At 41.9% G+C, this 72,089-nt stretch overlaps 1 protein-coding gene across 2 annotated transcripts; it reads right to left on the bottom strand.

Annotated features, from left to right (window-relative positions):
• Positions 1 to 14,988: 14,988 nt before the first annotated feature.
• On the bottom strand, positions 14,989 to 70,609 carry Tmem260 (transmembrane protein 260). 2 transcript variants are annotated; one of them, XM_023566080.2, is made up of 16 exons: positions 70,349 to 70,609; positions 65,609 to 65,640; positions 64,746 to 64,897; positions 49,091 to 49,268; positions 47,085 to 47,198; positions 43,421 to 43,600; positions 41,882 to 41,922; positions 39,120 to 39,203; positions 37,874 to 37,988; positions 36,492 to 36,661; positions 34,593 to 34,764; positions 31,558 to 31,706; positions 26,680 to 26,856; positions 25,062 to 25,115; positions 23,543 to 23,633; positions 14,989 to 15,333 (listed from the first exon to the last, which is right to left on the bottom strand). In XM_023566080.2, the coding sequence occupies exons 1-16, from the start codon at positions 70,506 to 70,508 to the stop codon at positions 15,109 to 15,111; spliced, it is 2,094 nt and encodes a 697-aa protein (XP_023421848.1). In that variant the 5' UTR covers positions 70,509 to 70,609; the 3' UTR covers positions 14,989 to 15,108. The 2 variants fall into 2 exon arrangements, with proteins under 2 accessions (XP_023421848.1, XP_003472541.1); XM_003472493.5 differs by lacking the exon at positions 14,989 to 15,333 and adding an exon at positions 17,607 to 19,893 and having other exon boundaries at positions 70,349 to 70,606.
• Between the last annotated feature and the right edge of the window lie 1,480 nt (positions 70,610 to 72,089).

Below are 72,089 nucleotides of genomic sequence, written 5' to 3'. Positions count from 1 at the left end.
CAAACCGCAGATGTGGCAGGGAGGCTGGGCTCAGCATGCTCAGCAGCCCTCAGAAACACCTTAGTGTACATGGGAAGGACACCTTCATTCCAGATGTGCAGGCACAGAACTGTGTGGGAAGCTTTCCATCATTCTCCAAGGCAAGGAAAGAGTGCAGAGCAGCAGCTCTACTCCACAGTGTGACACCCCTGAGAGGAACTCAGGGACCTCAGGAAGCTGGGATATCTTGCCCTGGCAGTAGACGAGAGTAAGAGAGGGGTTGTCAGATTTGGTATGGTAGGGTACATGTGGGGACAGGAGAACAACATTCTGAGCTGCAGACACCATGCTGGTTCTGAGGTGGGGCTTCCAGGTACACATGTAAGGAAACGGCATCGTGACACTGACATCTTCCCTTCCAGCTTCTTATCTAGTACCATCCAGAACACACCCAGTGACACTGAAAGGGGACAGTGTGAGCAGCCTCCAAGAGCACTGAGTGTTCCCGAGGAATCATTCATGTTGCTGCCAAGCAAATACAGACCTCTTTGGCTGGTACCTGCAAACACCACAGAGAGATGGAAGGTGAGCCCGTACCTCACCCCAGCTCAGGATTACACCACAGACCATGTGGAAGATCAAGCTTCACTTAGTAGGGCTTAAAAGGTTGCTCTGCCCCTTGGCTGCCACAGGCAGGAATGAAGAGAGCCTTGCAGATGTTAATGCTGCCTTAGCCCCACCAGGGAGTTCAGCACCCTAGGAGGGCTTAGGAGAGAAAGTCAGGAGCTGCGGGGAAGGGACACTGCTGAACTATCTCAAAGATCACTGTTTTGGGATGGGACTGGGACTTTCTCAGAGAAGTGAGCTGTAGGATATTTAGGGTTTGGAGGCCAAATGCCACCTTGTGTGTTCTTTCCTTCCTTGTGTGTTCCTCTGGCAAGGTTCATCTCATCCCCATTACAAAGTTCAAACTCCTAAGTGTGGCCCAGGGTCCTTTGGTGGATGCCCAGTTAAGCATTCCTGCTTTTCTCTGTGACTGTAAACTTCACCACATCAGTGGGGCACTCAGCAGTGTATTTTCAGCCCCCAAACCCATGGCCTCCCTGCAGGTCTTCATGCCTTTGTCCAGGTGCTCTCTCTGCCTGAAACACCTTCCCCCTGTTTTGGCTTAGTAAGCCCTGGGCACCCTGCATATTTTGCCTTATTTGGTGTTATAGATTTATTTAGATGTCCCCTGAAAACTCATGTATTCATAGGTTTGGCTTTTGGGAGGTGGTTGGATCTAGAGTGTGTCAAGATGGATTAAGGGTGTGTGATAACTAAATTAGTCCTCTGATTGGTTTAGCATAGTTTTGAGTGTGGATGATGGAAGGTCCACCCTGGGCATGGGAGGCACCATCCAAAAAGCATGTATCCTGAATGGAATAAAAGGGAAAGGAAGGCGGCTGCTTGCTGCTTCCTGCCTGCCCTGCCGTGGACTGTTTCTCCTTTGCCAGGCCACCCTTCCTTGGAGGCAGCCACCTATGGATTGAAACCTGTACAAATTGTGAGCTGAAATAACCCTTTCTTCCTTTAACTTTTGGTGTCAGGTATTTTATCTCAGTAATGAGCAAGTACCAAGACAGATTTTGGTACCAGAGAAGTAGGGTTGTTGCTGTGATCCTACCCCAGCAATATGATTCAGAACCCTTTGGAACCAGCTTGTAGGGAGAGTTTGGAAAGGTTTGGAGGTACCAGTTGAAGCAGCCCTGGAATTCTGTGAGCCAAGCTTAATAGGAGATTCTGATTGGAGGTTAAAAGAGCAGAATGATGACTGCAGTGCAGCTAGTAAAGACCAGGTTTCAGAGGTGGGAAGAATGACTCCACTGACACTTGGACTCCAGATCATGTATGTTATGCTCAGGTAAAAAATTTATCAGCATTTTGCTCATGTCCAGAGACTTTGACAGACTAAGAATGGAAGACTAATTAATTTTGCAGAAGAAATTTCAAGGCAATCTAATGTTGAGGCAGTGGCATGGCTACTATTGGGGGCTTTTAGCTAGCTGTACTTTGAAAATCAAGAGCAATCAGTCCAGCAGAATGATTTGAACAGTTTGAGTTTGGCCAGAAAGAAAGCTCCAGTAAAGTTGCCATCTGCAAAGATGGGACAGAGGATGGTTGCTGAAAATATTAGCAATAAAAAGCCAACTATTTCAGAAGATAGTAAAAAAGATGGCCTGAGGGCATCACAAGGACCTGCAAAACTATTCCTTGAAGCCTCTAAACTGCAAAGGTAAAAGACTTTGATTTGAGAAGACAGCCCCAGGGCATCATATTCAAGAATGACAGCAGCCTAGAGATTTAGTTTCTCTGAGGTTCATAACACCCAGCAATCCTGACACTTGACCTTCACAACCTGGAGAGAAGGAAGACTGGCTACTGCTCCAGCTAGTACCATCCACATTGTGCTGATTTTATGCACATGCAAAATGCAAGAATTGCTGGGTCAGGAAGGCTTCTACCCAGATTTCAGAAGAAGGCCTGGGAGGCCAGGCAGTGTGCCCCTCAGAAGGCAGTGTGTGAAGGTGTGAGTGTGAAGCAAAAGGTGTGTAAGATCCCAGAAGATTGGAGAAGCCAGGAATGTGGCTTGTCTTCCAAAAGCCACAAGGATTGAGCAGAGCTGGACCTAGAGAGAAGCCATGAGAGCTGCAACTACTGGCAGTGACATAGAAGTAGGGCTACCCAAATCCTTTGGAGTTCATATCTTGTCACAGATTATCTTGAATTCTGGACATGGAGTTATGGGATGTAGTGTTTTCTCTGCTAGATTTTGGACTTGATTTGGTCCCATTCCTTTCTATGTTTTGAGATGGGAATATCTGGCTTGTGCCATGAATGTTGGAAGTGCTTACTGGAAGTACAGGGGCTTACAGCTAAGAGCTTGCTTTAAATCTCAGAGGAGAATTTGGACATGGACTTATGCTGAAACTTCTAGAATTTTAGCAACTTTTGGAGATGAACTGAATGCATTTTGCATAAAGGGATGTGCATGAGTCTTTGGCAGGCCAGGAGTGGAATGTTATGGTTTACATCTAGATGTCTCCCCAAGGCCTCATGTACTCATAGGTAGGGCTTTTGGAAAGTAGTTGGAGCTAGGGTGTGTAAAGGTGGGTTAATGGTGTGTAAGAACTAAAATTAGTGCTCTGATTGTAGACAGTATAGGATAAAAGGGAAAGGAAGTAGGTGCTTGCTGTTTTCTGCCTGACCTGACATGGACTGTTTCTCCACTGTGATGCTTTTCTCTAGCACTACCTTACCTTGGAGCCAGCTGACTATGAATTGAAACTTCTACAAACTATGAGCTGAAATAAACCTTTCTTCCTTTAACAATGGGTGTCAAGTATTTTTTTCCCAGCAACAAGCTGGTATCTAAGATGCCCAGAAAGCTTTCCATTTCCTCTCAGTCTGGGATAGGCCCTCCTACTCTCCTAGCATCGCATCCTGGGCCCTGTCCATACTGTGACTTCCCATGGACCAAACTATTTCTAGGACTCAGGTTGGAACTTCTGCAGGGCCAGACAGTGTTGGATTGCCACTTAGTGCCAGCTCCCGATGCAGGGCCTCGTAACTCAAGTCACTGTACTGAAATTACTGTAAATTAAGCTCTAAAAGGTAGAACAAACTGTTGATATTTCATAATAGGAGTTTAGAAGAGGAGCTGGAGGATTGAGGATGAGTTCATGGAGCCATAAAGAAACTTTAATGAGGTGATGGGGGGGTGAGGAGGGAATAGAGGAGGGGCCACTCGAGGGTTTTTTTTTTTTTATTGCTGTGGGTAGGGAGTATACTAACCTGAGTGGAGAGTACATCTGGAAAGCAATGGGGGCACACTCAACAGGTGGGATTTGGAGGCCTGGGACCCTTAGACAAAGACCCTGAGCTTTACCTTATACAGGTGGGGTTTGAAAAAGCAGTGACAACATGATGTTGGAGATGGAGAACATGCTGGGTGCTACAGAAATTGTACAATGTGCAGCCTGGATGAGGTGACAATAATAATAGGAGTAGCCTTCTATGGTGGGCTTCTGTGGTAGGTATAATGATAGGAATAGCCTTCTATACCTAACCCTGTTCTGTATGAGAATCATATATTCTCAGCCAGTCCTGGTCTCACCTGAGCGGCATGTACCGTGTCCCCTGTTGACTTGGATCTGGGCCAAGAGCTGGGATTGCTAGTGGAGTGTGAGCATATGGACTATCAGCAGTGGTCAGAGAGGTGCTGGCATGATGGAGCCTTCTCTGCCATGCACACTAGAAGGATATGCTTTGCTGGTCCCAGAAAAATAGACACTGAACATCCTGAAGCCACACCCAGCTGTTCCCATGCTCTAGCATCTGGACTCCAAGCAAGAAGGATGTCCAGTTGTGAGAAGGTGCTCCATCTCATCTGATCTCTCGTAGCAAGGCCCAGCCTTATGAGCCTTTCTTTATGTGTCTGTGGCTCATGCTCTCCACAGTGCCAGGCGTGTCTGTCTCTCACTCACTCCTGAAGACTCTTTTCTTTGCTTTCTCATTCTCATTAGCTTGCTCTCCTTTCTCTAGTCATTAAATAAAACTTCTGCAGTAATCCCCCAAAGAGGTCACCCTCTCCTCAGTCTGGTTCCCAGAGAGCTGTGAACAACACAAACAAGAACCTTTGTCTTCTCTCATGGAGTCAATGGATACAGTCAAAAAATACAGTGAATGGCTAACTTTTTAAAAATGTATTACAGTAAGACACATTTCTATTAATACTCTCTTGCTTCAAACACATTTATTCCATCATTCTTGTCACTTTCTGCAGCAGTTCTGAAAGTTCTCTTTTGTGACTGTCTTTAATTATAGTGTCAGCTACCTCATGCCTTGAATGGTGTCAAAATGTTTGCCTTTGTCATGGTCATATCTAGCTGTCCCTCTAACAGGTGTCCACAGGTGGGACACTGGGGGAGTGGCCGGGGAGACTCTATCTTCTTCTTTCCTCTCTTGATCTTTCTTTGCTGCTTCCTGTCTGCCTGCCATGGACTGTTGCTCCTTGGCCATGCAGGTCCACTTTGGAGCCAGCCTACTATGGACTGAAACCTCTTATAAGCTGAGTCAAAATAAGTCTTTCCTCCTTAAATGCTACAGTGTCAAGTACTGTGTCTCAGCTACAGGGAAGTAACACAGATTTTGCTACCAGAAGTGGACACTACCTGACCATGTGGTTCAGATGCTTTGCAGGAGGAGTTTGGAAAGGTTTGGAGAAGCAGCCCTAGAATGCTGTAAGCTAAGCATATTGGGAGATTCTAGCAGAGCTCAGAAGACCAGACTGTTGATAGAAATGCAGCCTATCACTTTGACTTTGGGGAAGACCCAGAAGTCATGGTACCCAGTCCTCTGAAGAAGGTGGGTAAAGATATTAGTACTGTTTTTACAAAGTCCAACTTTTTACTGGATGGTACTTGGCAGCAACATTCACTGTATATTTTAATCTTAATCATACCTCATAAAGACACTCACAAAACAGCATTTCCAGAACTGCTACAGACAGAGGCAATTGCAATGGGTTACATATTCAGAGTGAGGGAGAGTATTATATGAATGGCAATGTGTCTTATTTTTTAAAACATTATCTATATGTCTAACTAGATTACAGTTAGCCATACAATAGATAATTAAGATAACAAACTGACATATAACATGGAAGAACCACTACATCTCTCATGGCAAGCAGAGAATATTTTAATTTAATTTTTTTTTGAGACAAGGTCTGGCTATGCAGTAGAAGCTGGCTTTAAAATCACTATGTAACTCAGGCTGGTCTCTAATTTATGGCAACTCTCTTGTGTTAGCCTCTTAAGTACTGGGATTATGAGTGCATACCACGTTGCTGGGCATCTGTTCAGATTTTCAACAGCTCACTCTGGCTCTTGCAAAGTTCACTGGGAGTAGTGGCTGTGTTATGGTTTGTGTCTGGATGTTCCCCCAAAGTCTCATGTATTTTTAGATATGGCCTTTTTAGAGGTAACTGAATCTAGAGTTTGTGGTTGATTCATGCTTCAGTGTTGGGATTGAGGGTAAGTCAGTCCACTGGTGGGACTGGCAGCACCCTAATCCTAGTAAACTGGATACAACATGAGGGCCAGAAAGAGGCTTGTCCTCTGTCTCAGTTGTTGCTTTTGCTGTCTTCTGCTGCCACGAACTGTTGCCCTCTGACAGGTATCATCTTGCTCTGAAGCCAGCTAATTATGGACTGAAATGTCCACAAACTGTAAGCTAGAGAAACTTTTCCTCCCTTAACTTGTATATGTTGAGCATTTTATCACAGCAAGGAGAATAGTAACTAAGACCTGGTGGCAGTGGGGTAGGAGAAGCAGAACCAGTTATACCTATGAGCTGACGTCTACTTTGTGTGTGTGTGTGTGTGTGTGTGGTACTGGGAATGGAACCCAGGTCCTCATTCACACTAGGAAAGCAACCCACCACTGAGCTACACCCGAGTCTCACTGACTGCCCAGGCTGACCTCCAACTTGTGTTCTTCCTTCTTCAGTTTGCTGAGTAGAGATTATCGATGTGCCACCACACCTAGCTGACATCTACTGTGGAGTGCTCTCCACAGGAATTTGAAGCTCAGACTCTCAGCTGTGCTCCTGTTCTTTTCTTCCAAGGACAGCCCTGCCCACTGTGCCCTGTACTCAGTCTGGCACACCCACATTCAGATGCAGAATGTCACTTACCACCCCGCCAACTTGTCACAACTTGTGTTCACACTGGCTTCTAAGTACCTCATTCATTTATTTATTCACTCACTCACTTATCCATCAAATACTTACTGAATATACTTACATCTCAGGCCAATCCTTCATAGAAAAGTAACACAACTAACAAGGTAGTCCCTGCCCCCTTGGAGCTTTAAATGTAGTGAATGTAAACAAAAATAGAACAATAAATGCATGAGCAGTACCAAAATCTGTCTTAGTTATTTTCCTGCAGCTGAGACATAATACCCAACACACACAACGTTAAGGAGGGATGGTTTCTTTTGGCTCACAGTTTATAGAGGTTTCAGACCATAATCAGCTGGCTCTAAGGCAGGCCTGAGTGGCAGAGGGGATACAGTTCATGGCAGGGCTGTCATGAGAAGAGCTGTGAAGAGGATGAGCTGTTTTAAAGAGAGCAGAAGGGTATGAGAAACTCGTAACCTAAGTGGCCCAGGAAACACCTCCTAAAGAAGAGACAGGGCTGAGCAGGGACAGGTCACAGGAGGAATTAATTTCCGTATGTCATCACAGCAAATCACCCCAAACTGGGTAGCTTAAAACAGATATTTATTCTCTCACAGTTCTGGAGGTTGTTAGTCAGAAGTCAATTTCTTAGCCAGGTGTAATGCAGCGTACCTGAAATCCCAGCACCTCTGGGAGGCTGAGGCAGAAGGATTGCAAGTTTCAGCCTCTGCCTGGGCAACTTACCAACTTAATGAGACCAAATACAAAAAGGCGAGGGAAGGACCCTTCCTTAGGTTCAAAGACCTTAGGTTCAATCGCCAGTGCCACAAAAAGAAAAATGGAGAGAGAGAGAGGAAGGAGAGGGAGAGGGAGAGGGGGATTTGGGGAAGAGGAATGGGGACAGAAAGGAGGCGATACAGAAAGGCAGATCAAGTTCTAAGTGCTCTATGAGAAAATCCCTGCCCCGCTCTGCCTAGCTCTTCCACTGGTGGCTGCCTGGCTTGGCCGATAGACGCCACTCACTCCCGTGGCCTCCTCCTGTATGTCAACAGCGTCTCTTGGTATTCATGGGTGCCTGTTATGGGATCCCTGAGGATTCCAAACTCTCTGGACGCTTGAGCCTTTTATGTAAAATACACAATATAATCCACAAATATCCTCCTGCACATTTTAGTATACCTTCCCACATACTTTCAATAATCTCTAGATTCCTCATTATCCTTAATTCAGTGAAATTCGTGGTCGGTACAGGTGCTTTTCTCCTAGTATTCTCCAACTGCAATGATTTAGATTCTGATGCAGAGCCCCACAGATGTTGGGGCTGACCGCACCGTCCCCTCCTCCTCTCACAGGAGTTTCCGCCACTAGACAGAAGACTCACCCTAAACCGTACACTACCTCGTTTTAACTAATTACATCTACGAAGGCTGCATTTCCAAACAAGGCTGATGTTTTGGAGAGATACTGTTCAACCCGATACACACAGCAAGCTCTTGTCAGGTAAATAATGCAGAGGCAGCCAGGCAGGCCAGGCTTGGGGTGTTGGGTCCAGCATGGCTGAGGGTTACTAGCAAGAAGCAGGACAACCCAGGAGCGCTGGCGAGAGGGGCAGGGGCTGCAGGGCCAAGCGTCCTCTGAAAGACTCTAGAACATGCAGTATGCTGAGGGGGAGGGGAAAGGAAGGGAGCGGGTGCGAATGGACTCTCTTCCTCTTACCAGGCTACAGCTGACCCCTCTGCCATGGGTGTGGTTACTTGCACTAGTAAGTCTCACTCCTGATCGAGATGGTTTTAAGACAGGAGAGGCTGTTCTTTAAGAGAAGAGCACTATTTAGATTTCTCTTTGGCTGGTGTAGCTTTGGGCTCAAATCATGGCTGTTGTCATTTTCAAAGTACATACAACTTTCTGTGACAATAACAGCTACAAGGTTTTGAGAAATGAGTGGCATTTCGGAGGCCTTAATTTTCACATTAAATTCGAATCCATCCTAAATCCTAAAACTGCTAATCCTGCAGGGTGAATTCTACTGACAAGCGGCCTCTCCGCATTCTGTTCTTTCCTTCTCCTTCATGGCCACCGCCGTCCCAACACACCCAAGAGCCTGCAGAAATCCATGTGTAAAGAAATGGTGTAACATAAGCAACGAACCCAAGTTTCAAAGGAGAAATGATAGCAAATCCCGGAGTTGCAAATATCCCTGAGAGAGAGGGGAAAGTAATCCAAATAGCAAAGAAAGGCTGGCCAGGAGAGGGGGTCCGGGAAGCCAGGCCACCCCTCACTGTCCTTACTCCACTATTCTGCAGTTTGCTTTCTTTAGTAAAAGCCATGCTCTAGCTGTCTACTACTGTAAGTCTGATCATATTTGCTCATGATGTGATGCTGAGAGCCAGAAAGTGCCCAGCGTGGACAGCAGGCCGTGCCACCCTTGGGTGGACACTCGCGGCTCCTCGCTTTGGAGCAGATCTTTGGTCTGTTTCCTTCTGGCCTGGCCCCATCAGGACTCCTCTGACCCGGAGGAGAAGAGCTCTGAGAGAAGGAGGAGTCAGTGGCAGGAATGGGACTGGTAACACCCAGGATCCAGGCCCAGGCCGGCGCCTGCTGGGGGTTTGATGGACCCTTGTGCACAGGACAGTCACCCACTCCGAGCCACCTGAGCCTCAGGAAGCCACCAGCTCCCTGCCAGGAGCGAGGCCTGTACCCTTTCCTTCGGGATGATTGTCTGTTGGGTTTTTTAGTTGTGTTTTCCCCGAGCTTTGCCTTCAGCAGCCAATTAGAGTGCTTAGGGATGAATGTTTGTTTATATATGTCATGTTGCTGTCCCTGCAGGGACAGATGTGTGCATCTGAGACAGGAGGCTGTTTGTTTTTTAAACTAAGTGGAACTGCCAAAACCCTCTTCCAGGTCACAGAAAGTTGCCATATTGAGTTTACCTAAAAGGGCCAGGGATTTAGCTCAGTGGCATAAGCGCCCACCTGGCAAGTGTGAGGTCATGAGTTCAATCCCTGGTACCAAAAAAAAAAAAAAAAAAAGAGTTTACCTAAGAAAAATTGGTGTGAATCATAACAGGTAGAGAAAGAGAGGAGAGACAGAGACAGACAGAGAGAGAGAGAAGGAGAGAGGCACTGCCGAATAATCCTTTGGCAATTCTGTGTGTGACATAAGATTCTTCCTGCTTAGCAATTCTGTGCTTCGTTTCTGATAATTTTAGGGTCTGCTATGTCTTTTGCCTTGAGAATTAGCATCAGCAGCTTTCAAAATGACTTACCCGTTAGCCCCTCCAGAAATCTTAAGACATTATTCTTTTCTTCTCCAAATTTCCCATCTCTAAGCCTTCTAATTCCCCTTCAAATTTCCATCTATAAAGTTAATACAATCCAATAAGAAAATAATGTGCTCTTGAGACGTTGACATGCTCAGAGCCATTTTATCCTGCCCTAAAGCCTGAAAAGTTTGAATTTTCTTTGGGATAAAAAAGTAAGAAATAATAGAATAATTCACTGTACTGTAACAATTAAATCCAGCAATTTAACAATTTCGCATTGGTAAATAGAATGCTTGCAACAACCAAGTCTCCTATGTATTGACGCAGAAAAACAAAGTTATAAATCTAAATCTTCTATTCTGAGCCACATTCCTAAATGTAAATAAGCATCAAGCATGCGGCTCCATATCTCCACAGAAGCAATTACAAACAGCCTTATCAGTGCTGCTGCCGGCCGGCCGCGCACACAGCGCTTATCCGCTGCGCCCTCTACTGGGCGGAACACGCAGGGCAAGCCGCCGTACTTCAATTAATTTTTGGCATCACCACTTAGCATCTGCCTTAGGAATGCGAGGCGTGAAATTTATAGTAGCAGGTTTAATATTCCATGCAGCCAACAGCATTTTGCTACAAGGACTTACCTTTGGTGGGATATTTTGGGTTGCCTTTTTTTTTAAGTGCTTGATTTGCTTTCCTTCTTTAGAGCCACTGTCCAAACTCTGGAGCTATGACCCAATTCAAACGCGGCAGAAATCATTTCACAGTAAGTAAAGTGTGTTTAATTTCACATCTTGTAAGAGTAATTACTTAGCATAATGCCACGTAAAATGTATTTTTATCTGCAAATGCTAATGAATCATCTTTTGGGAAATTAGGACACCTCCGTTCCCTCTACTCCTGCAGCAGCCGAATGAGAAACCAGGCCAGCAGAGTGACCAGGCACACGTCCTGCGCTCTTTAGACGGATGAGTCCAGTGTTTAGAGGCAGTGCGATGGTGGAGGCCTCTCCCAAGCCTCCTGAGTACTGAAGCAAGTCCAGGCTTTCAGGAGAAGCTCTTCTGTCTGCCAGGCTCTGGGCAGCCCGGGAGAGAGGCACAGGCCTGGCTGGACAGGCCGTGTCCTACAGGCCATCTGGCTTCTCCTGGCCTTTGCCTCAAAGGCTCCTGTCTCCTTTGGTGCACTCAAGTAATGGCCACTGTCCTCCCTGCTGTCCATCGTGAGGCTCATTGACATCAGCAAGAATGAGAAGTAGAGGAGAAAGGGATTTGTTTAAAATATTTTTTAAAGAATTCTTTCATTGTGGAATAATTTAGAGTTACAGAAATGTTGCAAAAATAATGATGAAAATTCCTGTTTACTCTTCACCCAACTTCATCTAATCTAAGATTTTCAATAGCTATGTACAATGATCAAGACCAAGAAACTAACCTGAGATACTGCTGATGACCACGCTGCAGGCTGGACCTCAGAGATCACCAGTGACCTGTGAATCCGTGCTGGGATCCAAGCATTCTGTTGTCATCTCTCTATTGTGTCCTGAGGCCTATGACATTTTCTTGGCTTTTCCTTGAAGAACACTGGTTAAGAAATTTAGGGACTATCTCACTTTGGTATGAGATATCTCCTCAGGATTAAATAGCGACTATGTTTTTGACAAGAATGGGACAGAGGCAGAGCTTCCCTGACACTCTGTTGACACAGGGTTTGTTTTCCAGGCACTGACGCTAAGCAGCAGCCTGTGCCAAGGGCCTGTGGGGAATCAGTGTGGTCAGGGGCAGCCCGAGAGCGGGGCAGCATGCTTCTCGCCTGGTGCCTCCCTTCTCTGGCACTGGAGGTGGTGACTGGAGAAGTGGACATCATTTTCCCCTTACAGGGAGACAGCACTGCTGAGGTCAGCAGGAGCAGGAAGCACAGGGACGAAGGCAGAGTCCTGAGGACGCTGGTGTGGACAGGTCGCGTGACCTGATGGTGTGGTCTGGGGTGCTGGGGACTGAGCTGGGCCCCAGATAGCCCCAGGAGGAGCCGCAGATGGCTGGGTGGGTGACAAGCTCTCCCTGACAACGCCTGATTGCAGTTTGGGGAAAAATCATACTTGTATTCTGGCCTCTCCTTCCCTAGCAGGAAACTGCAGTCAGGGCCCTTCTCTAACAGGCAGCACCCAGGCCTGCACAGCGGTGCTTGACTAAGTGAATGGACCAAGTGCTCATTTGCCAGCAGCCTCGTGGGCCTGCCATGTCCAGCTCCCCACATTCCAGGCTTCCCAGTGCCCGGGAGGGGACTGCTCTCTGGGGGGGGGGGGTCACGGGGAGGCCCCCGGAGGGCCTCAGAGTGCCTCTATCCTCAGGCTGAGACTGAGACCCAGTAGGCTTGGGATGAGACGGCAGAGCAGGAGAGTCCACGCCTCCACGGTCCAGCAGGGGAACGTGCTGGAGGGAATGGAGTGCTCAGACTGCACACGTGTGGATGTGATCGCGTGTGGGTGGAACTCACACATTCACACAGGCAGGCTGTGGGATGGCTCCCTTATTGATGAGGCTGATCCATTTTTCTGTCTGTTCAGGGCTTTTTTAGTTATTCTCTTTGGTAATTCATCTAATTTACTACATTATTTATAATTACTGTAATTTAAATGGAATCATTTAAAATTTCCAGATGTGTACTGCGTGAGGATATTTTTAACCATGTAAGAGACAAGCGAGGTACTGGGAGGCTTTGAAGCTTTATTCTACAGGAACGCAACGGAAGAGGACCCGCCTTTGCCAACACATCTGCAGAAAATGAGCCTGAGCCGCTCAGCTCACCTCTGAGCCAGGCGGCGTCTCTGCTCCACAAGAGGGAATCCAGGTACAAGCTCTGTGAGCCAGCTCTACAGCTCCACGCACCTGTGCTCCTGCTGTGATTCCAGAGAAGGCCTGTGCTTTCTTTTATACCTTTACCAAGGGCATGACACATAGAAGCCTCTGACTGTGAGGTTATGAGCTATTGGTGACCCAGAGAAACACCAAATTTACCTGCTTCTCAAAGAAAGGCCAAATTACTTCTACTTCTGAAAGGAAATGAAGGAAATGCGTGATTTTAAATCACTGAAACAATTAATGATGATAAATGTCATTAGTTGCTACAACAATCGTGGTTTATTATTATAATTTTTATGGCTGCTTTTTCTTTTCTTTTTTTTGTTTTGGTACTGGGAATTGAACTCAGGACCTCGAGCCTGCCAGGTAGGCCCTGTGCTGCTGAATTATATCCCCTATTGTCATCTTTATATGTAGGACTCAGGAGGCAAACTTGGAAAGAATCATTTTACCTATACCCAGAATTGTTCCTAATGAGGAGCTAGACACTTGGGTCTTCAAAGGGGCCTCTATATTTGTGACCCTTTGTTGTTTAAATCAAGGGGCTGAATGGGACAACCCTGTGAGCAACACCTTGGCGGTAGCTTGGTTCCTGGAAGACAGAGACTAATGCCACACCCAGGATGCCCAGTGGACTTGGTCTTTTCCTGACTATGCCTGGACCTTGTCTCAGAGGGGAGCTTTCAAATGGAGCTGCCAGCAGCTGATTCAGCTGGAGTATAATTTATGCTAATACATTTCTGGATTTCAAAGTGACTTTTTCTTATCACACTAAAACTCTTTAATTCGGGTGTATATTTCTAAGTCCAGAATGGGTGGGGAAATTCTCAGCAAAGCTAGGGATACAATTTGGTCCTTTCTAAAAAGAAAGGGGAAACATTACATTCTGAAGGGTTGGAGGAAGCAATTGTGCATGGCTTTTAAACAATCTCCTGCAACATAGTGTTTGATTTCACACACCATTTCCCTCTAGAAAAGTTTGTCATAATTTAAGCATGGCAGCATCATTTGAGAACATAGCTGTGCTGGATGGTGGATTCGACTGGTTTCTTTTGAAAAGTTTTTGTCCCAGATGGGACACTGTAGCCGGTGAAGCCTTGGAGGCGGGACCAAGGGGCTCTATCTTGAGGTCATCTTCCCGCCCCTAGGAATTTACCTGTGGTGCGAAATAAATACCAATGGGCTACCTGTGCACCAGTAATGCCCCTTAGGCACCACCCCAAACCTAAGCTTACCTGTATGCCCCCACACCAAGGCGGAGAGAATGCCAGACCCCGGAGGGTCAGGGGGTCTCTCCCCACGTTCTTAAAATAAAGGTCTCATTTATATTTCATACTTCTTATCTTTTCAGCTGTGCCAAAATCCTATCAGATGGTTCCCTTCCATGCCAAAAATTCTATCATCCTTTAACTGTGAAGGGCACAGGGTGGACCAGCCTGGGTCAGAAACTCCTGTCATGGCTCTGTGCCGCTGCCTGGGTGTGTGTGTGACGTTATTCAGGTTACTTACTATAGGACTTGTTTTCCTCATGTATTAAATCGCACTAATTGTGATAGTTACTACTGGATGATCCCTTAGAAACCCTTTTGTGTTAGGTTTTCCTAAGCCTGTGCCTTCCAAATTTATTTTTTAATGTGATCCATAATAAATACATTTTATATTGTGACCTAGTAATACAATTGCAGGCTTATATGTGTTATTTATATATATGCACACATGCATAGTAAAAGATGTCATAAATATACATGTGTATACACATTTCATGAAACATCTGTGCTTGTTAGCTCAGATGCATTGCATTTTTTTGTTTTGCCATTTAGAGGAATTGGTCACGTGTTACTAAACTGACCTTATGACCGGCATTTTGACAATCACCCTGGGACGAGTGGACCTGCCTGGAGAGGAAGGGGCTCACATGGGTGCGGGCAAGCGCGAGGTCAGGGTTAGCAGGGCAAGGACAGAAGTGTGGCAGGTACCAGCACACACGGAGGCTGTGCTGTGTCTGGTAGGATCGTGGCAGACTGAATAACCAGCAGCCCGTGTGTGCTCCTCCTCGGAACTTACTTGCTTTCAACTCTGGAGTTTAACTTTGGTTTTTCATCTGCCCATATGCACACTTCTTATCGAGACTTCCTTTTACTGTTTCATTGGCCTTTAACTCATCAGTGAAAGCTCATTTTTTATTAGTAGATCATGTCTTCTTTCAAATAACTTTTTCTGTAGCTTTTCCTAGAATAATTCATCTTTTTTACATTATGTTTAAATCTACTTCTATTAATACAACAATTATCTCATATTTTTCCTTCTGCTTTCAACGCCCATTGCGAGGGAGGGCACTGGAAGGAGGCTCCGGGCCTTGGGTCCTCTTTCTGTCCACAGCCGCTGCTTCTGGGTGCGGTTTTCACACTGAAGGCCTCCCCGGGAATCCTGTTCCCTGTGGTGCCCATCATCCCGGTTCCAGATGTTTGCTTGGGAGAAGCACCCAGGCCTGGCTTCCCACGCAGGGCTGCCCTTTTGGTTTTAAAACAAATGACAGGTATGAGGCTATTTCCAAGGGTTGGAACATGTAAGGGAACATCTCATTCAGCAAAGAGAAATCGCAAATATCCCTTTGCAAAGGTTATCTTACAAAGTAACTCCTTTCAGATAACACTTTTAAATAGAAGTTGATTGTGGCATTTTCCCCCCAAACAGTACATAACTCATAATCTCTATTAGTATGTGGTGAGTAGCTCATGACACACTGAACGATGCAAAGATTGTATTTCATACCCATCTGCTAGACCTCTCGTCCCCTTCCACTGCTTGCAGAGAACTTGCAAGAACATCATCCTCACCAAAGAAAGCCTTAAGCTATCTGGCTGCTCTGTGAATCTGAGTCACTGGGGAGGAACATGGCCGCATTTTGCCCTCCTGATCTTGACCTTTACCTTGCGACCGACCATCTCAACCGTAGCAGCCCAACAACCTACCACAGTGTGCTATTGAAAACTCACCCTCACCAGTAAAACCTTACATCTGCAGAAGAAAGAACTCTGCCAGGGGCCTGTGATGGCCCTCTAGGAAGGAGCTATCGGATTTCCCCTTTTCTGGGTGGAGAGACCCTTTACAGGATTTACTCCTGCTAGCTTACTTTCCTAGTCAGGTAAGCACACTGCACTGTCCCTGGAGCTGCTTCAGTCATCCCACGTGGGGATCCCAGACCTCCCGAGGGTGGGGACGTGACGTCTTCATTGAGCCTGACAGTGCTGAGCGGCAGCTCTCCGTCTGCCCTGGCTATGGCCTTTGGATGTTCCCAACATCCTGCAGCCTGCGCTGGTTTGTCAGTATGAGCTTTATGATGGTTTTGCATCTGGTATAAAACCTGGGGATGAACAAAGTAGTGCGATTTTCTTCTTGGGTTGGAATCATTTTATTTACTGAGCATCGGACTTGAGCCAGTTAGAAGAGCAGAACTTTAAGTCAGTATCCTGCATTGGTGCATTTATAAAATATACCAAAAGTAAAATGGAGCAAAAGAATTTGGGGGAACAGCACTTTTCAACCTTTGGAGTTAAAACATTTCTCAAATATTAAAAGCATTAACATTTTAACTTCTGAAGAATACTAATAACAGTCACTATCAAGGACTCAGACTATTTAACTTTTTAAATATTTTAAAAATCTATGCTTCATATCCTAGCCTGATGACTTCAAGTTATCTGTAAAGCAACACAACAGTAATCTAATACTCCAAATAGGCTTTAGTTAAATATCATAAAAATTAAATATCATGGTCCCACATTAGAAAACACTAAGAATGTGGGCAGACATAACATTTCATAATTTCTATTGTAAATTTTTCAAAATAGTACACTAGTAATTGATACCTTTCCATTTTGCTGCATGAAATGGGTCCTTTTAAAAAACAAAGAAAAAGAAAAGCAGTTGACCCCAAGAACAATGCATGTGGGCAGGGGCAGGCAGACACAGCCAGGCTCGCTGGGCGGCTGCAGCCGTAGGCCCCCCACCTCCACCCCCACCCCGCCCAGCATCCGGGTGCTAGGGCAGCAGGGCACTGTGGCATGTGGGGAGGCAGACCGCCTTGCTGGCTCCCACTTGCTCCCCCGGCCAAGGCCCAGGCAGAAGTTGGCCTTGTGGGGCTCCTGTCCCTCTGCCAACCCACAGCCCTCCTGGGACACTGCTGGGGAGGCCAGCCAAACCTGGCGTGAGAAGTCATCTTCTTCACATCCTCTTCAACACTGGGAGTTAAACTAAAGACGCCCTTTCTAGTTTACAGTGTGTGTATTAGCTGAGAGAAAGGGGGATAAAACAACTTACTTAGCATCACACAAAGGAAAGGAAAGGATTCTTCAAAGTAGTTAATATGGGACTGAACCCCATATTCCTACCTCTCAGTTCAGCTCGCTACTTTTCATTTGACCATGGCTTTTAGGAATTTAAATATAAGTACGATCCTATCTACTTTGGACTTAATCATTGCCTTCTCAAAGACAGAGTGGTCCAAAGCCATCACTGTACAAATGCATAATAATCCATGTACCATTCAACAGCAGTCAATCCACAGCGCCTGCTTAGACGCCCTGGAAGGAAGATACCCTCAAAGAGAGGCCTCCATTGCCATTCTTTAGGCTATGACTGGGAATAATACCTTTAATAAGGTGCCTCAGATACCACATATGTGTACGCAGATGAATATTCACACACGCATGTAGATGTTCAAAACAAGCACAGTCAACTGACACAGACAAGCAACCTCTTTTCTGAACCAACAGACAACATGCTACTAAGAACCATTTGCATTTTATTGCCCTTCTTTCCCCCAGAAAAGTGAAAATCATAGTCTTTCATAATTTCTTTCAAGTGGATAAACTTAAACAATTTATCAACGCTTCCTTAAATTTTTACACCACACTGAACTCCAACAGGTTTTTGTTTTAAGGTAACCCAGGTCTTGGGTTCTTCCCTGTGGAGAAGTTACTTTCAAGTCAGTGAAAGTTCTTGGCCCATGATTAAAAGTCTTTGCCAATTAGTACTCAACAACTTCAATTCATTTTTTTCTGGTTCAAGATGAGTAGGAGCCTAATAAGGCTGTGATAAAAGGGCAAAAGGCACTGAGAGCCAAAAGCGGATTAATGAGCTCCTCCATTTATTTGTCTTCCTAACAGCTGAACTGTTACAACTATTGACACTCTTCAAAAGGTTCCGCTCTGAACCCTGTCCAGGCGCTGCAGGCTCCAATGGACATCTTCAAATGCAGAGAATGGAGGGGCAAGAGCTTCCCCTGTGTGATGCCAAAACCAACAAAGCCCCATGGATCAGGTAATGAAACTTCAGCTTTTCCCCCTTTGAGATTTATTTACTGGCAGCTGACAAGGGGCAAATTCAGCTCGAATTGTGCAGTCAAGGCCTGTCAAGCTTTTAGAGGCACCCTTGTCTTGAAGCACCTTCATGACTGGCATTTCGCTCAAAAGCCCTCGGCACTGGTCCTTAACAGCTTATGACATCACAAAGGACACTCCAGACAGATGCCTACATGGCATCCTGCAGCATTTTAAAAGAGAATTAGTGGTTTTAATTATGGTCGTAGTATGAAAGGGAACCATGCAAGCTCCGCAGGAGACCTTTGATCAGACCCTTTTGCTAGTACAATGCCACGGAACTGTGAGTATTCCTGGTAAGGGGCCTTTTCTTGCTGAATGACTCACCAGTGATCTTTGAATGCAGACAAGCTTCGAGCCCTCCCTCTTCATTAGTGAGCATTTCTATACAGGGGCCTATATAGTGCCTGGAGTCCAGGAGCCACACAATTGGGGGGAAAGAATCCCTATAGATTTGGGCCTCTACTTAGGAAGTACTGAAGGACTCTGAGTGACTTTATTCATTAAAACAGGTTGCTATTAATTAACTGTCATAATAAATAAAGAACTATTATTTGCATTTCTTACTATGTTCTCTTTAGTAATAGGTATAAAAGATGCTTGTAACAGAAATGAATTTATCGAACAATCCCACCCCAATCCCTACAGACACTTTTTTTTTCTTTTTTTTTAATTTGCATTTGGGCAGCAGGAACCTGCTAGTCATTGGGTCTAGATTTGTGAGTCCATAGAGAAGTAAAATATAAATACAAAATTAAGTAAATATGAAATGCTTTTTACTTGCCAATTTGTGCACCAAATTAGCTTTCCTCTTTAGTCAATGTGGCAAACTCCCTAAAACATCATGTGAGAGAAAGGTTTGCCTCTAAGACAAACCTTTTCATGGTAATACCCAGTTGGTGTGTACCTTGCAGTGTGATGCGTGGAACAATGACAGTTCCTTTTTTCGAAAAAAAATTCTAAACTTCAATCAAAACATGATTCATTCTTTTTTTTTTTTTTTTAAAAAAAAAAACTATTTCACTTTCAAAAACAAAATCTCTTTGGCATGAAAACTTTATGAATTTCACCCATAGAACATCTCAAAAGCATGGTCCTTAAGGATTCATGGTCAATATTTTAAGTAGATGAAAATAACTCATTCTCTTCTAAAGTGTAATCAAACACAGTCATTTGGTGAAAGGCTGTGTGGTGGGAGGTACGAAGAAGAGTTTTCTGAAGCTTCTCCTGGAAACGCTAATTTGGTAACAGGGTAAACAGACTTTGCATAAATACTACATCGTGGGTACTCAACATTGATTAGGCAGCACTGCTGCACCAGGTTATTTGTATCTGGGCAATAACTTAGTTTGCAGTTTCTTTTCTTGGAGGAAAAACTTTTGGACTTCAGAACGTTGGGAGCTGAGTGAGAGCGGGCTTTTCACATTTTGCTGCCTCTGACATTTTTCATATTTCTCAGACTGTGCAGTTTTTTCCTTAGGTCCTTGAGAGCAGCTAAAATATCAGTGAGCTGTGGATCATTCTGTGCTTTTTGAGCGTAGAGATGAAAGTGTCTGATGGTCTCAGACAACAGGACCTCGGCATCCGCGGCTCCCTTCTGGAAGCGCAGCATCCGCTCGCAGGCGATGGCGTAGTTTTTGTGCCAGTTCACGGGATGTTCTTTTCGTAAATACACGATCTCCTTATAAAGCTGGAAGACGGCAAAAATTTGGGCATTCCACTGTTATCCTTTGATTTGATCCCCCCAAAACAAAACAAAACAAAACAGAAACCACAGAGGAATTGATAGCATAAGAAAAAAATTCCAAGCAGCCTACAGTAAAAATCTAATCATTGTTAGGCCATGCAGAAAATGCAGGATGTTACTGTAATTATTACAGTAGCAGGAGGCAAATACGCTTCATCTGAAACTGCTTCTGGGGCTTTCGGGGGCTGCAGGAAGAACCTGACACACACTGTCAGGACAAAATCCCCTTCCTTCAGAAAGATGTTCTGGGAAAGCGATTTAGTTCTAACTCGTGGAAAGCTATTTACTCAACAGGCAGAGAGGCTGAAACTCTAAATTTAGCTGCTGGAGAAAAAAAAAAAAAAAAAAAAGCTTCCTTTAGAAGACCGTGTGGCAAAAGAACTGGAAGGAATTGAAATTTTGTCCCGTGTTATTTAAAAGAGTTTCTCTCAGCATTAAAGACAACAGTAGTGACAACAACAGAAGAATCCCAAAACCCCATCCTGAAGGGGGCTGGAAAAAACAACATAAGGAGCACCAAACACTCTCCACCCACACCACAGCCTGTAATGGACAATTTTAAGAGTCTTTGCCACAGAAACTCAGAATTTTGATTTTCCCATATCTGACAGTATTAATTTGGTACATTTACATTTTCAATATTGAAGAAAGGAAGCCCATGGAAATTTAATGCACAAACAAAAAGCAAAGTGAAGTATTATGCTTGCTTCTTTGGGATTTCACTGTCTTCCTGGGGTCTGTTAAGTCAGCTGGATTCCCAGGAATATGCTAGCAGCTCTGAACACAGCATGGGATAGCATCGATGGGACACAGGCTTCTGAGGCAGAACCGTATTCCCAGCCTCACGAAGTTGAACTACACTGTCCACTTCCCCGACTCTCCCTGTTCCACAACAGATGGATGCACGCTGATGTCAAGAGTGTCTCCATCCCAAAGTCTACAACCCACAACGAGGTGTCATTTCCATACTTAATAGGCCTTTGCCTTCAAGTTGCCTTTCACAGCACCTTCTCCTGAAGTTACCTAAGTTTCATAAAATGTGAAAACATCGCCATATCCTCTGTCAGGGAAAGTGTGTCTCCCAGCCCTGCTAGGCTGTCTTCTCTCCGCATCCCCAGCCTCCTCATGAGGGGTCCTGTGCAGTGCACGGCAGGCAGATGCCAACACAAGGCAGGCACACAGGAACTGTTAGGTTTTCAAAAGCCTAGCAGAGGCAGCACTTCCTGGAGAATTTGTTTCCCCAAGTGCTCAAGAGAAGCAAAAGCTCACTATAACCCACTATAGTCTTCAGGCATCAGCAACTGCTCTGCCCTTTCTGGAACATTCTGTGGCTCAGGCAGCACTGGCTAATTCCAATTCTGGAGACCTGGTAAGCCACCTGCACTGCATTGTGGGTAGCAGCATTTCTTGTTGTGTGGAGCTGCATCTCCTCTGTGTGTTACAGTGATACTGTAGTGTTAGTGGGCTGTACACTATCCTTTGGGAATAGCCTCACCTGGCCCAATGTTTCCCGAGTTTCTGGCTGTTCCTTGCTTTTTAACTGCCTCCAAATCATCTAACTTAATGTCTTGTATAACCTATGAAGTGGGACAATAGGACAAACACCTTAACACCTAGTGTGAATGTTCTTGAAGAACCAGCACTGGGATGCGTCTGTGTCACTGGCCTCGCTCATCTTGTGAATACTATCACACATCTGGAGACATACGCAGGCAAGGAGGGGCTGAAAGCCTGTGTTCACTGAAAAGGACAAAGCTCATGGCCCACAGGGGCCACAGAGCTGCAGGCAGCGTGAGCGTGGCCTAATGACCCACATGGAAGACTTCTCTGATAAGAACATGAAACACTAGTGAGTCCCAAATAAAATCTGCAAGGCACTAGAGATGAAGAGGCAGTGTGATATGACCAGTATGTGAGAGCTTATGCTTTAAAGTTTAACATTCATTTTTCTTAAAAAAAAAAAAAAAAATCAAGGCCTTGTAGGTTGAATGATTCATAGTTGACAACACATGGTGGAGTGGCCAGGCCCCAGACAGGCAGGTGCTGAGGACCCCTCTGCCCTTGGGGGACGCGCCTGTGGCTTCCTCCGGATGGACGCCCACCCGCCCTCTCTGGCTTCCTGGCTCTGCCATCTGTCTGGTGAGCTCGTCCTGGTCTTTCAGCCAACAACCCAGGGACACTCAGCCCAGCTGGCTCAGCCCACCTCTGCCCTCACTGCCCCTCTGCACTCTGAGGCCTACACTGTCCCCAAGGGCCTGGCCTCTGTCTCCCTTCCTAGCACTCTACCTTTCTTGGTTGTAGGAACAAAGCCTCTTACCTCCCATGCAGTATGTGTTACAGAACAGGGACTCAGTAAGTGCTCTGCCAGTGGGAAACAAATGAGTAAGAGCAAGGATCTGAGTTCAGGAGAATTAGTCATACTAATTAGACATCATGCTGTTCTGACCTAGCTCCAAGTGAAGGCCCAGAGAAGATGCACAGCAGTCCAGGGAGTGCAGAGGTACCTGCTGTTCATACACTCTGCCCTGGCCTCTGTGTCTGTGGCCTTTCCAGGGTATCTGCTTCCTGTACAGCAGACTCCAGGGCTGTCTGCAGAAGCTGAAGAGCCCAGTGCTCCAGGGCATGGAAGAGCAGATGTGGCTCAGCAGTACTGCAGTGAGCCTCTCCACACACCCACCTTCCGGTAAGGAGGGCAAATGTGCGGAAGGGCCTCCGTGTGGCTGTGCGTTTGGAGGACTTGTTCACTTCATGGGGCCTGGAGTTAGAAGACAGCATCTCTCTACAACCTCTTTACCCATGAAATCTCAACTGGCCATGGCCCTCTCATTTCAAGCACAGCCAGGGTCTGGGCTTCTGCACAAAGGGTAACCTGCCAGAACTTTTTATTTTTTTATATAGCCACTATATTAGTTTATGCTGCTATAATGAATGACCACAAAAACAGTGGCCTCAAGCAACACACATTTATTATCCTGCACTTCTGATGGTTAAGTACACAGCTGGGCTCTCTGACCACATGAGCTCACCCATGTTGTATTCAGCACACCAATGAAATGAGCAGAGCTATGTCCTTTGGGATCCTTGAAGGAGGCTACTTCCTTCCCTGGTGCAGCTTCCAGACACACCCACACGCCTCAGCCCCCAGCCCCTGCCACTGCCTCCAGCCCACGTGTGATGTCCCCGACTGCTGCCTCTCTGACTGCTGCTTCTGCACCCCAACTCCGCCACTCTCACCCCTTTCCTCTCTTGTCAAGGCCCCTGGGTTATATGAGACCCATCTGGGTAATCCAGGACACCTTCCCACCTCAAGAACCTCATCTGAATCACATCCACAAAGTCCTCTTTGTCTATAGGATAAAAGCTACGGGCTCTGGAGTTGAGGACACAGACATCCTGCAGGGGATGTCATTCTGTTTACTGCAGCCATTTACTTCAGGCATTGTGACAATATGGAGTACTTCCCATTCTACAATGCTTTACAACGTCCGAACTAAGCTGGAAACAAAGAATAAAAACTGCTACACACCCTCTCCACCCCAAACAGTTGCCACAGCTCCCACCAAACAGCCCTCTTTATCAAAGACGGACATACATTGTACGCATGCGCATAGAGCTGAGCTTTCACATCCGAAGGCACAGGCACCGTTTCTGCCAGGTTGAAGATGAAGAATGGTGTCTTCATCCTGGGAAGAGAGTGGGGCCTCTCGTTAAAGCTGCATCATCCATTTCGCACTGAGGGCTAACTGCGCCAGGCTCTCCACTGACACGGCATGGACGAAACCCTTGATTGTATTACTTTTCATTCTCTCATATTCTTAGACATTTATTCTGAGTCACCAGCAACCGCTGTTCACCAAAGACACTGCATACTTACTACCAAATCTGCAGGGAGAAAGTCTACATACACCCCAGCACGGCCACGCTGGCCCCTCCGGAGCAGGCGACGGGGTGAGCTGTGGCCGCGCACAGCAGCCCTCATGCCTGTGACCGGTCCTGTAACAAGGCTGGTCATGCAAGCTCATCCGGGTTGTATTCAGTCCCCAGTTAAATCAATGCCTGCCCCAATAATGACGTGCACGCTTCTTTTATGTGATGTCTGCTCAGCTCTTCTATAGTGAGTCGTGGTGAAGTGCAGTATAAACACACAGCCTATCTTTGATCAATCTTCAGTGTCTCTCCCTATAGCTAGCCTGGTAAGTGGAAATCTGCCACTGATGACCTTTTAATAACTACTATGGCACAAATATTCTGTACTTATTTTTGTAACATTATAGTGGAGCTATATTTCTTGACAGTTGATGATGAACCTTTTGAAGCTTACAGAAGTCTTTTTTACTGCAACTTAGCTCCCAGTGCAGTCAGTGGCACAGACTGGGCATCAGCGTGTTTTTGTAGATAGGGGCACTCTGTCTGTAAAAGGCACCCTGCCTGTACTATTTAGGACCTGTACGTTTACGTTCAGGCCAAGGTCTACTAGTGAAAGTCACTTGATTACTTAAAAACTGTAACAACGGCCCTAGGAAGCCATGGCATCATGACAGAGCAGTTCATGCAGGACAGTGCCAGCTTTCTCTGTCAGGAAAGCCCAGCATCTATGCATTAACAGTGAGGCCTCCCCTTTCCATGCTAGGATGCTCCACGAGGGTGGGAACCGCATTCTCCTGACACCCACAGCTCTGATGCATAGTGCGCTGCCCAGTCTCCAGGATGTATTAAAGAGGGGCCAGGTGAACAACTGCTGGCACATTATAAGCGAGGCAGTGCTGGTGTGACTGGCTTCCCTTCAGTCTCACTCGGTCACTCAGGTGTGCTTGAAACAGGAAGCACAGGGGTTCAGTGTTCCACGTCAAAAGGACATGGGCTTGGACTTGGGATCCCAGAGCAGGCAGACTTGGCCGGACTCTCTCCACTCCAGTTTGCCCTTTTTAAACAATGAGGAGGTCAGTAACCTCACAGGGGGTCATGAGGACAAAATGAGACTGTTCACATGCAATGCCTCAAAGAAAATAGTTGCTAGTGTTGTTTTTAGTGCTCTTGAAATGAAACGTGCCATAGGCTACTTCTCTGCTGTGTTTGAAAGAGACTGAAAGACATGAATGCAAAATAGTCACCTGGCTTGCCACATCTCTTCATTAGCAACTGACTCCCAAGAAGATGGATCAAACCTGCAGTTACAAGAAAGACAGTATCTCCCATCAGCCATTTATCACTATGACGTGAGGAGCTCGTTTTATACATTTTACAGGATCACTAAAGCAGGCTGGGCCTTGAAGAACCATGGACAGCAACTAAACTGAAAACCAGTTCAACTGTGAGAAATTTGGGCTTCTGGAAAATGTGCTCCTGATCTGTGCTTAGGGCCTCAGGACTGGGGGGAGAGGCTGGGCGCTCAGGGTGTTGCTGTCACATCAGTTGTTGGACAGTGACAGGGGGTGGAAGTGAGGTGCAGGCCATCCTTGGGACCCGGTGAAAAGCCAGAGAATGAGCTGGTGAGGGGATGCTCAGCTCTGATGTACCTGTACAGAAGTCACAAAGCTGCTGGAAGAACGGTCTGCTGATTTTTCTTAGTTAACATTTCCTTCAGTGTTTATTTTGACAGAGGGCGATGGTGAATGATGCTATACCTGTGTCCTATGCATCTGCCCATCAAAGAAGATGTCATTTCCTGTCCTTTCCTTCTGCAGGCCACAGAGCGCTTCGATGCAGGCCTTTTTACCTGGATCTCGCTGCTACACACAAAGAGGTCTGTCTGCTCATGTTGACTCAAAAACACCTACGTAGCAACTGTTCAGATGGTCTCCCCTCTTGTGCGGTGCCCTCTCTGTGGGTGTATGAGCCAAGTGGGTGAATTGTTTTTTCTAAACTAAAACTTCAGTATGCAAGTTTAATTGCAGTGCTGGCACTCTGGGATAAATAAGTGGGTTTTGGGCTGCAGTTTGGGTGTTTGGTCTCTAAAAGTTTCACCATTTAATTGCGTACTGATTTAATTGGGTACTGAATAGGTTACATACTCTTTAAACACAGTAATTCATAACTTAACAAACAGACAATGGGGAATTTCTTTAGATGGTGATTTATTTTCCATGTGGAAGAGAGTAGAAATGCTTAAAGGCAGGCCAATAATGTCCTCCGAAACATTATCAGATTGAAACCCAACAACTGTGAAAAATGTACCCAAATTCAATCTTTCCTCCAGAAAAATAATCTGCAGTCTTTTTTCTTTTGGCAGCGGTGGGGATTGAACCTAGAGTCTCATGCATATGAGGCAAGTAGGCTAGTACACTACAGCTGAGCTACCTGCTCTGCTCATGTCTGCTGTTCTTGAAGAAGAAAGCATGCAACAAGTTCATGCGTGTGGACACTGTCATGAGCCTTCCGGTGCCTCTTAAACTCAACCACAGGTATTAAGTCCCTTCTAGTTTTAGGGGAATAAGGTGAGGAGGAGCAGGGGACAATACCACTTTCAAAGGCCTGGACACAGCTGTTGTGCTAGTGACTACTGCGGCATGCACTCAACTCTGCCTCTCTGTCCCTCTGTCCTCTGACATTCTGTCAACAGAGAAGAGAGACGTATTTGTCTCTCTGTATTTGTTTTGTGATACTTTATAGGAAGCAAATCATTTTAATAATAAACAAGCATGCAAAAAGCATTAAAAGGCATCTCAAGATGTAGTACTGTTTTAAGCAAAACTGCTATTTTATGCTTAAAAATGCAAGCTATGTTCCTACCTTCCATATTCTTCAGTCCAGTTATACATATTCCTTGTGAGTTTGACCCATTCCTCAGGGTTGAATACAATCTCTGAAGGAACTAGTTTGTCACAAGACCCCCATGGCCACAGTGAATACTTCTTTTTCCAGGTTGGGTCACCTTCATGAATTCCTATGCAAACAAATGTGTCTTTCCTGAAGATACAAGAAAATATTTATACTTTAACTTAAAATTTTACACATTTAATATAATTCATGAAAAATCACTTTTGACTCCTTAAACTTTGGTTACCAATAAGTCATTTGGTGTTCATGTTGACTTATTTGAATTTTGACCAAATATATTATTTAAAGTTTATCCTGCTGGATAAAATTAGCTAGATTAGAATAACTGCAAAAATTAGTAACAGATATGGTTAAAATAAGCCTGATTGGGGCTGGGGGTTTAGCTCAGCGGCATAAGCGCCTGCCTTGCAAGCAGGCAGTCGTGAGTTTGATCCCTGGTACTGATAAAAAGGAAAAAGACAAAAAAAGAAAAAAGAAAAAAAAATAAGCCTGATTTGCGAAAAAGAATAACTCAATATCTGTCTTCCAAATAGTAATTAATATCTTACTTTTCACTATGGGAAAGAAAAGGGGCTATAACAGGAAACTGGTTAAAAGTAAAACACACTGTGAAGCTTGAAAGAAGGTAGCTTAGATTTTAGATGTTTTCTTCACCATTCACGGCCTCTAGGGTTCCAAGAGAATCATCTAACGACCTGGTCTCCTCATCTGTGAAGTAAGTCAGATCAAGCGAGATGCTGGTGTAAAGTATGGTACAGAAGAAACACGTAAAGTTCTGGTTCTGGGAGACAGGATAGGAGCCTTTTGTTTTTCCCTCTGTATTCAGCTATTGTTCTGAGATGTGATCTTAGAAGAATCTCCAGGAAGGAAAGGAACTGGTAGAAAGGAGGCTGGGAGTAGGACTGACATTAAAAGTTCTATCCAATTAGCAGGGAGTTATCATTTATCTCCCTCTATTATTGCCTGTCCTGTACTCAAAAGGACCAGAAACCTAGAAGTACGTATCATATCGAATGGGGATGAAAGGAATCTCCCAGAAAAAAAGTTCGTCTGTTTTCTAGCCTATAGAACAAGAAGTAAACTCATAAGGTTTGGAGAGGGGGAGGAAAGATCCTGGATCTTTTCTCCTTTTCTCCTCCAGGCTCCAGGCAATACCTTGGTGACAGTGGACTTAACCATGGAACTCTGGGGAAGGGGATGCCTTCTCTCTAATCAGCGGGGCTGGGGCTCCAAGATAGAAGGCAAATCCCCATTGCTTTCTGTCTCTGTCATTCCACAGCCTGATCCCAGATGAAGACAAAGCCACAGGAAACTTAGAGCAGAAGATGGAAATTAAAACCCCAGAGAACTAGGAAGGGGTTGGGAAGCTGCAAAGTGCTGCGGGACACAAAGGCGCACACTCACGAGCAATCTCATGCGTGTGGACTCCTGGGTTAGTTATCTCTGAGCCAGGAGTTCTCCTGGCTCGCACGGATCTGACCCTCAACAGAGTTGGCAAAATCAACCACAGGGAAAACTACCAGCCAAATCTCAGACTGGACACTGGGTAGCACACAGAAGGCCCTGATCCAAATGTCACTACTGTTTTAAAAACAAAACTGGCAGTGGAGCCAGAATTCACAGAAGGTAGACCAGAACTTGCAACCTGAGATGAACCTGGCCAAGCTCTGCTAAACAAAAGGAAACAAACAAATGACATCTTCTTGGAATTTAACTGAGGCATACATATGCAAAAGCCCAGGCTAAAATCTAAAATTACTCAGCATGTGAAGAACCAAGAAAACATTTTAATTCACAATGAAAAGTCAATAACATCAATTCCAAGATGACAGAATTGCCAAAGACTAGAAGTAAATACTCCTGAGATTAGTGAGAGGATAGAGAACCTTAACAAAGAAACAGAGGGTATACCAAGGCACCAGATGAAAATTGTAAACCTAAAAAATACAATGACTGAAATTAAAAGTTCCCTGGCTGCACTTCATATAAATTGAGACAGGGTATGTCAAGGATGACACTTTATACTATTTCTTTTTTCTCAAACAAAAGGAGAAAAGGATTGACCAAAAATTCCTGTCTTGGGTACCTGTAGAACAATACATTGCAGTCTAAATTTCTGTTCTCAGTCTGAGAGGAAAAGAGAAAACATGAAACAGAAAAAAAAAATCTAAAGTAATGCCTGAAAAGCTTATATTTGTGACAGATCTAATTAACAGTGTCAAGAAACTCTGCAAACTTCAAACACTTAAACTCATGTCAATGTATCATATAGTCAAACCACTGAAAACTAAAACAAAAAGTCTTTTAAAAAGTAAAGAAAACACAGTTTAATCAGGAGAACAATAATTTAAATGTAGATTTTTCCTCATAAACACACAAATCAGAAGCTATAAAATAATATTATCAACTCAGAATTCTATGCCCATTAAACATCCAAAAAAAAAAAAAAAGGAAGTTGAAATAAAAACATTTTTGGATGACAGATAATTAAAAGGATCTGCTCTAAGAAGGAAAGGAACTGAGTGACACAGGAGAGGAGCCCTGGAATACCAGGACTGAAGGAAGGACAATAAACCTGGCGAATATCCGCATAAATATTATAGAATATTTTTTCTCTTAAATTTTTTAATATGTACATATATGACAATTGCAAGAGACAATTAACATACATGTGACGTAATATACACAATAACACAATAGTGTGGAGAATTAAGTATCTGGACTACTGTAGCAGTAAGGTTTCTCAACTCCACCAGAAGCAGTAAAATATCACCCCTAAATAACGGTGGCAAGTTAGTGTGTCTGTCATAATCTCAAGAGCGTTGAGTAAAAGAAAGAAAAAACTCAACGATAGAAGCAAAAAGCCCCAAGAAAACAACAACAATGACAACAACAACAACAAAAAAACCCATATTTACCAAGATATATAAGTAAAAATCTCAAGAAATAATTTTAAGAAATCAAATAATCTAAAAATAGACAGAAAAGGGAAAATGGTACAATAAACAACAGGGGACAAACTGAAAACAAACAATAAAATTATATGTATCTAGGGGCTGGGGATTTAGCTCAGCAGCATAAGCACCTGCCTTGCTAGGAGGCGGTCGTGAGTTCGATCCCCGGTACCGATAAAAATGAAAAAGACAAAAAAAAAAAAAAAAAAAAAAAAAATTATATGTATCTAAACATATTGATATTCACATTAAATGCAAATGAACTAAAAACATCAGTTAAAAAACAGCTATTATCTGTGTTTATTCTTTGCAAGAGAGAATCTTTTTTTTTTTGCCTGTGTATTGTACTAACTACTTTGAAGATGATTACAGTCTATTCATTGTAGACTGTATAGAATGTATTATAAAGTAAGACCTAAATATATACTGTCTACACATTTTAAATATTATACATGTCGGCTGTCTAACATTTAAATTTAATTTCTTTTTCCATAATTAACATGTATTATTTTAAAAACACACATCAATAGATGATATTTACCCCGAAACTTCATTAGTAAAAAAATACTGACAAAACTATAAGCCAAAATGTTTATCATCATACTAAAACTTCAAAAGTCTAGAAACAACAAAAATTTCTTAGGAAAATAGAATATTTGTTAAATTATCATTTACTATGGAAATATACAGCAAAAATGATAGCACTGAAGACATTTAATTAATTACATAGGACTCACAGTGACACAGAGACACTCAGTGTCAGGTGAAGAAACGCAACAGAAAATGAGACCGTCTAGCTATGTAAAATATGCTATATACGTAACTTTGTCTATGTGTAAGTAAATCATTTATGTGAAAACTGAATGGAATCCGAAATAAGGTTACATGTTAACATGCTCTTAACATGCTGAAATCCAGCTGATACCAGTCGCTTCACAGTCTTTGGGACTACCTAGGCTTCCCCAAGGGGCGTGCAGTATTTTCTATAACACTTCCTGGAATATTCTGGAATCCTCACATTTATTAAATGAATGCTCAGTGGTGCCATTCTGAGACTTTCAGGTTCTGCACATTTCATTCTAGACTACAATTCCAGAATAGAGTAAACACACTCCTGGAGCAGTTACTCCACAAGCCACTGTAAACACATGCTCTGAACACCGGGATTCGACCCTTTGCAAGGGCTGATTTAACTTTGGGATTTACAAAGATTTTCTGAAGTCCTCTTCAGAAGAAAAAAGAAGTCATGAAGTAAGTTTTCCTCTTTTTCAAGCTCTGGACAATCTTGAACATCTCAATGACGGAGAAGTATTCAAAACTACACCGACAGAGCTTTTTATTGTTGACCTTAACTATGAATAATTTTATGTTCTCAAGTATAGAATTCATAATTCTCATACTTTTTATCTCAGCGAGTGTAAACTGTAGGTGTTTTTCTTATTTATAAAAATGTCTTATCCTTTATATAACAAAATCCTTAAGCTATTTTTAAACAGTGATTATTCCTGAAAAAAAATCGCTTTACACTTAAAAGGGGGCCATGGTGTTGATCAGGAGGAAACTGTAATTGCTTGCAATATACCTGCAATGATTTCAAGTAGGAAGGCACATCTTCAATTTCTCTGAATTGTACTAAGATCTTATTTGCTGTTCTTACTAATCTGTCTTTATTTTTCCTTTACCCAGAACAATAACATTTATTCCAGCCTGGCCTCATGTATGCACAGATATTCAATTTAATTACAAAGATAATCTCACCGGTGACAGGGAAATAGGTATAGAAAATTGGTCTTTTGGATGAGGCACAGCTGTTACAGAAACAATTTTAGAAAAGCTTAAGATTTTAGAAAAGCTATTATATGAAAAGAATGCTTACTGTTTGTTTATTTCAAGAAAACGATAAAGATTAAATGTGACCACTCCAGTAGGTAATACTCCTTCCACAGGGTTCCACCGGTCCCCGGGAAAGTGGACACCTGGCAAATGCTTTGCCATCTTGGGTAAGTACCACTCATAAGTCATCATCTGCCAGAAAAGAACATACAATACACTTTTAGCATACTTTACAAGATCAAGGTTAGCGAGTATAAAAAGGTTCTACATGGGAATATACTTGTTCAGTAACTGAATACTTTCAAGCACAACAGAAGAGGGTGACCCTGGCCGCTCTTAAAATGACTAAATTTTGGGAGTTTAGCACTGTGCCCAGGACACTGGTCCCCAGGTTTGTCACCTCCTCGGTTCCCCCAAGGCTGGGCCCCACTTTCAGAAGGAGTGCAAGTCTCACCTGCCCAGGCCTCCTTCCCTCCCCACGCTTCTCTCTTTCTCTCCCCCTCTCCCCCCTCCCCAGGCTCCAGGCACAGGGAGCTTGATCCCGCCTGACTGTGCTCCGAGGAGAGGGAGGGAGGCCTGTGTCTGCTGGCCTCTGTGCACAGGAAATTCTCGAATTATATGTGCTAAAGTGAAACCTCTGTGATGGCCAGGCTAGGCCACCTGGCAAGGTGACACAGTGACACCATCCTTGCTCAAGCTCAGTCACATAACAACCTAGCCTCAAATTACAAATCCTCTGGCCAAATTAGCTCAATTTTTTAGTAGTCCCAAGTTAATTATTTCATCTTTACATGTTCTTTTGATTAAATTATTAGAAGAAAATTGCTTTTCTTAACTCTGTACTTAATATATACTTATTATTTAATTCTAGACTTTTATGCAGAGAATCCCTCTGAATGTGGAAAAGATAACACTTCGAAAGCGCTGGTAGAGTTTATATATCATTTGAGCAACTTATGTTTTCCTTCATTAAGGTGTTTAGCAAATCACTATTTTATTTATTTAGTGGTACTAGGCATCAAATGCAGGGTCACTTGACCAATGAGCTACATACCCAGCTGATTTTGTTTTTTATTTTTTGGGGAGGGTCATACTAAGCTGCTCAGGTTGGCCTTGGACTTGCGACCCTTCTGCCTCAGCCTCCTGAATAGCTTGGATTACAGGCATTCACCACCATGCCCAGCTAGAATTTAATTTTAATATAAGTGCACCTTGTAAAATTCAAGAAATACTTACTGTATTAGGTTTTATTATCTAATAGTTTCAGTTTGGGGGATACCAATCCTAAATGCCCTCTGTGCACTAACGACCTTCACACTCCTCAGTTTTCATACTAATCTTACTATGTGAGGATAATTGTGTCAGGCACTGTTCGCTGCCCATTCATCAGCTCCTTCTTCTTTGCTGACACTACCCTTCTTTGAGCAGGCAATAGCATGCTCAGGTCTAATAATTTTCTTTGCTAGTGAGTATTGTAGGTGAATATGAGCCCACACTGCTGAAGGTCTCTCAGTGCAGAGGTGGGGAGGTGGGGAGGTAGGGCCCCAGAAGCAGCGCCTCCCTATTTTAAGGGAGGATGTTTGGAAATGAGCATTCATCTTGCAACTATGAAGGGAAAGCCAGAGGAGCCATCCTGGAATACTGCTATCACTGAGTTGCTTGTATCAGTACCAAAGCCTCTTCTTTCCCGACTACTCATTATGTGAAATAAAACCTCCATAGTTTAAGTTAGTCTTCCTCAGGCATTCTGATTTTTGCTTTCTAAAGCCTCTTGCTTCTGTTTCATGCATAAGAGAATAAAAGCTCTGAGAGGAAAAACCATTCATCCTCTCATACACCTAGGAAAGGATGGAATGAAGACTGGGATTTAGATCTTATTCTCTGTGGAATACATGCTTTTCAACTATAGGAGCTGCTGCCCCAAGTGGTACATATATATGATATACATATTTTACACATACACACATATGACACAAATAATATATACACATTATATACGATTTGGATGCTGTGATGGAACTCAGGGCCCCACACATGCTAGGCATATTCTCCACCATTGAGCTATATCCCCACATCCTCCCCCTGCTAGTATTTAAAATCATAGTAAAATACTATGTTATCAACAAGTAAATTTTTTAAGAGCTGAACTGAAGATCAAATTTGTCAATTTATATACATAATATAAATGCAAATTGCTTATAAAATATATGCAATGTGCAAATTTCCTTACAGAGTATTTAAAAATTTGTTTAGTTTTCTCCCAAAATTCTAATTATTTTTTAATACATCAGTTTATTAAGTATTCTAATTACTGTCCAACTAAACTAATCATATTATCCTTTCAACATTAAGAATTTCTGTTTTGGGTTGGCATAAGCACCTGCCTTGCAAGCAGGCAGTCATGAGTTCAGTCCCTGGTACGAATAAAAAGAGAACAAGAAAAAGAAAAAAAAAGAATTTCTGTTTTTCTGATGATGCCTCTAAACATCAGTTATATTTGGTCCCTTTAGATACTTATAGTCTAAATAATAAATCTTATGTTTAAATACAGTTTTTCAGTTGCAAACCACTGTCTTACTACCCATCAAAATTTCTACAAGTTCCCTCCTAATGTATTTTTGTCATAGGATCAGCAAAGATTATACAAAAAATTCTATAGCAGAGTTTTGGTTAATAATTTTTATTTTGAGAAATTATTTGAGATGTTCCCACAGTATAATTCATATTCAACTTAGGGCTAGGGTTAGGATTAATGCTCTATTCTTGAACTACATCCTTGGCTCTTTTGAAAGTTTTTATTTTGAGAAAAGAATCTGCCAAGTTGCCCAGGCTGGCCTTAAACTTGTGATCCTCCTACCTCATCCTTCCAAATAGCTGGGGTTATAGGCAAGCAGGACAAAGCCAATAAAACACATTAATTCTTAAACAAGTTAGTTTAAATGATAAATAACGCATATGATTTGTATTATTATACAAAAGAATGTGATATGTAACCTAAGAGTGATTATGAACAATGCACTCATTCATTATTTACAAAACTTTTTTACATACTATGTATTATACATTCTATGTGCTTACTTCCTGGTCCACCAGTGAAATATCTGGCCGTAAGCCTTCGCAGTAGTGCATGTAACGGAGAGCATTCCCTGGCAAGTCGCCTCTGAGTAAGATGATTGCATCATGAGGCATAGAGTCTAGAAGGTTCTTTGCAAATGTACTGATCACATTGTTGGTCCTTTGGTCACAAATGCTAAGTAGAAAGATAATAAAAGTTAAAGTTGCAGCAACAAATAGCTATGTGTCAAGAATACTGCCATTCCTTTCAAATCACACAATCTACAAGTGTTTTCATATTTAGTATTTCAATATCCTCAGGGCATGTAAATTAGGAAATATTGCTCTGCATGTATTATCTGATAAAAAGAGAAATATCAAGCTCTACAACTGAAAACCCCAGTCTGCTCCTTTATTTCTAAAATTTACAACCATTTTCACAAAAAGGGAATCAGTCAGTGTTCAAGAATAAGCCATTCCCCCAAATCCAGGTGCATCCAACAAAGCTAAGGTTTGCAACTATGTGGAATTAAGGTAGTTTCCTGATAATTCTGTTTACGCCAAGGGAACTTTCAAAAATGCCAGCTTCATACGTGAATGTAAGTGGTAGTTGTGCAGACCTCAGCACGCTGAGGGGGACCCTTCCCACTCACTACTTCTTTGTACCCCAAGCTCTCTGCATCCTCTCTCCCCTCCAGGTCAGAATGAGGAAGAGGAGGAGAGTGTTTTGTTCACCTCCCTCCAGGCGCTGTTTGCTGATGCCCACATGGCAGCCGTTCAAAAACTCTTTTCAAGAATGAAGCAGACTTTCTAACTTCAAAGAAAAAGTGCATGAATTCTGAGAACTTAACATGAAAAGCAAAAAGCACCAAACAACAGAGGAAGGAATGTCATTCCTGTTATTATCAGGTGCATTACACTTGATGGAGCTGAGAAGCACTGCCTAAATCACTAGGTTGGCCTAAATAGCAAATAACAGATGGACCTCTCGGAATGCGGCATTACCCTGCCTTTGCAATCGATGGGAGGGTGACGGTTTCCCACCGCTGCCTCCCATAGTGGGTGGTGGCATACACTTCACCACCCTGCAAAGTTGCTAGCGAAGCTACTCCCTCGGGGCACACAAAGACATGAGAGCAAGCTGAGCTGCCCAGGCTGGGCACACGCTACTGGGAGCAGGGCTGGGCAGAATGAGTGAGGCCGAGGAACTCGGAGGAGGGCAGCCTCCTCCCACAGACACTGGCGCAGGAGCCTCCGACCAGGGCTTTCAGACTTAAGCTGCAAGAGGAAGTTTATTCTAAAACGATTTCAGTCCAATCTCCCCATAACAAAACACCAAAGAACTTTCTCTTCAGTAACATGTATCAGACTGCTAGAAATAAAGTCATCTGAGATTTAGACATGTTTTCTGTCACACTGAGATTTCACTGTGATCACTAATGAAAAGATTTAAAACTATATATATATATATATTTTAAAAAATACTGTGTTAGAGTTAAGACACTTTTCAAACTTAATTTAAAAATAATTAGTCTCCACTACAAAGTTAACTGGGAAAGGGCCCAATATTCTCAAAGATGAACTGTAGGGAGCACTTAGTGCACATGAAAACCTCCAGTCTCTTACTCTCTACGTAAGTGATAGCTTAGATCATGGAATTTTACATATACTCCGAATTCTACAAAGCATCTCCAGGGCTCTTTTGAGGAGTGTTCGATCTGTGTGCCCTGACTGAACCCTCCTCTGCTGGGCCAGAGTAGGACTAACATCTCCCTGACGTCAAAGCCCTTTGCTTGCAGACTAAGGTGTCTCACTTAAGTCTTGGAAACCAAATGCAAGCCTAAAGTGAAACCAGGTCCCACACCTAAGTCTGCACAGGTCTTGGGCTTGGGTGCTTAATTATGTAAAAATAACCCTGGTTACCTATAATTAGAATACAATTGGTAAGCCACAAACAGAGTTGCCGAAAGCCATTCCAGATACTGAAGCCCACCGCTCCTCAGTGCTCGCTGAGTCTCAGACGTGAGTGTGGCCAGGCCAAGGCCAGCAAGGACGGCCACCACTGCGTTGCTCTGCATCCAGAACCGCTCTACCTGCAGGAGACACGCGAGCCATGTGTCCAGCTGCTATTGGGTTCTCACCTACATGGATAACATGCTGCCTACACATAGTACTCCACCTGCTCTCACACAGAGGCTGCTGACTGACTCCCCAAGCCCAGCTCCATACACACTGCTTCACTTTTCAGTGTTCCAACAATGTGTGACATGGGCCTCTTTCTTTTTCTTTTTTTTTTAATTTTGGGTGGTGCTGAGGGTGGAACTCAGGGCCTTGTGCATGCTAGACAAGCATTCTGCCACTGAGTTCCATCCTGAGCCAGCATCTCCTTTTTGGATATAAACATTCACTTCAATACGGTCACTGTCCATCTTGGGCTCAGAAATAGGGCAGAGGAGGCAGAAAAATGCCCTGACCCAACTCCTGGTTTCTCCTGTTAGACTCTCAAGAGTCTAACCACTCTAGGGTCCTCCTTTCCTTCTTCCTGTGGGATGCAGGGACTGATCTGAAGGGAGTGGGGAGCTGGGATTGAACCTGCTAGCCTGCCCCTCTCCCCCAACCTCCAGCCACTCCTACTCTTGGAAATGAGTGGCCCCAGAGAGCATCTGTCCAGGGGCACAGTCTGTCCTTGTACCAGTAAGGGGAGTGAGAGTGCCAGGCCTATCCTGCACAGCCCGCAGGTGACAATGGCTGGATCGGCTTACCCTGCCAGCAGCACGAGGAGGGTTCATGCACAGATGCAGCCACATTCTGCAGTGTCAGGATGACCTGCAATAAAGTGGCTCACCCCATTACACTGGTTGATATATGCATGAAAAAGGAATACCCTAACCTCAGAGATGGCTGCTGGGAAAACAGCTCTTTAGCTCACAGTCCTAGGACGGTGAGCTAAAGAGTATAGGAATGTGTTGGTAAGTGCCTGAGTTACAGCCCTCATTTCTTTCACTATTCTAAAAAAATTTCCAGGTGGAATGTAATTTTACATATATTTGCAAGTAAATATACACACACAAAATGACTCCATGTCTCAGATCTGTTTTCCTCTTTTGCTACAGTGTTAACTAAATGTTGAAGTCTTCCCTAAAAATGGGCTTACTCTTAATGGGTCAATAATTTAACTTCTGATTTCTAAAAATTATATATATATATGACTTTATTCATTTGTTCTGCTACAAGATTCATGGAAGACAAATTTATACAATCTTCACAAACTTTCTGGTTAAAGGATACATCTAAGTATAACTTACCACGCCCATGAAAAGTGGCTTTGAAATATCTAAATTTGCCCTCCAAGCAAAGAACAATGAGTAAATGTAAAACATTCCAGTAAAAAGCCAAACTAATGATGAATTCTGTCTGTCCCTACAAAAAAAAAATACAAGTATGTGCAAAGTTATCTATACACATGAACATCAATAGCAATACTACACAGCTTTATACTATAGGAAAAGTATTTTCATTTCCAAAACTCAACATTTTTAAGAAGAAAAATCTCAGTTTGTAAAATCTAAGTGGGAATAGACATCCAAAATCTACTAATAAACTTGAATTGTATAGTGTTGGCAACTTAACATGGAACTATGAAGCAAAGCTATTCACAGACAAAATACAAACTATTAATCTTGTTAAATTTCAGAAGTAATCAAACATGTAAAACACAAGCATTATTTTCATGCTTGAAATAATGACTTAAAAATGACAAATCTCAATGTTGGTGAGAATTTAGGATGAAAATATTTAATATACTCTTCAAGAAAAGTTAATTAAGTATCTCTATGAATAGCCTTAATAATAATCATCATTATTTACTCAGTCATTTGAAATTCAGGTACAAATCTTTAAGCAGTAAATAGAAATATGAAAAATATCAGTGCATAAAAATGCTCTGGGACTATTAACATTTATAACAGTGGAAAAAGTAGAAGCAATCTTAAGGACTCTCAAATAGGAGAACATTTAAATTCACTCTTTTATGGTCACAGGATGGAATACAGATATTTAAATTGCTTTAATTTTTTAGTATGGGAAAACATTAACAATACAATGTTAAGTAGTAAGCAAATATAATTCATACATATATGTACAGGTGTACATTTACATATAAATACATTCAACAGATGTGAAAATAGGATGAATAAAAATTAATAGGGACTGAGGCTTTCTTTTCTTGTCAGAGGAATTTAAATAGTTATTTGCTCCCTTTGTAAATCAATAATAATTAGCTATGGGCAGAGTAAGCAATCAAAACCAAAGCTTGGCATAAAATGACCTGTCTCTTCACACAAACCGGTCACTTTCCAACACACCGATTTATACCCAGAAGACAAAATGAGCCAGGAAGAAAATGGAGCACATTTGCGCCAACAGAGGTACCTGGCGGAGCCACTGATTTGGAACATAAAGGACACGGCAGTGTTTACGATGCTATCTGGAAAACATTAGCTCAGTGATGATCATGGTAAAAACAACAGGAAAAGGAATCATTTTACTCACTTTCTTGCTGAACATATATTTGCCCAAACTGCAAGGGCTTGAATGTTGAGTGAGAGTTCCGTCCTCATGCTTGTCACTTGAGAACTGTGAAAACAAACCAACTTATTGTTGGCAGAAAACAAGTTTGGCTAATTGCAGATAAAGGATTCTCTGTAGATGTATTTGATTGTCACCATAGAAAGCGTGAAAACTTCGCAGATGTTTTCCAGTTGTAATTTTTGATTATGACATGTGTAATTTGTGATGGGATCAGGATAAATAATTCCTTTCTATTTTTAATACTGGTATTCTGAATGGATATTCCAATCAGTATGGCAAGTTGCTTGAAAAGGGCTTTTGAATTGTATTCTGCTGATAATGTGGACATGGTCACTAGTAATTTAGCAATTAAAAAAATTAACTAAAAGCATCTTCTGGAGAGTTAATCATAAAGGGAAAATAGAAAGGCAAAGTGAAGGATTCTCCCACTATTGTTTTCTGCAAGCAAACAAACAACCAAGAAGCATCCTTCAAGTGTTGTTGAAAATGGCCATTGCAGTCTAAGAAACAATTACTCACCATTTCCAGGAACTTTCGTCTCCCTACTGGCAATTTTACTGGAGAAAATGTGATGCCATAATTATGGAAAGCACACAATGTGTACTTTACTAATGGGGACTCATCTACTATGAGAAGTTATCCTAACTCATTTGCAAATGTACTTGAAAAATTGATTCTAGCATGAGGCTCATTCCTTCAAAAGAAATGAAGTCTCAAATTAGTTCTTAGAGATCTGTTGCTTAAACATAAGCTCTAAAAGATGGTCCCTGCCTAAGGTTAGATTCAATAATTTCCTCATACTGGATTGCAATTTAGAGATATGCACAGGGAAAGAATTTAATTTGCTTGGCTGGAAGAGGGCAAATGATTATATTCTATCACTCTGAAGAATTTTTTCCTAAGCTCATTATTAGTTGTCTTTTTCAGTACTGCTGTCCACCTGAAACAATGGAAGAGAGAAGATGCTCACCCCACAAGAGCTAGGGTTCTGCAGATGACCTAGGGGGCGGTTGGGACGGGCGAGGGCATCGCTTGGCCTGATCTTTTTCTAGGTATAAAACCCAACAGGTATTATTTTAATGTGAAGGAGGGCTTTAAATGCCCCCTAAGGTGACTTTCGTTGAACACATGGTCTAAGATACTTCTTAGGAGGGGTAGGGTCCCTGCGGGACCTGCTCCTGCCCTGGGCCGGCCTGGGGAAGGTGGCAGACAAGCGCACGGAGACAGAGGACACAGCAAGTTAAGCAAAACTGAGCTTCTTGCTACTTTTCCCTCACAGAAAGCAGGAGGAGTTAAAAAAAACAAAACACTGTCACATATAAAAAGAAATATTTAAAAATCAAGTAGGAGAATCATCAAAAGGCTATGTAAGAATAACTGTTGACAGGAAAACATTTCCCACATACGGTGTAGAGTGAAAAGCAGTAGGCTAATAAACAGCATGCATAATATGATTCTTCCTTTCTTTCTTCCCTTCTTTCGCAGTGTCTCTCTGTGTAGCCCAGGCTGGCCTTAAACCCATGCTCCTCCTGCCTCAGCCTCCCCTGAGGAATGGGTTGCAGACACGTGCCACCACATCCAGCAGTTATCTCACTTAGAAAAAATGCATGTAGATACACGCGCGCACACACACACACACACACACACACACACACACACAAATATTTATGAAAGTTCAGAAGAATACAGAGAAAAATGTCAACAATCTAAGAATAGTGGCTATCTTTGATGCTGGGATTATAGGTCATCTTAAATTTATTTTTGTCTACTTGTTTTCTAATTTCAATACAATGTATCTATAATAATATAATGTAAAGATATATATCTTTTTGGAGTGAGGAAAGTTGTTTAAAAAGAAAGAAAAGGTGAATCGAAGTCAGCACACAGGGCAACTATGAGTACGTATAAACAGCCTCATAGGTAAAGTGGGAATATTCTTCTCCTACTTTCTTCAAATAGCCCTGAAAGTTCCAAACTGGTAATTAGTTAGGAGATCACTTTCATGTTATATCAAGTCTATTTTATTCAGGAATTTTAAAGTATTATAGTTGATGTGGATATTTTTAAATTGACATGCATATTTTCAACTTGCTCAATCTGAGTACATTTTAAGCAACTATTAACCCATTTTTAAAGAACACTATTGGGTAATATAGATGAAAGTATATTTGCTTAAGCTGGCTCTAATAAGGCTGAATCTTAAAAATATGTAACTCAAAAATACAGCTTATGACAAGGACAGCCCAAAAAAGTCATAAAAAATATTAATACGAAAATTAAGCTCTGAAAAATTTAAAATGTAGTTCCAACCAAAATAACAAGAACATAAATTGTTCAAACTATGAAAACACAATGTTACAAAATCCCCATAAAATAAAGACAATGCAAAACCCAAACAAAGAATACATTATTTGTAAAGTAACAGTATATTGGGTAATTTTGCATCTGATTGGGAATTGAAATACTTTAGTTCTTTAGGCTCTAGCTATTCTCCCAGGATTCTTATTCACTATTGTATTTACTGCTCACTTTAAGCTTTATCTTACTGAGAAAAATGCTAGCATATATGACAATACAGTGTTTACAGACAACTATAAATTGTAGAGATGAAAACTCATGCTCAGATATACTTTTTCACAAAGAGAACCCAGCAATCCTTAACAGTCATTTAAAAGAACTAATGGAGATTTATTTTAAAATAGTTTCAAATATTTCATACTCACAGCAATACTTCAGACATACTGGATCCTATTTCAGATTTGGCCTAAACACAAAGGAGAACACTTATTTGCATAAGCATTAAACTGCAGCTTTGTTATGTTATTGCATTTTAATGATCTCCGTTTAAAAAGATGCATGTTTTCAATATACACTGGCTAACTCTCTTTTTTTTTCAAAGTCAACAAGATTTAAAATAAAACTTGGACAACTTTCAGCAATGGTAATTAGAAATAACTGGCTAAAAAACAGTTCAACTATTCCAGTAGGAGTGGTCAATGAATTAATAGACTTTTTTTTTCTTTTTTTTTTTTGGAGACAGGATCTCACTATGTAGTTCAGGCTGGCCTTGAGTTTACTACACAGCGCAGGCTGGCCTTGAACTCGCAGTGATCCTCCTGTCTCAGCCTCTTGAGTGCTGGGATTATAGGCATGCCTGGCTATTAACAGACTTTTAATACTTCCCTTATAAATATGCTTTCCACTCTTTTTGGGGCATTCTGATTAGAATTCGTTACAACATGGTAGCCCATAATTTCACAATTATGTGTGAATGATACAAAGCTCAAATTGACCAATATAGAGTATTTAACATACCAAACTTGCAAGTGTCAATAATAATCATCCTTTCATTTACCTATTGTTGTGAAATGCCTGATATCTAAGATAAATATAGTATCTAATATCTATATATTAATTATACATAATAAATATTTAAAGGATAAAGTTTTTTACAAATCTAAAATCCACCATTCAGTTAAGAAACAAAACTTCACAATGTTACAAAATATCACAAAGCCAGCACAAGCTTCTCACTCCTTAGCTACCAGAGGTGACTGTGACCTTGAACTTACTGTTCATGATTCCCCTACTTTTGGAAATAAAGTTTTACAGCTTTTGACTGTCTTTGAATCAGACTGTTCAGGGTCTGCAGTGTTTAGAATTCTGTATAAATGGCTCTCTTAGCACCTTCAGACTCTCTTAGCAACCCACAGAACGCAGACCACGAGAGAAAACGCTAGACATACTGTCCACACCTGTAACTATACTGAGTGTTTTTCTTCCTACATCCCAGGGAAAGTGAGGCTTTTTGACTTTCTTTACAGCACACTATTCCATTTCATATTTTACCAAGCAATTACAGATTGGTCTTCAGTTTTAAAGACTAATTAGTAACCAGCTTATGTTTTTTTTTTTTTTTTTTTTTTTTAAGGAAATGTTTTGGCAAGGTAAATAAAAATGTTGAGGTTTCTTTCTCAGGGATGTCTACTCACAGACCAGGCACCCATGCAGGTGCCCACGGCTAACCAGACTGAAAACCCTCCCTTTAATGCCTATCACCCTGAAAAGTACATTAGAGATACACAACAACATGATTTTTCTAAGGTATGTTAAGGGTCACACCTCAAGGGAAAAGTTTAATACATAAATAACTAGATGAAAATTGTAACTACTGTCAGTGATAAACACTAGCATCTCAACCAAGGCTCAAGCCTAAGGTTTTGCCACTTATCTCCTTAGCAGGCCTTCAGGTACCAGCTTACCAGGCTGAACGTTCCGTATTCTTCTCTGAGAAAGTGTGTCAGAAACCCGCGCAGTGTGGTCTGGTCGCCCCAGGTCCAGCGGGCCTGGCTGAGGTAGGATGAGACGGGGAGGTAGAGGTAGGGCAAGAAGCCCGCTGCGAAGGCCAGGCTCAGCTGCAGCAGGGATCCCAGGGACAGCGCCTGCGGACGCGGAGTGCTGTGACAGTGTCTAAACTTGTATGTTTGTTCAAGGCTCGTCTCTCAGTTTATACCAAGTCACTACCAACTACAGTGCTAACCCTTCCCCTTACTGTGGATTACTAGGAGACTGGACTAGCCTGACCTCTTTCACCTGGCAGGGGAAATCAGAATGAAGCAAATATACTAGCTAAGATGCGAGAGTATCATATTTATTGCCATCTTTTACATTTAAAACCAGGCCACAAAATGCAGCCCTGCACAGCTGAGATAAGCATTTGAGGCTGATTATGTGTTGTTGGGCTGATTTTGATGATGTTCCCAATACCGTTTTCATACCAGTTCACCTCGTCACCATCATTAGAAATGAACCCCAAGTATATGCTTTATTCAGTTATATACTGACAATGTAACTCTATCCGCAAGGGCTATCTCTCAGCACTTCACATAAATGTTTGGCATGAAAAAAACAAGTTCATATATAATCTCCAGGCTCACATAACTGTTTTTTCAAGTTAAATTTAGGATGGAATATTAAAGGAAATGTGTTGTTATATGTAACAGTTTTCTCCTGTATCTTATTTGGGAGAAATATATTTCTGATCTGTATAATCCTCAAACAAAGAACTACATCAACAGAGTTTTTTAAGTCCAAAAGAATGTAAAGTGTGGTATACCAGAAAGACAGGAATACTGGTTGCTTTAATAACTGGGGAAAAGGGTCTCTTACAAATATCACAACTGGAAATTTCCAATTTTCTTTTACAGAACAGAGAAATTAATCTGTGCAAATAAATGTATGAGCCACGGTTCACATTCACCACTAGAACAAGCAGTAGATTTATATAAGCATTTTCAAACAAACATTCTTAATTGAAAATGAAGTGTTTTTGTTGTCACACTGATTTCATTTGAGATTTCTGTAGCAGTAATGAGACGCATGAAAAATGATGGCATGAAAAGTGTAGGAATATCTACTCTAACAGCAAGTTTTCGCGAGCCTTGAAAGCGGCTTTGAGGGAGGTAAATGTTTATAGTGTGGCAGGCAGATGCAGCTGCTGCAGAGCTTTCCTCTTGTGTGAGAGACAATCAGAAGACCGCACTAGGCGAGCTATGGCAGAGCAGGGGAGGGCTCTGCATGCGGGCTGCACAACGGGATCACCCGGGGGTGAAAAGATGCCAAATAAACCGATGTTTGAGGCTCAAACCGATTTTGGGACTCACCCCGATTGGTTATGCCAGAATTAGTTGCAGCACAAGTACACATATGTACCATGCATCTATGTGTAAGAAAACACGTGTACGTACGTGGATGCACACTTTGGTACCGGCATTGCAACTCAGGACCTTGCCCTTGCCAGGCAGGCGCTTATGCTGCTGAGCTACATGCCCACTCTGCACGCCTGTTTTTAAAGCTGCCGAGATAAAGTGTGCGGCCAGGTTGAGATTAACCAACCTGGGACTCCTTACCGTCACCTCACAATGAGCCCCAGCAACCCAGAGACCTCACTGTTCACCTTATGCCCTAGCCTCTGCTCCCTAAATAATGGAACTGAAAGAGACCTGCGGGACAGTCATCATTCCACCTCACCTCTGCCGTGGGCAAACGGCCCCTAAACCACCAACCCTGAGTGCTACGTGTTCTACAGAGCATCGGCTAACACGACGCATCTGTTCTGGGGCTCCTCCAGAGGGTGCACCTCTAGCATCTGCCAGGTCGGAAGCCCAGAAAGACAAGTGCACCTGCCTGGTCACCAGCCCCTGTGCACCTGCTGATCCTCGATAAACGTATTTGGGCTTTCTCTGCTCCGTTCTATAGAAAAGGTCATATATAGAACTTTCTCCACGCACTATCAAATCTAAACCTTGTGTGTTAGCGTATTGAGTATCCCTGATATGAGTCATGTAAGATCTACTCCATAGAATTCAATTCAAATCCAAGAAAAACTTTTTCTTCTCTGTCAACTATTGTTTCCCTTTTATTTACTCTTTAATTACATCATAAGAATTTTATAATCATGTTACCCTTTTGGCTTTGTGGCCAAGATGCTAAGACACAAAATGTTTTCAAGTATTGGAAATTCAACCACAATGTATGACAGATAAATACAGTGAATATTAAGAAATTTTAAAGGTATTAAAGGACACACTGACATTAATCGCACCCCTCTCCACATTCTCCTCCTCTCTTCAAACACACTCAGCTCACTGTTCTTGTCCCTTTCTGAGTGGAAGTCTTTTCCATGAGTGTCTCACTGTGCTGTACGGGTGCCTGAATCAGTCCCAAACGTTGACCTTTCATGGTTATTCTGACTGTGGGGAAAAGCCACAAGTCACATGGTGACTGACAGTTCTGATGAATGAAATGTAAGTATTTTCCTAGCTTGCCTTTTCATTGGATAGTGGCAGGCAGCAGCACTCACTGTATTTATGGTCACCTCTAGTAAAGACACAAAATAGGACTCCAGGAGCTGCTTCAGAGTGGCAAGAATTGGACAAGATGAGCACATTCAGCATGGGGGCAACCCTCTGAGGAAGATTAATGGCAAGGTGTCCTTTAGTAAATTTCTTTATTTAAATAGTCACTGTATACTTTGAGCTTTCCTTGTATCTAAAGCTTTAGCATAATTATCTCCCTATTTCTATATTTGAATTTTATTCTACATACTATGTGTTATTTATTGTAATTCTGATTATAGCAAATAATTAGATAACAAATAAATTCAGGTCTTTCTCCACAAAAAATAAAGTCAAAGATGTCAACATTGGCTTTGTTCATAGATATTCACCCTTCAGGACGAAGCTTAACAGAAGAATAAAGGACCTCTACCCTCTCAGTGTCGCGTCTAGCCTGACCTTTGGCTTTTCCCTGCCCAAATCTCCCACTGCCTAACAAAGTAATTTTCCTACAGTGCTTTTTACTGCCATTTTAATTAATAATCATTTTTCTTTAGAGAAAGATGAAATTAAGCTAAATCATTTTTATTTCTAGGGAAATGTTCTGAGAAAACAGACTGTTACTCTTCACAGATGTTAAGGAGTTCACAGGAGTGGTGATGTGTCAGTTTGTTGAGCGCTAAATTTCCAAGCATGGGCATGAGGGCACAGTGTGTGTGTGTGGGGGGGGGACGGCTCACCACATGCAGATGAAGAGTGGGTGATGTATTCCTGGCACCCACCTGTATCTTTGAATGTGTAAAAAACCATTAAGGAAATTTAATATCCCCTTTAGCCTATTTTCACTGAGGTGCTGTTCTGAATCAAGGAGAAAATTACAAAATGGGCCAGATGCCACTGCAATCAATATTGCATAATTTTTGTAAATCCTCTTTTTTTTTTAAAAGTCAATACTGTTAAGGCCAAAGGCTATTTATGCTTTACCTAAAACCCATGAAAAATTAAAGCTCCAGGTTTTCTGGTGCCATAAATATTGCAATTCACTTAAATGAAATAAGACTTTTTTATTTTGATAAATTTTGAAACCTACCTTCTCTTTTAAAAGCCGAAAGAGAATCCAAGGTACTATACATAGAACATAGATTACTATTGTGTGCTGATTACACAAACTAAGGCCACAGCAGAAAGCACCAATTTTAGCTATCTGAAAATAAGTAAGAAAAAAAAAAACTGAGTTAGAAATTCATCTAAAACTCCAGCACAAGGACAAAAAGCTACTCTTACTATTCAAACCAAACATTTTGAATCATCATTCCGGGTAAAATCAGATTCTTGCATGCAAATAATTGCATTTTACCAGTCACTAATATTTATCACTATAATTTTTTGAGAACAGGTAGGGCTGTGTTCTCCAGGTTGGCACTAAACTCAGGATCTTGCTGCCTCAACATGCTGTGAGCTGGGATTACCAGTTAGGCCCCACCACACCCAATTTTGTCACCCATTTTTTGTTAATGTTTCCCATTCTCATCAAACAATTGTAGTTTGACCTTAAATGACTATCTTCCAACTGACCCTGAGAAAGTCTTGTATGTAGATGCAGTGCTAACCACAAGAGGGTATTTATATTTATATTTATATTTAATTTTAGCTTATTAGCACGTGTATAATACATGTTTACACTCCTTGTGTGCAGTTGGTTATGTGCGCTTAACACATTTTCATTTCTTTTTCCATATCTTGTCCCTTCCCTCCCTCCCCTCTCCACCCATCTTTTACACCCTTCCTTTCTCAAGTCAAATTTCTAGCTATTAACTGAGCAATTGTGTTTGACTTTTTTTCCTACTATATGAACTATACATAACACCTTGTACTGTACTTAGAAACCTGGGTGGCACTTTTGCCTTTCTGCATATGTATTCCTTTCCCAGTTGACAGTCTCTGCTTGACCAAACTCAGTCAGGATCCTCTGAACTCTTCTCAACTCGGCCCTGACGCAGGGCGAGGGCGCCCATCGTGTAGTGTCTACAAAATCCGTTCAGCCAGAGCCCTCATCTTCCTGGTCTGGGCACCCAGCATCTATCTCATGCCTCTTCCTCCACTCCCCTCTGCAGTCACCCTGGCTTGCCACCAGAGGAACCCTGCTGCTTCAGCAGAGAGAGGTTCCCCTTCCCTCTGCGGCCTGCCAGCATGATTCCCTACCCCCTGAGCCAGCCTGCACCTGGCACATCAGCCCTCACTTGTCTTGTATGTGGAATGGAGCCTGATTTCTCTCCCCGATGACAAAACCCCACTGCGATTGTCCCTAAACCTAAAGCTGAATCAAGTGTGCCCAGGGTTCTTTACAAAGTGCATTAAATAACTTGTTCATTCACATAATGAAAAAAAAGTTACTTCAAACAAAATCTCTAATAGCATCGTGGACCTGTTCATGGGAACCACACAATGTTCTTTGGTTTCCATATTCTTTGAGAACATAGGCTGCCCCACACCAAGATAATCTAGCATTTTTCACTGTGTAGATCGATGCCAAGCTCTCAAAAGACACTCCAGTGATTTTTCTATATATATGTTGAAAATTAGTGCACATTAACTTTACAAAATACTGGGTTTCATTGTGGTCAGATGTTTTGGTAATAACATAATCTCTGCTGAGCTACTTTTTACATTTGATATTCTTAATTTAAACAAAACAGATTTGATAATTTTCACAATCAGTGTGGACGTCAATAAACCATAATGATTCATAATTTAAGGTGGTAAGTCCAACTATAGCCCAGCACTTCACACACACGGGATGGCGGGCAGACTAAACAGCTTGCCTTTCCTCCAGCACTCCAGGAGGGCTTCATAATCCCTCCTTCCCCAAGGAACTTCTCGACTCTGGGGAGAAAAAGTCCCACGTCTCACGAGGGCTATTGTGGGTCACTCACAATCAAAGCCCTGAGCACGCGCTCCTCTCTCTCCTCGTATGCCTAGATTACCCTGACAGCAATCCGAATAGATAAACAGCATCTAAACCAAAGTTAAAAGGAAATACAGAGTCTGTCTAAAAATTAAAACAAAAATGATTTCACTTTGATCAAAATAGGTTACCTTTGATCTCTCTTTTGCAGTTTCCGCCTCCTCGAAATGTACAGTAAGAGCCATAAGCAGCCCCACAAACAGATTGTTCAAGCTGAAAACCTCTGCCGCGATGGACCACTGCCACGTCAGGCGAGAAAATGAAAACACCCCCGCAGCAAGGATTCCTCCGGCGCGCGAGCCAGAAAGCCTGCAAAGACAGATAACGTGAAATCTTCTTTCCAACCCAAAGCACTGACTCTGTTTTCCTTTTCAAAAACTGTACCAGCAGAAATTATGACAGTCGCCCATCCAGCACCCGCCCAACACATTACAGAGTTCACATACTGCTTCATGGAATAACTCCTTCCAATAGACTTTAATTAGAAAGCCCACGATCTATTAGCAAGCAAATGAACGAACTGACGGGCAGAATGAAGCTTAGTTCTCTAGTGGAAACTCTCGGGCTCGAGCCAGTTCAGAAATGAAGAAACAGTGGCTAGAGGTAGCAAACGTGGCATTTTGTACTCGCTCGATGAAGAGTGATCTCGCTAAGTCCGACATATGTTTAAGAGCAAAAATTAATGAAATGTCAAACACCTCACCAGGGACATCACTCTCAATCCTTGTAGGCAGTTTAAATCAGGCCCTTTCTTCTGCCTTTACTCTCCCACTTAAAGCAAAGAATATTTTGGTCACCATATTTGATGATTTTAAGATATAGCTAAGTGCTTGGTGTCTAATTTTTTTTTCCTTAAGACAAAGTTTTAAATGCTATTTTTTTAAAAGAGGGTATTAGTAATGTGAATTTCAGTAACACCATAGGAATCAAATTCAGTGCTTGTAAAGAAACTTCTTTCCAAACGCCAACAAGAGCTGTATCTTTCACACCATGAAGAACCTGGAGCTGATTCAGAGAACTGGTCTGAAACTGGAAACCAGTGAACACATCAAGCCAAAACAGCTTCCTGTTTTGCAATACATCTAAAGCTATAAATATTAGTGCTATTACTGAATATCTATTTTTAAGTGTTAGAAAATTCAGCAAATATCACTCTAACAATTATGACATTATCTGGCTCCAAGTCATTAATATTTAACTGCATTATTTTGTGTAAAAAATTACGAAATAATTCTGTTGATATTAATGAACATATAGAAAAAGAGATAAAACTGTCAGTATCATTGGGGCTGGAGACGTAGCTCAGGGGTAGAGCTAGTGTTCAGCATATCTGAGGCCCTGAGTTCAATCCCCGACATCAAAAAAATGTTTTAAAAATTAAAAAAGTAAAACATTTTTAAAAAGGAAAGAAAAAGAAAAGAGATTCAGTACCATCAAGCTTGCTTTTTTTGAGTCTTTGTTGGCAATTTTTATTTTGTTCTTTCCCTTATAAAAGTCAGCAGCTTCCTGTTTCAGAATTCCATACTATCCCACAATCCAATTCAACACACTAAAGCCATTTCTTCTTCCAAATTATTTTCCTTTCATTTGTTCTTTTCAGTTTCTATTCCCACCCCCTGAGACCAATGCTTAACTTGTCTGCTGCTTTCCAACATATTCTGCAATACAGCATAATATTAATTTCCTAAAATACATCTTTTCTGGCTACTCAGCATCAAAAGTGAAGGCCACTTTATCACATGCAGGGTAGATTCTAAATGAGTCGGACTGGGACACTAGGCTTCCAGTAAACTGGATTCCCGCATCCACACATTACCAACTAATCAAATGTGTCACAGTTCCCTAACATGATGTGACTCTGCCCAGTGCCACACCTTTGTCATGTTAAACTCAGGGATGTCCTCCCTGGTCCTATTTATTCAAATATTACTCTTTTCTCAAATTTCTCAATTTCCAGCTTTCTAGCTCATCTCTGGACATCTGTAGTCTTTAACTGTATCAGTTTCCTCTAACTGTATCATTCTGGAAAGTCAGCTTAAGAAGCAAGGCTCTGTCCTCTACTTAAAATATAAAATGATGTCCCTGGCAAGACGGCAGATTCCAGGGCAGGAGAAGTTCCAGTACAAAATGTGTCTGAAGCTTTTTGTCAAAATAAAAATTTTTTAAATAGTTTTTTTTTTCAAATGAAAAAAACTGAGGTCTACAGAGGTGAGGTAATTTTCCCAAGTTCTATGGCAATGAAGAGGCAGAGCAGATGTCCACGTTATTAATAGAGCCATCTAGCATCATGTCAGCTGAAAAGACGGGTGTGTTGATGTCAGTTCAAATAATGCATTCCAGATAAATGATAAATTGCACTTTTACTTGATGAATCATTACTTCCTGAAGTGAAAAGTAGGCTACAATAAGTTTTGCTAATTATTAGAATTATGTTTATTTCTGTATTTTATCAAAACAATACAAATCCACTACAAGCTTAATACTATTCGAAACCTCTGAGTCAAATTTTAGTCTACATGCCAAAAGGAAGATTTCTTAAAGTTTAAAACCACAAATGGTTAACCAAAGAGAATTGAGAAGAAAGTCATGGTACTGTAAATGAATTCTCAGGAGGAAAACTCAAGAGTCACTAAATTACTATTTTAATGTGTTATCACTCTCAGGAAGACATCATGAAGTATTTGAATTATTGACAGTAATTATTGGAATTATGAATTATGTTAACTATCTTTCTAAATATTTCATAAGGCTTTAAAAGGTTGAGTAAGACAAAATTTTAACTTTTAATGATAAAATTTGTCACTGTTACATATGGTTAGGTATGTTAACATTTTATTGTAGACACATAACTGCAAGATCTTCAATCTGAATTTTCTCTATACTATGCCAAAGTCAGGATAGTTTTGTAATAAATAATCTACATATTTTTTCATCTGATTTTCTTCAGTACTAGAGAAATAATTTGAGGCTTCTGAATAAAGTTATAAAAGAGAAGGTAACCAACAGATAATAAGAAACAGTAATGGAAATCAAGCCTGCAATCTCAACCATTTTAGCATCATACTTGCTTGGAGTTTGAGCTAAGCCTTAGGAATTTGGGTTGTAGTTCTAATTTAAGTTCAAGCTATGTAAGCGATGACTGAAAGATAGGGTGAATGTTTGAATTTTAAAAATATTATAGTAAAAGACAAGAATGATGGGATAAGTGCATTCCAATCAAGGTAGAGTATTTTAAGGGGGGATTACAGTGATATGTCTTTTACTGTAATATAGTTTTAAATTTAAACTTTAACTGTATTTTTTGATCACCCCACATTGATTAGTTAAGCATTTGTGTCAGTTTCTGTCAAATGAAAAACAAAACAAACAAAAACACAAACTTACAGTGGATTCTCAACTACTTTACTCACCAAATCTGGCACCCTATGTCTTCTGTATCCTTCTACAAGTCAGAATGATAATGAGAGGTCAACATTTTGAACTGACTCAGAACATCATGGCAGTAATGTTAGCACAACTACAGACACTCACAGAAGGAAATTCCCAGAACTGCTCCAGGAAGTAGCAAGAGGAGGGGATAAGTGTGTTTGAATCAAGGAGGACTCTTCTGAGAGGGATTAATGCCAATGTGTCTTTACTATATATAATAAGTTTTTATAAATTTAGATATTCACTCTACTGATCACGTCTCCTAAACATAGTGGAGCTTTTGTTTCTTATCAGCACAGTATGAGAAGCTGACTTCTATAGAGCCTGGTGAGCACTTGTTACCTGGCTTTTTAATCCTAGCCATCCTGGTGGACGTAAAGTGGGCCTCATGAGCTCTAGAAGCACTTCTCTAATGGCTAGAGATGCTGAGCGACTTCTGTATATCCATCTGCATATCTTACTTGGAGAATGTCTTTCCTGATGCTTTACCCTTCAATCATTTGTCCTCTTCTAGAACTCTAAACTGGCTCCCAACTTCGTCTTAGAATATTTCTTTTCTGCTAAACATAGCCAAACAGTTGCTTGCAACTGGGGCTCTTGCTTGAAGCATGCTGCCTTCCCTCTTTATGGCAATTCCTATCATGTTTTCAAGGGAACCTGTGAGGAAAACGTGAATGTAAACATGGAAGTTACCTTGGTTTTGTGGAAAACATAAGAGAGAAAAAATGCGTCCCAGCACAGGGTCCTATGTGCATCCACACATGAAAGACAGGGTATGAAGCATTTGGAGATCTTATATTCGCCATTTACATTTTCATAAAAAATCTATATAGACTAAGCCTGCCTGCATTTCTTTGATTTCAACAGCATTTTATCAGCCAACCTCTAAATTCCCCTTAAAATAAACAGTTGAAAACACGGCCTTTAAAGTTTGCTTGATGCTGAGATCCAAAATCAACTTTACTATGAAAATGTGTAACATGTCTGAGCTAGTAGACTAGGGAAGGTAGAGGTAATTGGAAATGCCTTTTGTGCAAAAACTCCACAAGCTCAAGAAAAGTATACAGGACGCTTTGTGGGTGACAGCCAATGATGCACAGTGCAGGGCGGAGCCGGGAGCAGCAACACCACCAGGGCAAACCAAGGGCTGCTTGCTGCATCTCCTGCAGCTTGAGTCAAGGTTGGGGAGGACCTAGGTCAGGCGGCACCGGAGGACAAGAGGAAAAGAGTTCAAGTCATGGACGCGGGGCCCGAGGTTGAATAGAGAAGGAACTAACGACAGGAGGGAGCTGAGGGAGGCAACACGAGGGATGGCAAAGCACTGCGGGTCTCAGTTAAGCCAAAGGCTGCTTGAGGCACCAAGGGAATGAGTGAGCTGAGCGCTAAGGTCAGGCGAGGCAGTGAAAGAGGGCTGGAAAAGCCGGGGCCTTGCTACAATTATTAGAGGATGAAATGGGCCACGTAAACTCCCCGGGACTGTTGAAACGAAATATTTGTCCTGCAAAGCCCAGTAGTGGTTAGCACATTGTGCATGAGTACATCCGCCAGCTGAGTGCAAGGGGCGTGCAACCCGGGCCACGACGTCACGTGGGTGCCGACGCAGAACAGGATCCCGAGGCCGGGCCGGCACAGCAGAAAAGGCCAGGATGACCATCTCCTGCGGGCTGTTAAGGTCTTCAACCACTTCCCTGGTGCTATGAGAAGGAAGTCTACTTCACTGCTTATGTCCTACTTCCTAAGCATTTGCTCAGCATACTTCGTTTCACCTCATGGAGACAGAGAAATGACTGCAAAGCCAGCTGGTACCTGGATGACTTTGCTAGGCGCGGTCACTGTCCACTCCAGCACCTTCTGCCCGCCTCTCTCTGCCACACCCGTGACCCAGGCCCCTTCCGCGGACCCCTCCGCCCAAGCTGCCTGCAGTAGTGGGCTGGGTTTGCACTGAGGCCCACTGGCCCCAGGCACACCCTGCGGGATGATTCCGGGCCCCCAACCCCTGCTTTTCCTTGGTTGTCAAGGGAAGCCTCTGCGTCTTCTCTGAATGTCTCCTTTTTTCCCAATAACTCCTTTAAAGCTGATAGCTGCCAATATATCATCCTCAATCTCAGGAAGTCAACTCTCCCAACTCTACACACTTGGGCACGTGCGCTCTAGCTTGGCTTCAGCTGGCAACTGGAATTGGAAAAAGAAGAAATTCTGCTCCCAAAGAAGCACGCCACCGGTTTCAGATGAGGCCCCTGCAGCCGCCTGGGCACACCCCACGGCCCAGGCCCCCGGGCGGCCCTGCCCGGTGTGCTCCGGCAGGCGAAACTCCTCCGGGCCACCCCACCATCACTGCTTCCTCCTGGGGAGCAGCGGCGAGCTGCTGATCCTCCTCCCTCCACCGCTCTCCGGCAACCCGAGGGGACCTCACGATGAGCTGTCTGCCCTTCAGGGCTCAGGATCCAAAACAGACCTGAGCTTGCGCTTTCCATCCCGCAGTCCCCGCCCTCGATGGCCCTTCTGTGCCTCTAAACGCAGCAGAAACTCCTCCGTCCACAGTCAGTTCTTTCCGGGGCTGTGCGCCGTCCCCAGGTGGCTTCGTTTCTTCCCTAATGCACATCAAGCTTCGGCAGCACTGCCTCGCGTGGGTGTCTTTGTATTCTGACTGTTTCCGCAGGCCCAGGGCTCCCCAGGATTGTGATCTGTGCCTCGGGAGCACTACCGCGCCTCTGGCTGACCGTCCTCCTTCTCCACTCGCTGTCGGCGGCGCAGGCCCCTTCCCTGCGCCCAGGATGGCTGCCTCTCTGATCTCATGAGAGTCAGTGGACTGAATGGTAAGGAACACACGGATTTTTCTATATATTTTTAAAATGACCCCACGAGAGATGAGTTTTTAACTGTAACCAAATCAAAACACAATAGATACACTAGATTGGAAGAATTTAAAACCTTCTACACAAGGTATTAAAAAGTCAAGAAAGTTATTTTGGATTCTTGACACCACTAAATAGCTACATTGACACTTTAGTGTATTGTATGTATTTCTAGAAAAATGAACTCTTCTAAACTTAAAAGTTCCCACTTACATATATATTTTTTTTAATTGTAGAAACACTTTAAGTTTTCAATGGGCTCCTAACAGCAGTGGTGTCTAATGATCTCAACTTAAATCTAACCATCTTCAAAGTCCCGTTTGCTGTTTTATTGAGCCAGACATCACTGACCCTCTCGTGTCAGTAAGGCCCCCACATGTCTGAGATAGAGAAGACACCGAGGACTGGGGGCCTAGTGACCTTATGAAAGCTGTCTTGAGGCAAATCTAGTCTCAGACCTACTCAGCGGGAGAAGTAGTGAGCACTGCCTGCAGCCACTCAAGTCTCCTACAGAGAATCCCGGGTGCCAAAGAACCAGGGTCCTTTTTGATGACTGGAACCTTGGCCCCAGTGCGGTCACCTGTCATTCCTATCAATGCAAGGCTGTCCTGTGAGTGATGAGACAGGTCAGTTACAGTCTCTTTTTGGCAATAACTCTAACCAGAATGCATACCCTATAAATTCAGCATACCTGGAAAGGCTGTAACATATATTAAAAACTTTTTATATAAGTAGAATACAAAAGTTTCAGAAATCTTCCTGTATATAACACTATTATTAAGTGAACTGAAAGTTCTAATTTCTTGCTAAGTAATCTTTCTTTTAAAAATAAATGGGTAGGGTGGTGGTACACACTTGTAATCCCAGCCCTCAGGAGGCTGAGGCAGGAGGATCACTGTGAATTCAAAGTCAGCCTGCACCACATAGTGAGATGCTATCTCAAAAACCCAAGTAAATAAATAAATAAATGGAAGGGACATGCAATCCGACATTATTATTTAAATGTAACTTTTAAATGAAATTATGGACCTCAGCCCACAAAACAAGCTATTTTATATTTCTAATAAATGCTAATATACAGATAAGCTATATATCTAAGTACCCCCAAAATAACACAAAGAAAACTACTATCACCTATCAATAGGCCAAGTAAGTGTAAAGATTTTTTTGTATGTTTGCTTTAGACATAGTCTCACTAAGTTGCCCAGTGCAGCCTTCAACTTGTGATTGTCTGGCCTCAGCCTTGCAAAGGACTGGGATTCTGGATGTGTCAGGATGTCTGGTTCATTAAGTGTGACGATAAGTTTTTAAAAAATGAAAATGGTATAATCAAAACACAGTGCTTTTATCTGACAATCCAGGAGCCCTACTTCAATTTCCATGTAATTCTATTAAACAAGCATTCTTGTTATAATTTTTTAAAGCAACTGAAGAACTAGTAACTCTGCTAAAGTAAAATTTTATAATTTGTCCACTCAAATTAAAAGACACAATTATTTCTACTGAAATTGTTAAATTAGTTTAACAATAAGTAGTAAACTGAGAAAAAGATGTCAAATGTCAATGAAGTGGTAAATGAGAACTCCTTACCAGAACTAATACACTGCAATTAGTCTACATTATTTTGACTTAGTACTTTATGATGGATTGGATATGAGGAAAAAAATGAGAAAAAGATTCACAGAGCAACCAAAGCATGTTTTGCTTCAAATGAAATGCATATATTTAGACTCTAACCTGACTTACAGAAATATAAAATCTCATGAGTTCATATAAAAAGATCAGATATTACATTTCAGAACTGCTATAATTTTAATGATGTGACTATTATATTGTAAGAAATAGTCACATATTGATACCAATGCTCAAAATCAAATTTTATATACTGTTAGAAGTGCATACTTAGTTTTAAGATCTCAAAATAAAAGAAAAAAGTGATAATAATTCAATATATCAAATCCATGTCATTATTTCACGTAAGTGTACTATTTTATATATGAAGTATACAGTGTAGTGTGTCTGCAGTGAATAAATCTTCCTTTTGTTTAGGATAACACTAAAAGAATGCAGTTCTCTTTCCAGAAGTCCAGTTTGTATACAATGAAGACAGACATACTATACGAAGAGACCAGTTAAGGATTTTAAACCTTTCTCAGATAATGCAAATGACAGGAACTGTCCACCAGGCAAAGGAAGATCTGCTGCTATGGAGAGTGTGCTAAGATGTGTGAGCATCAGAATTCTCTGGCTAAAACAGAACTGCCTGCTTTGTGGCCCACAAAACCCATGAGACCTAGAGAAGACTCCTACAAAGGTACTGGTGGTACAGCAGTTTTCTCCCTGATAGAACGGTGTTCCTCTGTTGACACAATGGATAAATCAGAAAAGGTTACAATTTATACCACTGACACAGGTTTGCTATTGATGACAAGGTCTATTTTTCTTTCCACTACACGGTATTTGATTTTTATGTGTAGTCACATGTTTGTCTAACCCTCAATCAAAAGGCAAATAACAAAAACCTGCAATTCCTTCTGAGCACACATTGGATGTGCCTCCTCAAATCCATGGAAGTATTTGTCTTCAGAGTTACATACATGCAAAGAGCCCTGCACTACCCTCCGTCTCTACCAAGAGCTCCTTTTTGAGGTGAGTGGACTCGGAGTTGGTTGGTCTCCATGCAGCATATGAATACCAGTATTTAATGAGCTACTGTTAGTGCCAACTCATACTGGCGACCAAAAGGGGCAGCAGCCTGTAGAAAAGGTGTCTGGTGAAATAGGATGCAGTGAACAGCATATCTATCATTCTCTCCTCTCTGCGTTCTTAGCTTTCTGGGTGTCATTCATGAAGCCGATGTAACTGTTCCCTTCTGGATCAATTGCATAATCGCCAGCGAGTACTTAGCTTTCTGGTCTACCTGTGAGTGGTCACTCTGGGAAGGGGGAGGTCAGCTACAGAGCCCTAGGTACTGCTGAAGCTGTTTTTTCAGTGGAGTTCACTCAGCATTGCTTCAGCAAGGGGCGCTGGGCATCTCATATGTGCCAAGTGCTCTGCAGCAGCTGTCGAGAGGGCAGTGGGACCTGAATCGCTGCATCTGCACATTTAGATCTAATGAACATAAATCAGTAATTGAGGTAAAGTTCTATCTCTGGAGCCAATTTTTTAAAAAACATTTCTATCTTTAATAAATTGGTAAATGAGTCCTTTTTCCACACTTCATACAAATTTACTATCACTCCAGATGAAATCCTACCCAGGTTAGTTCTATTTCACAAAAATTGATCAAAAGGAAAACTGTTTCCACCCTGAACTTTCAGCTACATAAATATTAACTACCAGTCCTCTAGTAGGAAAAGTACAAAGTATTATTCCCGATTTAAAACCACTACATGACCCCGGGGGAAGTATTTTTAAAGCCTTCAAAAAGGATAAAAGCACAACTGAAATGGAAGGAACAAGATTATGAATAGCTTTCATAAATGTAATCACCCGATTTAAATTAGAGTTATGATTCATTTAGCAAGTAATAATGATAAAGTTTTTCAAGGTTTAAAATACTTCATTTTATCCTACCCCATCAAATGACACCTAAACTAGGCCACACTGAACTTGTCTACAGGAGTCCTTCTCCGGCTTTACCAAGTTTTCGTGGTATGCCAAAGAACCTGCACGGTGGGAGGCAACAGCTTCTTGAAGGGCAGCCTTGTTTAACCCCCAAATTACGAATTTTAATTGATTTAGGTAGAAATGAGTAAAAACACACAAGCTCTCAGGATGAGCCTGTTTTCAATCTTGACAGTGTATTTTGCACTTAGCAATAAAAGGGAAATCGTTGAAAAGTATACTCCAGCCTCTCAGCCCCAGACATGCTGCTGCAGAGTCTCCTCGCAACTTGTCCTTTTTAACCAGACTTAGGAGATGCTACGAAATTTTACAGTATTAAGAAGTGAAAAGTGTCTAAAGTAAACTTAAAACATCCCAATAACTAACGCCAACAGAATAGTGTGCGGAATTAACTCTACTAGCAATACTAGCCAACTCAACAATATTTAAATGGTCTTACGCAAAGCTATAAAGTGTATCTTAGTATTTTAACACCTTAAGATTGTTTTGTATTTTTATGGCTCTGAAAAGCAGCAAGCTTATATGACTTATGACCTATAATTTTACTTGAAATTTAAAGAAATATATGCATTTATCAGGATAGCCATAATAACTGATGACTAGTTCCAGTGGCAAGATCTCGGCAGGAAACAGATTTAGTAATTTAAATGTTTTATAAGTTTTTGTAATTGAGGAAACTTTTCATAATCTGACATTTGTTAAAACCACTTATTAGAAATTATGCAGCACAGTAGCTGTGGAAATATGAGCTAGCTTCACAATTATCAAGTCAGCCTATGGAGCCCTTCCCTATTGTACGTAGTGCCATAAACCCCACGGCGGCCTATCAGCTAACTGGCAGGCAGGGGGCTGCTCTATTCAAAGTGAGAGATACAAGCTGCAGGGCAAAAACCTGGCAGCTCCCATCTGACCCCACAATCCCCTACTGGTGACAGCTCCAAGCTCCATGGCAAATTAGGCCTTCTCATATTACAATTGGAGAAGACAGATTCCATTAGCAGTATCTGAAATTGAGTGGAGAGCTGCACTGTTATCAGACTTGACTCATAAGCACTGCTATTAATCAGAGCTATGATAGCATTTATATATTTCAAGCTATCTGCTGCCGCTGTGATATTCTGCTACAAAGGGTTGATGGGACTTAGGAAAGTGAACAATAGAGCTTTCTGGGAAAAGCAGAGTAAATCAAGAAAGTCTATGACTTCCGCACATTCTGAAGGGATTGCGGTTTACATAAATTTTCTCCCAATTGGAGATTGAGCTCTTCCTCATCTTACACATGGGATTTAGTTGTCACTCAATGGTAACAGCTGTGAAAAGGTGAAGCGGCCCACCGCTCAGAATATTGCCTTCGCTTTTAAAGCAATTAACCCATGAACAGGAGGATACCTGGTGATATCAAAGGGATTAGGCCAGCCAGTGCATTACTACCATTTCCTTGAGCTAATTCTAACTCTGACTAGCTGTCAGAAAAGACTCTACAGTCTTAAAAGAGTTTTTGCCCTGCTTTTTTCCCTTCAAAACGAAGCGCTGCTATTTGAGCCTAATATGTCCGTCTACTTATAAGAAAATGCAAATGAACCAAGCTCTTAATATGCTTAACCAGTCTAAGTCAATGCAATTTTAATACAAGCACGGGGGAAATATATGATCAATTAACCAGGGATCAAGACAGATATTCTCCTGAATGGAAATTAATGCTCCAGTACTTCCCATTCTTCTCCAACTACAAAAACTTAGCGACTATTTGTTACTTATGCATAGTTACTTCTGAAATTAGGAAGAGCTTCACATTATTCTCTATGGCAATAATCTAAAATACTCTTTGAGCTGGAAAATCCAAATGTCCCTTAAGCAGGAGATTCTGCATTCTCTAAGGTATGGCATTTTAATTTTCTATTCTTTATTGAATGGAATCCTAGCAGAAGCTATAAGAACAGTAGACATGGGCCCAGAATCACATACTTGCTTTCCAAAACTATAATCAAATTAATTCTTAGCAGCAACGTAAGATTTAGAAATATGTAACATGAAAATGACAAAGTCCTGTACAGGACCTATGGACATAAAATAATCTGCCAGGAGATATTTAAGAATGGTTGAAACTGCTAAGTTCTCTGTAGTACACAGGCATAGTTTCAATATACCCATTAATATTTATATATTCTAGGGAACCTACTTGACCTTCAGAGATACGGCTTCTTGCTACACAATGTTAGTGGTATTAGTATTTTTATGCAAGCTTCCAAAAATAGTGCCTTTTAGAAAAAAAAATTGAAAAAATGTTAATTAAATGTTGACTTTATCTTACTTTTAAAAATATACCATATTTTGATTATAAAAACTAAGAGTTTTACTTTCAACACACAAATGTTCAACACACTTTTCTTTTTTCTTGAACTTAGTGGGGATTGAACTCAGGGCTTTTGCATGGAGCTACATTCTCAGCCCGTTTTTGTGGTTTTTTTTTTAGTTTTAGTCAGGGTCTAGCTAAGGTCTAAACTGCCCAGACTGAGCTCAAACTTGCTACCTCTCTGCTTCATCCCGTCCACAGTTCATGTGGCCGCTAGTAGCTGAAAAGGATACGCTGACGCTCAGGCCTGTTAGGAATATAGTCCCTGTTCTGTAACTGCTAAAACAGCTACAACGTGCTCTCATCTGAGAGCATACACAAGTTACCTCTTCTCTGCAATAAAGTATCACCATGCAATGCTGTCATTACACCCCTTCTCTTTCAGTGACTCCAGAGCACATAAAATGTAAGCACGGAGATGCCGGGGGACAGCGACTTCAGGGCTCCTCCCTATTTACTACACTGGCTCTTTTATGTTTTCCGAAGAACAATTCTAAAATTCAAGTATCCAGCAAAAGTAAATGGTGTTCATATTTGTGATTTATATTACTTACAACTTTTTAATTTTATACTAATAGGATTTGTGAAATTCAATAGAATAAAACACTCTAAGTATACTATTAAATTAAAAATCATTTACTTCAAGGGTCTTAAAATATAAAATTCCACTTTCCATAAATCCCTAACTTCATTATATAGCTTAAATATACAGATAGGTACCTGAATTAAACGCATATTATTTCATATAAAAGAAATGTATTAAACTCATCTAACATAATGCATGCTTAAAAATGCCTCTGAAGGAGACAATCCATAAATAAATGCAGAAACTGCCATAATCTTACTATTTTTAATTCAATAAACCACAACGACAAAGCTTTCACAGTGATGTTTTACTCATGCTTTCTAGCTCAGAGGAAAGCAAATAGAAATGAGTCCTTGCCCAGCCATTAGGGAAGATTGACAAAAATACAGTGTTAATGACATCTTATGGCTTTGAAAAGCAAGAGAAAGATGCAAGAAAAGCAAAAATTACATAGTAATTGGAAACAAGGAATAAATTGGTCTTTCAGTCTAAGTCGTGTTTACTGAAAAAAAATGGAGCTTTTAACATCAACACATTTAAACAGAAATTTGCTTTTAAAATACAATCTTTGTTTAAAAGGTATAGAAGGTCTTTATGTCCACCCCAAGAGCTAAACATAGTGAATGCTATGTGAACAATTACCTGAAAAAAAAAAGAAAACCTAAACCTGTTAAAAGATTTAATTTCCTGCACACCAGTCAGCACTAATCCCATGTGTACAGTAATGCTCTCTTAAGTGATGGGCGAAAGAAAGCATTAAACTGTTTCCTGGATCAAACCCTCCGATATTCAGCAGGATGGAATGATGATGTAGTCTCTAAATGAATGATGTCGGGAACTGTCTCCTAAACAGATTCTGGTGAAGGAGTCAACCTGGGAAGGAATGAACTTCCTGTGTGTTAGACTGAGAAAAAGCCATCACTGTAATGGCTGTACAAAAACTGTCCTGCTGCTGGGTTTATGTTCACAGGAGAAAGGTTTCAGGGGTTAAGTTCAGGTCATACGACAAATGAAATTGTAACAAGCCAGCTGACACTGTATAACGTCTTCTTCCACTCAATCAATAGGCTACTGTTAGTCCTATTACCATAGAGATGGCTTCTCCCTTGCAGAGGGGGCCTATTGTTTGACAGAATAGAGCTGCCACTTGAACTAGGTTGTTCCCCAAGGACGTGTACCTTGTCAATTGTACAAAATAATGATGTATTTTCATATTAAAATATATGGAAGAGATAATATTGTTAGATCTCTTTTTGGAAAGAAAGAAACTTTCCCAAAGTAGTCTAGTAGTGAAGCCACTCAAATACCCCATTTAAGAGTATTAGAATTTTGACTTAAAACACATCAGCACGCATAAAAAATTTATAGTTAATCCAGTATATTAAAAGAAAAGGGTCATAGACTAGCTTTCTAAACATCATATGATCAGCATGATAATAAAGCCTGTTTTTAAATGGAGACAACACAAAAGAAAATTATATCAAAGCTGATTCTGAAAAGATTTTTGTATATAATTCTTATAGTGGTTTTCATATGGCACAGCATCACCAATATCTTAAAAAACATGGAAAAGTTTTAGAAAATGAATCACTTCATTTGCTAAAAAGTACATATTTATGTAACATTTAAATACATGTATATGCTATATAAAAGATCTAAAAACCAGATGAACTACTGAAATATGTGTTAAGTCTTTAAATGTCTTGAGAAAACGAACAGTTTACACATTCAATATAGAATGGATTAAGTTCCAAATTTCAACAAAGATATTTATAGAAAAAAAGCTTAACATCTCTGTTAATGGAAATATTTATAAATCTTAATTATATAAGACTTGGAAGAAGTAATTCTAATCAAAATTATCCTAGCCACTTAGAGTATATATGCATAACACTAATCAATCCAGAGGTGTTATTTTGTTTTTCATAAAGATTTGGCTGCCACAGAAAACAAGTAAGATTAAACAAAAATAAACTATATAGATAAAAATTTAGTAAATGATCAACAATTAGACTATTTGAATCTGAAAACTCTCTACAAGTAGATTTAAATATAAACTTTAGAGTTATAATTATGTTAATGTTTACTTCCAGGGAATTTGGAAAGAATTTAGCTGAAAGACAGTATTATGGCTACTACATTATAAATGTTGATCTCCAAGAAATAACATTTGAAATCATGTCTATTTAAATTATACTATATTTACATACAAAAATGATTTGCTTTTTTAAAAATCCAAAAGAGTCCCAAGTTTTTGGAAGAAGTGCTTTATTTTTCCCTTTTCACTGAGCATAATTTGTGCTTTTCATTATCATCCTTCTTGGGGTTGGTTAGACCAAGTTAAAAATAAAGGACACAAAACCATGAAAGACAAAGGAGCTAACCAATAACCTAAACTAATGACCTGATTTTCAAAAGTGAGTGGCTCCAGCACTGAGAAAGCTTTCCATTAGGGAGGTAGGCAGGGCCACCACAGGACAAAGTGAAACCTTAACACACTACATCCCAAATGTCACTTTCTTGGCCAACAACTTCATTTCAAAAAGTATATCACACACTTACATTTAGAGTATTTAGAACATAACAGGTGCAGATTCAGGCCCAATTGATGGGCCGTTGGCTGTAGCAGTGTTGTGAGTAATTAAATGACATTTACCATTTACCAAACGATGAACTTCATACTGTTGGATTAAACTAGCCCATCTGCATCCCCCTAAAATGACAAACTGCATTAGTTCTGCCTAACCAGAGAGACTTCACTCCACCTTACAAAGCAGAACCAACTGTGCAATCATGTGTGGACTCACACGGACCCAGAGGAACAGTATATGCCCACAGTGAAGTCACAGGCCTTAGGGAGCCCCTTGGCAGGTCTCTAGACCCTAAGCAACCACAGCTCCAGTTACTCAAATTTGATTTTAACTCAACTACTGTACCTGAAAACGGTGAAAAACAGTAATGCTGCAGCCACTGCTCCAAAGAAGCCACAGAGAAGATTGACCCGGTAGGCAACAGTCCCAAAAGGCCACAGTGTCATTGCCAGCTTAGCCACTAGTGTGAACAAAGGGTAGCCAGGAGGATGCGCAACCTATGGGAAATCAGCACGTTAGAAGGGTGCATCTGGGCAAGGAGGTACACTGGCTTGAATCCAAAGCAGCCCTCTTTTCAGGAAGTCACAAGTACCCATGACTACAAGTGACAAGTGTACCTCCCTATGGGGACGCTCTTGCACCAATACAAATATGTATCTTTGTTAGTGGATTTGCCAGTGTCCCCTACATGGGGAGTCACCTGGAGAAAAGGCAACATATTTCACTGTCAGCTGGTCCGCAGTTTGTCCTCTGGGTTCACAGTACCAGGATCATTTCAAAGCCAACTGAAAGAAAGCAGGTTCTACAACATTGTCTTGCCTAGAAAGTTGAAAGGACCACACTGCTATTGGATTACTACCATGCTGACAGTCCTAAGGTCTTGCCTAAAGGGATCATGCATGATAATAAAGTTTATTAAATAATAAACTTATTAAAGCTGTAACCCGATTTATTTTATTCTCCACAGCTTAAACAAAATTTGGGGTGATAATAGGCCAGCTACCGTATATATAGTAGAGGCTTTGCCTTACAATTGAGTTTAATTGGATTTAAAACTTAAAGTAAATTGTCACATACTGTACTTATAAGTTACTAAAAACTAGGGTTTGAAAATAAATTAATCTACTTTATTCCATGCTTAATTAAACTTTCTTAATTCCTAACACTGTTAATGAGAGCATTGATTAAACAATAAAACTAATACTTACTCCAAGCTCATGTGCAGCTGTGATCAGCTCCCCTGTGAAAAAATAATGTAAAACCAATAATTACTATTACAGAACGACACTCCTCCCAAGTTTCCAAAATCCAAATGCTTGCATGGGGGTTTTGCATTAATTTGACTGGATCAAACTAAATCTGTAGAGATTTAGCAGCATGAAATAGTCTTAAGAATACTTCCCCCCTTAGGTCTCACTGAACAAACTATCTCTGATCATTTTTAATAACTGGTAGGCGGAAATACAGGTGAACTTGGGTTTTTAAAAAAACACTTGTTTTCCCTCCTAAAAGTCCTCTTCACTTGCTCATATAGAAACACTTTCACACTGCATTAATGTAATGTGCTGTGTTCTCTCAAGGTTTCCAGCTATGAACAAGCACCCTTAGGACACATAAATGCGCCATGTGTCCTTGTCTGCATTAATTAGGTCAGATATCATCAAGCAATTCCCATCTAGGTTCTTTTAATAAACTCTATGATAGCACATTTTCCCAAACAATTGACTCATTACATTCTTTATATATAGGTCCTGTTAGTATTACTAAAAATTATGATGCAGGAATTCAATGCCCATCTGCTAACATTTTAAGTACCCAGAGAACAGGGAGCATTTCTGACTCCTTCCTTTACACTGTAGTGCAGTACAATGTCAGAAATCAGTCAGTTTGGAAGATTTGTTAAAGCAACTACTTAGAAAAGTACTAATTTCCATTTTCCTACCATGCCACATTCAATTCAGACCTTTTCCTGCTCTGGCCTGTACTATAGCAGTCTACTTAGTGGGTAAGGCTTTAGGTTCTCTCTATGCAGAAATTATTTACTACCGCTGCCCTCACGCCCGTCCCCACTGACATGGCTGATCCAGTGCCTACCTAACATCTTGGTGGTTGCACTTCCCTTAGCGAATGAAGTTCAGATTCCTTAGCAAGTCATTCAAGGTCGCTGTCGTAGGCTTGAGTCCCTGACACCTGGGCTACCCAGTGAAACCCCTTGCCCACTGGACCGCTGGGGTGCCCGCCCCCCTTTGCACCTTTCATTACTAGCTTCCTCCTCCCACCCCTGAATGTTTTCCCAGCAACCTCCCCTACATCAAAGTCTGGGTCACCTCCTTTCCTCACACACCTCCATCCCAAGCAGAGCCAATCGCTTCAGTCTCCTCTGTAGGACCCGCCCCACCCATTGACACTCTTATAGATGCCTCCTATTCTGGCTAGTTGTCATCATTCTCCAACCGGGTTTGAAAATATTTTCTCATCCATTCCTGGATCCTGCCAAGGTGACACTGCCTTTCCCTCCTTTGGCCATACACCAAGAGTTTAACTCAAGCAGGGCACAGAGCTTTTGGCGAATGATTGGTTGCTGAAGCCCCATGGCATCCACCTTTTGGTCCTCTACTGAAGAGCACAAGTGGGCCAGCTTCCTGGAAACCAAGGTACCTTTGTATCTTGAGCTCTACTCCCTCACCCCACCCCAGTCATTGCTAGGAACCAAACCAGGCCTCTCACAAGCCAGGCAGGTACTCTACCACTGAGCCACACCCCTGACCTTTTTAGTTTTTGTTGAGCCAGGTCTAAATTGCCTAGGCTGGACATGGAAGTTGCAATCTTCTTGAGTCAGCTTCCTGAGCAGTGGTGTACAGGCACATAACATCACAAAAACTGTTTGCGGCCCAAAATGTGTACAATTCTTCCCTTGGAAACTACTCACAGCAGGATTTTAGTTTTACTCCAGACTGGGTTAGCTCTGTCCTCTGATCCTGACTCTTTAGTTTTTGTTATTCATTCTCATTTAACAAGAAAAAAATAGCTGATTTTCTCTAGCTTAGCTTTACCTCTTAAAAAAATGACACTTGGGGGCTGGAGGTTTAGCTCAGCAGCATAAGCGCCTGACTTGCAAGCAGGCAGTCGTGAGTTCAGTTCGATCCCCGGTACCGATAAAAAGAAAAAGACAAAAAAAAAAAAAAATATGCTTGGGGCTAGGGATTTAGCTCAGCAGCATAAGTGCCTGCCTTGCAAGCAGGCAGTCGCCAGTTCGATCCCTGGTACCAATAAAAATGAAAAAAAAAAAAAAAAGACCCTTTTAACTGCCGGGTGTGGTGGCACAAGCCAATAATCTCAGCACTCAGGAGGCTGAGGCAGGAAGATCATTGCAAATTCCAGGCTGGCCTGGGCTATGTATTAAGTTCAAGGCCATGCTGGACTACATAGTGAGGCCCTGTCTCAAAAAAAAATCAGCAATTCTATAAAAATAAATCTAGAATTTAATAAACTTCCATTAACTCTTATTAAATGTTAAACTTAAGTCCAAATAGAAAAGCTGCCACTACTGAAAACCCATCATGTACCTACTCTGGGATAAAGAGCGAAAGGAAAATAATGCTTCTAAATTGAATGTGAGGAAATGAATACCAAAAGAAAAAAAAGACACCAAACAGCTTCTGGAGTCCTTGTTTTCACCCAACTCTTTACACTAGGGTCTCCTCAAAATCAAGTCCTGCATCACAACTACCTGGTGGTCACTGTGTGGCTTTGTTTTAATGGAAGGTTCCCCAACCATACTCCCAAAACTCTCTGGTCTAATAAGACCTTTTGGCATCAAGGCCCAAGATTTAAGACTCAAAGCTTTGTGGTGTGACATGCAAACAGATTTTAACATTTCCTTTTTAATATTAATTATTTACTACAGTGTCACATAGTAAGTCTGTTTACTACACTATATTTGAAATACACAGTCATACATGTAAACTTAGTAAAGACTAGAATACCACTCCTGCTCTTAAGTGAACTGTGTGTGTCAAGTAGACCAAAAAATAATTTGGCGAGCCACACAATGTGATGGATTTATGAAGTTTAAATTAGGACTAACAGGAAAAAGAATAAATGCTTTATTTTGGTTTGGAGATGGGTTCTGTTTATTGATAGAAAATATATTTCATAAACATTCAAGGAGAATAGTACATTCAATGCATAAACAAAATTATCACAACTATAGTTAAACAAATTTCCATATGTGTTGCCATGTAGTGGGAAAAGTTTATTTATCATCCCCCAAAGTAAACATCAAAAAATTAGAAACAACCACTATTTTGATCAACCTAAACAAACAGATGAGAATTCTTGAAAAGTTTGGTAGCTCAAGGTAAATACATTAACTTTGCTCTTTTGGGGGAAAAAATGCAGTATTAATAAAAATGCGGTAACAACATAAACTTTAAATATCACTATGTGTGTGGTGGTGGATTTAACAAAGAATTTCCTAAATTTCTTTCACAAAGAGTAGAGGTTACAAGATCATGTTCTAACCTTAATCTACTTGGGTTCTTTCCCTGCAAGCCGAGAAAGAACCTTGCTGCAACTGGGACCCAGCTCTAGTTTCCTGGTCTGTAACTGGAAGGTAACACTGCTGCTGGGAGGGATACAACAGTGCCTGTATCGAGTACTTGGAATAGTATCTGATACCCAGTTAAGTGCTCAGTAAATCCTGGAGATCATTCCTCATCCCACTCCCATACTGCAGGCCCAAACAATTCTAAGTAGCTATTTTTTTTTTTAAACAAGAAACAAAACTACCTAACTTGTGAATGCTTCCCAGTGTTAAAACAAACACGAAGGTATTTCCATTATCATATGAATCTTGGAAACATGGTCTCTACTACGCTAATGGAACACAACTCCTATTTGTTCAACAGAACAAGAAAAAGTGAGGGTAATGAAGTGGAAAATGGAACATCAAGGGTCCTCGATGTGGTGGGCAGCGCTGAAGACGGCCCCCAATAATCCCCTACGCTTGCTGTAATCCTCTCCCCCTTGAACTGCGCTGGATTTACTGCCTTCCAGGAATAAAACAGGGCAGTGGCATATCACTTCCAGGATTAGGGCACGAAATGACAGAGGTGTCAGACAGAGGCGCTCTCTTTTTCTCATGACAGAGTCTGCTAGAGTAAGGAGGCCAGCACAGTGAAGAACTGGACTGAGCCGAGAAGCAGGCATTCCCCGAACGCAGCCTGGGAGGACTGCAACCCAGCCACCACCTGGTCTGCGACCTTGCCCTGGACTTGTGACTCACATTAACTGGGAGGTGACAAAGAATACACCGTCTGTTCAGGGCATAGATTCACTGCCTGAAGTTACAGCACCACTGTGACAAAACTAATGGCCACCAGGCATCCCTGGATGATCACTTTAATTTGGCAGTAAAGCAAAACCCCAATCACAACCTGGACCTTCCTTCCAGTCTCAAATACAGAGCAAGTGTGCGGATCATTTCAGTGACCCAGGGCCAAGCTTTTCTTTCTCATAGAAGCAGCACGCTTTAAGATGCACCTGGTCACCACTTTCTTAAAGGTTCTCCTCCAAATATTTTGCCTGGCTGACTAGTCTCCGGGAAGCCTTGCCTGACTCCTGACCCTCCCGCCCCGATCTCGGTTACATTCCGCTTGTCTCCCTAACTCAGCCCCGCGGAGGACACAGCTGCTCCTCCGTTACAGGCGCATCCTCTCCGCCACCATCACGCTCTCCAGGAATGCGGGACTCCACTGGTCTGAAATACACTGAGGGCTGGGTAAAGCTGCGGCCTCGAGAGGGACGGAAGACAAAACCCAGGCCCAGCTGAGCGACCTGGAAGTGGAGAGGCGCCTAAGCCCCTCCGGTGGGTCTGCTGCAGCCGCGCGGCGAAGCCCGAGCCCGCAGACCCAGGATAGCCCGACTCAGCGGCCCGCATACTTTACCCGAGTCTCCCCCCGGCACAGACGGGGGCAGCGTGACGGTAAACACCGCGGCCACGGTGGCGAACACGGCAACGCCATCCCGGAGGCCCCCGGAGCGCCGCAGCCCCGCTGGACCTGGCCGCTCCCGAGCCCGGCTCCGGCCGTCGCCGTGAGGACCCATGGATCTGGCCGGCCGAGGGAGGAGACAGCCGGAGAGAAGACTCCGCACGACGCTGGCTGCCCGGGCGAGAATGGAGCATCTCGGCGCGCCGCCGCGACGACTTCCGGGTGGAGCCCGGCAAGTGGGCCGCACTATTCAGCGCTCGAGCGGGGGTGCGAGCAGGACTCCCACTTGATGTTTGCCTTTGCTCTGCTTGGGTTTCCGTGGAGGCGAACTTTTCCTTGCGTATTATGCGATTGAACGTGAATAATCACAAGAGAAGGATTCCTAAAGAGAGTAACCGTGGGTATAGGGTCACGGACTCTATGGTGATTGCCCCTTCTTTAATAGTAATTTGGTCGATTCTTATAGAGATACACGCTGCCTTGAAAATCATAAGCTAGAAAGAGCTGCTCCTGCCACCTGTGGTGTGGGGTGGAACCGCACAAAACAGCCAAGGAGTTAAATAAGGACTGGTATGGTTACAGTATTTTACCAAGCAAACCATAAATACTACTTGGTATTATGTATTTAAGTAAGAACATCCATAGAGATTGGTTATCTATAATGACTTTTCTCCCATCTTCTAGAGAAAGACTTTTCTCTCCTTTACTCCTACGGCCTGCGTGGAGCCTCAACTGAACGCCCAGGGATGACTCTATCCTAGCTGCCCATTAGTCCTGCACTGTCCCATCTTGGCTGGGAGGGTGGCGGTGCCTGGTTATGGCTTGTGGCTTCTCCTGGCCCCACACTGTGGGCGAGGGGCAAAGGAAGTGAAGAGTTCTACATTATTGCTGAGTAGGGGTGGAAGTGATGCCCACTGACCACCTGGGAAAAGGGGCCTCATTACTGCCCAATCGGATGAGAGTTTTGGCTCCTACCTCAGCCTTCTTTGTTATCAACCTGGGGGGGGGTGTATATTGAGGCATCTGGAGAGAGTGGGTGCCTGGGCTTCCAAGGAGCTTTTGTCAGGCTTTCCTTTGGTTTCTGCTGTGGTAGGAAGATTATTTACTACATTTATATTTTTCCTGTTTCTTGGTTCCTTGCTTAGGAAGAGCAGGATTTTTTTTAGGCTTCTTTTTGTTTGTGTTCATTGGAATCTCCGGGCTGCCTGCTTCCCTAGCAACCAATCTGGGATACTGGACGTGAAAAGAGAGCACAGAGGTGCTTTCTTCAAATTTCAAAGCTCCTACCTGGTCTGTCTGCTTTTCTCCACCTCTGAAAGTCTTGTTAGGTTTGTCTTATATATTATGTCCAGAGTGTTTAGTTGTACCTAAGAAGAGAAATAAGGAAATAATGTCTACTCCATCTTTCTGGAAGCTGAGGTCATTCCCTTTATTTTATTCTTTCCAAGCATACAAAGCACTTTTACAAATACTAATGCCTTTGAATTCACCTGAAATTATAATTTAGGAGTGTATGCTTTTAAAACTCCACTTGGCATGAAATCAATTGTCTTTATGTTACTAATATCAATGAAATTTTATATTAGAATTTTAAGGTTAAAAATTAGATACCCGGAATATTATCCAATAAACCATCTACAATAGGACAACAAAAGTAAATGCTTAGAAAAATAACTTCAAACGTTCAAATGTACCA

This window comes from Cavia porcellus, unplaced genomic scaffold (assembly GCF_034190915.1).
Source record: "Cavia porcellus strain 051 isolate PalLab524CR breed Dunkin Hartley unplaced genomic scaffold, mCavPor4.1 scaffold_31, whole genome shotgun sequence".
Classification (NCBI taxonomy): Eukaryota; Metazoa; Chordata; class Mammalia; order Rodentia; family Caviidae; genus Cavia; species Cavia porcellus.
Note: the sequence above shows the minus strand (reverse complement) of the source record. Positions and strands in the feature narration are given on the sequence as shown.

Excerpts from the sequence above, each read along its gene's own strand:
- Tmem260 (XM_003472493.5), bottom strand. The coding sequence starts at position 70,508 with ATGGGTCCTCACGGCGACGGCCGGAGCCGGGCTCGGGAGCGGCCAGGT. Across the intron at positions 36,662-37,873 it reads AGCCACTTTTCATGGGCGTG|GTAGAGCGGTTCTGGATGCA; the intron begins GTAAGTTATACT and ends TGTCTCCTGCAG. Across the intron at positions 19,894-23,542 it reads TCTATGCGCATGCGTACAAT|CTTTATAAGGAGATCGTGTA; the intron begins GTATGTCCGTCT and ends GCCGTCTTCCAG.